We start from the raw sequence: 72,089 nt of genomic DNA, 5'->3' as shown, positions 1-72,089 counted from the left end.
CAGTGGTAGCAGGGTCACCGCCCAATTCGTATACCCAGGAATCGTTGAGCTGTAATCATCAGCATGCTGTACGTTTGTGGGCCTACATGTCAATGATCCAAACCAGAGAGGGAATCTACCGAGGTGGGTGGATCCTTGACTGTGGGGCCCACCATGATATATGTTCCTTACATCCAGACCACCCATCAGGCATCCACCCTGATCTAAACCGTTCAAGTAATACGTACCCATCCCATGATCTCTGTGTTGAAATAGAGTCTATCTACCACCGAGCCATGGTGCTGGACCCACAATTATCTAAAGGTTGAAATATTGTGAGTGTGAGATTTTATTTTTATTTTTTCCTTCCACCACTGATGGGAGGCCCACCGATCTAAGGATTTGGATAACTGAAACAGGTACAAGCATATCTAGAATCATAGGAGTAGGCATATAAATTATAATATGTCTGCTGAATGGCGAAGAGATGGGACGTTTGTCAAAGATCATGCTGACAGCACTAGCGACGGCCGCTCATCAGGTAATGCCCACTGTCAATATGCGATATACCAAAAAAACCAAAAATCGGGTCTGTAAACTAATCAAGTGCGCCCTCCACACATGCACGATTTGTGGCCACGGACTTTTTTCTAATTGACCCTTTTTTTTCTCATACAAATTTGACTCTACTACTCTCAAAATTATGAGACCCATTCGAACCCCAAATTGGCTTGGATGATCCCGGACATATTATTAATGGCCATTTATTTATTGAATTTGGGCATTTGATTGTTTCCCAAGTGGGGCCCATCATACAACGGTCATGATAAGCCATGGTCCGTCAAATCTTATCGGAGCACAGTGAGTATGAAGAAAGGGTGAAGATGACAGTGGACTTGAGACTATAGAAATGCTGGAGTAGGTAATTGAGAGAGAGAATAGGACACCTGTACGATCGACCAAATGTTCTAGGACGGCAGGGGCCTCCCAGCACACGTACATGGCGCCCATGTGAGAACCCAAACACTGATGGCAGGGCCTACCATGAATGGACCCTCACCCAAAATTCCTGCCAGCAACTCATTAGGTGGGCTAAAATGCTTAAGTGTTCGGCTAGTTTTGACAGTTGGTTCATTTTCTCTATCCATCCATCTTGATTCTTGCACAAGCATCACCCAACTAATGATTAGAAATTTAGAACAGACCACTCTCTTTTTAGATCAGACTAAGTTCAGGGCCATCCACAGCTGATAAATGGCCTAGATCTTGCTAATGTGTCGTGTCAGCACATGTACAACGAGGCCTGTTATCATGCCGAGACCATGGAAGCAAACAGCTTCATTTCTCATTCATCTCCTCCCTAATTTTCTTTTATCACGAGCTTACATCCGCACAGGCAGCCATCCAGTCTCCCTCTCCATCTCTTCGATAGGGAAGACATGCGCCCTCTGTTTAAATAAAACTTCAAAGACTCTAGAACAAGAAAGGGAAACCCCCTCCTTTCATTTCTCACTGAAAGGCCTCTCCCAGCTTGTTTCATCTCTATTCTTCCGAGTCACTTTCCATACTACCCATTGCCTTCAATCCCCTTGGTCTCTGCATAAACAAACAAAAAAAAGAGATAAGAAAGAGATGGGGAGTGACATGAGAGGGTTCCAGTACTAGATAATCAAGCTTCCGCCACAAGCTCCTCATTTTCTCACACTTTATTTATCCACATTATGTGTAGTATGGAATCAGCTCTGGAACATGGCAAATAAGCCCTGCCCATGTAGGGTCAGCGTCAGGGCGGGGCTTGAAATATTGGACCAGCATTCGGGCCAGGCTGCACCAAGGCTAATGATAAATGGTCCGGTCCAACCATCAAGTAGCTGAGCATTATACAAAAAGAGGTTATAAAGACAAATTTGTGGGCAGTTTCCAATCACCGTATATGTGCTACTTAAAGACATGTTGGACCTGAGTCATGTTTCAATGATCAAACCATTTGTATGGTGGAGACAGTCCTAGATGGTTACCAAAATATTTAGATTAGATTATTTCGTACCACTGATAATTTAAATGTCTCCATTGCAGGGCAAGCTAGGGCTGACCTTGCCCCATAGGACCAAGGCTAGGGCCGAGGCCTTACCACTCAATCAGGCCAGAGTGGGCCAAGGCCAGCCTCAGGCTGGACTGGTGCAAGGCTCCCCTTGCCACCCCTAATGGCAAACCAAGCAACCAAACCACCATTAAAGCAACCAACCCATTTGTAATAAAAGAAAAAACAATTTCATAAAAAAGTTGCAGTAGTTGGAAAATTAATTTATTTGAAAACCCTTTCAAAATCCAACGATTTACACCCCTTGTCCATTTCGTCCACCGAATCCTCGTTGACCACCGAAAAAACCATGGCGATTGGATGGTTCTAACCATTTGACCTAGCCCGTAAAATGTACAACCAAAGATTGCTAATGGAAAAAGAGGCCAATCAATAATTGAACCGTCCATTAGTCAAGACCTCTCCCAGGTTGCTTGCTTGTTGTCACAAGGAAGTACATTGATCAGATGATCCTAATGCATCCATCATGGGCATGGAAACCAGACGACTACAAAAAAGAGGCCAACATTCAGATGGGCAAGATCATCTGACCTGTGTGACCTTTGCAATGTGGCCCATGAAGTGTGGCTGCACCTTATGGACAGTCTTGGATCATGTCTACTTAAAAAAGTAAGGGATTCTGTATTATTAGTGCGTACCTTCTTGCAGATCTTCTTCTCCCGGACCTCGTAGCGTTCTAGGCTCAGATCGCATAGCCACAACCCAGGGCTGACCAGCTGGACAATCAAAAACACTATATTTCTTAGTAAAATATAGAGTAATTGTCTACAACACCAACTGCAATGTTATCCAATCTACTACGATAGAACACCATAAACCGCTGTTCCAGAAAAGGGTCATCTTTTGCATGGGTTCATAAAGAATGAATATAGCCATCAGATCAATCAAGCATTTTTGCAGATCATAAATCAAGCAAATGATTGGACTGTCAAGACATTGGTGTGATATTTTGGGCCATGGCACATTGATCTGATCTGGTCATCATGATCTTTGAGAATGAACAAACAACAGGATTATCAGGCCACAAAATGCATCCACAAGCAAATCCATGTAAACCACATGGATGGGAGATTAGTCAGCATAAACCTTTCAATAAGTGGCCACCTAATAAGAAATACAACCACAGTTCACACTCAACGAATAAAATGCACAATTAGTGGATTTTGGTTCATGGGCCATCCATGGTGCATACCTTAGGTGTCAAAGGTTTACGGCCACTGAACAATGGACCCAGCTTGCACAAACTGAAAATCTCAATGTACTTTGCAATCCCTAAGCAATGTATAATACTGCTCCAGGCTAGACATGTATATTAGTTTAGTTTTGCACCCTTTAAAATGTTCGTGACTCATACTCCTTACATGTGGCACTGATGTACAATTATCTGGACCATCCAAATCATGGGCCCCATTTTGGATGGAGCGTATGAATAAATTTACACTGATTAGCAATCCTGCCAATACAATTAATTTCAAATGGATGGTTATAAGTACAACAACAAGTGGAACAAATAATCCCAATTAATTGGGATCGACTACATGATTCTATTCCACCATGCCACTCTATGAAGGGCCAGAGTCAGACCATTGGTCATCAAGTCAAATAAGTCATCAACAGAAAGTGGAGCAAATAGGAAGGGAAAAAAAAGAATAAGATGGTTAGTGTTATTTTCGGTTATGCTCCACCTACATTTGGGTCAGAGATTTTGATGATTCAGATCGCCATAGAACTATGCCATATGCACGTTTGAAGAATCTAAACCTACCTCCCCGTTTTCTTGTTTTTTGGTCAGACGAGACCAAAACCCAAAAAGCTCCATGCTTTCCTCGGGGTTTCCTCTCCTAAGATGACCGAAAATACAACGATGTTACTCTCAGAGACGATGATGAACGGTACACATACACCCCGAAATATCCTAATCGGATGTTAGAATCATCATCATCTAAGCCTCATCTCAACTAACTGGGGTTGTTCTTGGCATGAGTTTAATGCCGCGTGCCAACCTGACGCAACCCTTCTGCTTGGCTGGCGGACCGGCACGAGCTACCACGGCGGCAACGTAATAGACCATTACTATATGTTAATTACAAGTAAGCATTATCTAAACAGTCTATTAGAAAATGGGGCTGGGGCCTACCCAAAGCAGGTCCGACAATCGGGACGGTTAATTTGGAGTTACACTGTTCCACGTGTGCAAGGGCGGAATGCGGAATGGTGTACAGCTGTCGCGTCCTAGCAACGTACAAAAAATAACTCCCCCTTAAAAAGCGGGTCATTATTCGCTAACCACTCATCGTCGATGGCATTTTCGTCATTTTTTACGCCTAACCAATTTACTTAATCCACTAAAAAATAATAATAATAATAATTCCTATAAAAAAAAATAATTTTAAAAAGCCTTTTTTTTAAGTGAGAGAGGAGAGATGGGCTTACGTTGAGGGTCCTTTGAATGAATTTGGCTCTTTTCTTGGGCCTTTGAGGGAGCTTGGAGCCCTTTATGGCCATGAAATCTTCCTCCTTTTCCTTGTTCGTTAGCCCGATCGTGAACTTGGGCCACACCGTCGCGTCTCCCCCTGACGACGAAGATGAACCTCCCCCACAACCCCCCTTCTTATCCTGCGCCGTATCGTGCGCCCCATTCCCCTTCACCTCCCCCTCGCACCCCCCTCGTCTCTCTGGGGAATAAGACGTACGGACTCCATTATTTTGCCCTTTCATAGCTTCCGAACTCCTGCAATCGCAAAAGGAAAATAAAAAAAGAATCGGAAAGAATCGGAATAATTAAATAAAAGGGGAGGAAATGTTCTTCTCCTTTACCTCATTTTAGTTGTATTTAATTAATAATCTATATGAGACAAATGAAGAAAATTCGTTGCTTCGAATTCCTCGCGCGAAATTACGTAAATACCCTCCCTCGAATGATCGATCAGATCGCTCTCTGCATCCTAAAAGAGCCGACGGACTTATCGGGAGGATGGTGCGTGGGGAAGGGAACGGGTTGGATGCATCATCGGGACTGAACTGCTGACGTGGCATACGACCAGGCGTTGTGCGGGAGAGGGTCGATTTTGAGCCCTCCGATTAAGATTTTCGCCTTTTATCTTCCAGATGTGCGCCAGGTATACGTGTTGTGCCGTGATTCGCGCCTTCTTTCTTTACAACAGCGCCGTGATAGCAACCATCGAACGACTGAGGATCCAACGGCTTACATCCTAACACAGATTTTGGGTAGATGAGTTGTATTACACGCGGCGCCCAGTATCCCAGGTTTTTTTTATTAGGAGAAGTCAGCCCACTGGTGCAGATAAAGCGTTTTGTACAGTCCGATTGAAAGATCTCATCGATTAATGTCAGTATTTGTTTCGTTGTTAAAAGTCACTCCTTACGTCTCTGTGTACCATAATTCTCCGTATCCTACGCTCATCTCAACACCGCGAGTACGGATGCCCTAGACACTATTCTAAGCAGAAGTGTGCAACGGACTCGGATTGCGTAGTGCATCATACACCACCGAAGTGTGCTGCTGGAAATTTGTGGGCCCCATAAGGATGTATGTGTTTTATCCACGCACTCCGCGTATTTTGCAAGCTCGCCCAAAAACTGAGGCAAATCCAAATCAAGCCGAGGAAACGGTGGTTAACCAACGCCTACCAATAAAAACATCCCACGTCCTGTAACGTCACACCGACTTGAAAAAAGAGAGAACATTGTTTGCTATGGTGATACAAATATCATCTTGATCTAAGCTTGTGTAGGCTCCCGAAGTTTTTAACGATGGGAGTTCAACCACCACTGTTTACTATGGTGTGTGAGTCTACTTGAGAGTTGGATCTGCTCATTTTGTCTCATGCCCTTAAATGATTTGAAAAATAAATAAATTAACGGCGGGATAAAACACATGCATCATGGTTGGCAGATAGCTTTCCCGGCAGCATACAGTACCAACGTAGATGCTGTGTGCTTCAATCCAGATTCCTAGAAACCTACCGTAGGGTAATGAAAAACGTTTATCCGGAAGGTCCTGCGACATGCGATTATACAATTTCCCATTAGCAGCAAATGGTTATTCATTATGCTGTCTCATTGTGCACGTGGCAAGAGTTGTTTGTTAACAGCAAAAGTTGTTGGACCTACTGTAGATTGTTCTGTGTACCTGGAATCATACGTGATTAGACACAACTTTTAACGTGTGATACTTTTCTGTCTCCACCATTATTTATGTATTAGATCCACACCATCCATCAAATTTTCCATATCATTCTAAGATCATAGAGCGAAAATTGAGGCACATCCCAAGCTGAAGTGGACCACACCACAGAAATCAATATGGATTGAATGACTACCGTTCAAACCTTCTCAGGGAAAACACAAATATCAGCTTGATCATAGCCTTTGTGACCCAAGAAGTTCTCAGCTATTGGCGTCCATTTCATGCTGTTTCTGTGGTGTGGCCCACTTGAGCTTTGGATCTACGTTGTTTTTGGGAATCATATTTTAAAAATATGGATATGCCGATCTAAGAATTAAATCATTTTGGGGCCACGTAAATTTAACACGTCAAGAAATGCCGTTTCTTGCCGTGTGGGGAAGCACATTCCAGGAATAGGAAGAGAAGAAAACCGTTACGGTTGACAACTGGAACTTCCATGGCCCCCATATCATAACCTACGTGCCAGATCCACACCTTCCATCCATTTTTCCATATTATTTTAGTGCATGAGACCAAACATTAGACAGATCCAAGGCTCAAATGACCACACTATAGGTAACAGTGGGGATTGTAAGCATGCTGTGGAAATTTTCCTCAGACATAAGGCTCTGTTAAAGCTGATAAGGTTTGCTCGGTAGTCATTCACTCCCCACTGCTTTTGTGGCCCATTTGGGCCACACCGGTGTGTTTTATGAGCGGGTATCACCCGCGATGACATGGACTAATGAGAAGCTACGGGACAAAGTTTCCCTGTTTGTCCAACACAGAAGATCCACACCCTCATACCTCTAGTTCACCCCCGTACCTCATCGTCAATCACCACTGTTTCATGTGATGTGGTCCACTGAGCTTTGGATATGCTTCATTTTAAGATTAATTTTTTTTTAATCTCGTGCCTTAAAATGATCCGGCAAAACAGCTGGACGGCCTAGATATACAATAAATACATCAGCCCCAAAGTCAGGGCCACTTCTAAAAGATGCCGGACAATCATGGGTCCAGTTTCTAGTGTTGAACTCAATACTCCGCGAACAGGAAGTCCATTGAGTCCTGCCTCCGCCTTAGACCATAATCCGTCCAGGCAGGGCTCCGTGGGTCCCACCGTGACGTATGGGTTTTATCCACCCGGTTCAACCATTTTTCCATGGATCGTTTTAGAACACCTAAAAATGAGGTAGATCCAAGGCTCAAGTGTACCATACATTGGGAAGTGAAATCCCACCACTTCTCGGGAGCTGCAGAAGTTAAGGATCAAGCTCATATTTGCGTTTTTCCTTCATCCAATTACATGTGACCTGGTGAACAGGTTATATGGCAAATAAGCATAAGGGTGGCCCCTACAGAGTTTCAACGTCAATGTCGCTTCTTGAGGTGTGGTCCATTTGAAACTTGGATATGCCTTATTTTTTGCTTCACAGCCTATAATAATATGAAAAAATAGATGGACAGTGTGGATAAAACCCGTACATCACAGTGGGCCCCCAAGAGCCCTGCTTGAAAGGATTATAGTCCAGGCTGGGGCTGGAGGCAATCCCACGTCCCTCTTCCACGGAAGAGTTGTGGCCCATGTAATAAATATATGTTATGCATTTCTAATTTTTCACCTCTCCTGTGCTCGTGTGACCACTGGCTCGTGGGTGAGTGTGGTAACTAGCCTACATTCTGTTCCGGGTCAACTCATGATAATTGTGATTCTCAGCTATTGTATCTCCCGGATCCTAGTACTAGGAAAAATATCTAGAGTCGAGGATGGCAGCAATCGCAAACGCCAGATCCGCTGCCACCCCTGTAGAATAATCTTTATAGTGCAATGGGCGTACCGCATGGTGTGTGTGGCTTAAAAAACACAAACATTAGTGGGCTACCCCCACGAGAATTTAAAAACGATCGGGTGGCTGTCCATTGTTTTATATAATGTGGGACCTTGTAGGCACCTGTGACTATTTGGAAATCTCACTATCTTGATGGTTGATGGCAAAGTTGGATCTTATAAAAAAAACATGGTGGGCCACGTGATACAAAACAAAGGACAATCTCCCAAAAATCTTATCAGTCACCTTATGGCCTCACATGCCGGTTGAATAGTTCTGATTTTCAAGGCATTCCTGTGAGTACCTTTTGGAAAGATTGGATGCCATGGGAATATCAAAGTTGGGGCCGTGTGCAACGTTTTGTAAAGTAGACTTATTCTATAGTGATGTGGGGATCCTCTGGGCTCCCTATCAGAATAGGAAGAACAGAACAGTGGCGAGTATGGTCTATCGTCATACTGCACCCATGAACCGGTGATAAATGTCCATAAATCTAACGGTGGCGACCACACAAAGATACATAATGAAGGTGCTGCTTATAATTCCAAGAGCCCAGATCCAATGCAAAGCCTTAGTACTTAAGCTTAGCTCACAATGCAGTATATAGGGCTCACTGTGATGTGTGAGGCAACCAATTCATCCATCATGTGATTAAAATCATGCCTAAAACCACTTATCAAATTTTGGCCCACCTAAGTTTTGAAATGACTTGACCTGGTGGGGCTCGTCTTATGAATGGATTGAATGGAATATACAGAACTTGGTGCACCATACGCACAATCTGAAAGACTTTTTAATGGTAGCATCTCCATACCAACTGTTATTCCCACTGGTGTTCCCCAAATGAGATTTGGACCAGCCTGATTTTTTAGAGCTATAGGAAATCTGAGAGGTCGCACATGATGGATGGCTTGGATGTAAAGCACAGGCCCACACCTCGCATTGTGAACTAAGCTTAACCTACGAAAGCTTTGTAGTGGATACAGCCTGCCTAAAACATAAGGTCATGGTCCAATGTGGGCTCCATCTGGATGGGGTAACCAAATTAGATAACAGCAACCATCCGATTTAGCCCGTTAAATTTGCACGCTAGACCTTTTTTTTTTTCCTTTTCATTTCAACCATCCATTTGACGGATATCGATGGGATAATCAGGATCGGCCAATCAGGAAGTTTTTGGGTATGCCGTATGGCATACACAAGAGCTACATCTGCTGTGGCTTGCCTGAGTATGATTCACCATGCTCCGGCAAAATAAAATCTAATTCCTTGCGGAGAAATGCGAGAGATTAAAGCGGAGGCTATTTGCGGCGCGTGTGTGAGATCCGGGGCTCATCAGATGCGACCCATCATGGACATATGCATTAGCCAGAAATCGAGCCACACCTCTACGTTGAGTATAGATTATTGACTCGTAATCATCTTTCCTGTTACCCGTCCATATTTCTCATACATGGGGAGACCACCTGAAGAGTGAGCCGGCCTTTCGGCCAGGTGTCGGGCTCGATTGACGAACGGCTCGTTCCCTCACACGTGTGCCCAGATTTGCTCTTTCCATTCCGGCAAGAATTCCACTGCAATTCCGGCTGGAGAGACTAAGGGCCCGTTTGGCCGGGTGGATTGGGAGGGATTGAATGGTATCAGGGTGGATGGCATAGATTTCTAGGTAATGATAATGTTGTCAGTGGATTGTCTGGAGATCCATGGGATTGCTATGTCCCTGAATTGCTATATCCAATCTGTTTGGCGCCCCCGGCCAATGCTGGGATTTAACCTTCTCATCCCTTCCAATCCCCCAATCCAAACACGTCCCAGGCAAATTTGAAAGGATTAGGTTGGATTGGATGGAATTTAAAGGTATTGATGGTGTTGTCAGTGGATTATCATAAGATCTATGGGATTGGGATCAGACCACCGACTCTGTTTGGTGCGCTAGGCCAATCCCAAGATTTGACTTTCAATCCCTTCCAATACCACCCAAGCCCTTTCAATCCGACCGGCCAAACGGGCCCTAAGGAGGCGCATCAAGAAACCTCCGCAAATAGGGCACATCTGTGCGCAGATCCGAACCGATCATCCGGCCAGGCTTACACATGCCGTACGCCATAAATCGGTCAGTTAAGCAATCATATCGGCCGTACACATGTTAGACACGAGTAGTCGCAAGGGTCCATACACGTGTAGCAACTGATGAGTGGACCGGAATCGTTCACGACAGCAGTTTTAAGCAGAGGTGCAAAACACTCGCCAAGGGTCCATACACGTGTAGCCCCTGATGGGCCACCTTGAGGTATGTATTGTACATCCACGCCGTCCATCCATTTTTTTCAGATCTGTTCAGGTTATGAACAAAAAAATGAAGCAGATCCAAATCTCAAGTGTACCATACTAGAAGTAACAGTAGCGATTGACCATTCCACCATTAAAAACTTCCTAGAGCCCATCCTAATGTTTCAGTAATGTCTATCTTCCATCCAACCTGTTGATAAGGTCACAAAAACCTGGATGAAGAGTAAACACAAATGTCAGATCTATCCAAGACTTATGTGCCCCACAAATTTTATAGTGATCAATCACCACTGTTTCCTACGGTATAGTCCAACTGAGTTTTGGATCTGCTTCGATTTTGGGCTCGTGCCCTAAACGAATCTGTCAAAACGAATGGACGGCGTAGATATACAATACATACATCAAGTTCGCCCACGGTAAGCGCCGGACCTAATCCGCTCCCAAAACACTCCAGTTCTGTACGGCCCAGCAATTTGTATATGTAAATCCACACCGTCCATCAGATGAGAACCCGTATTTGAACCGTACAAACAAAATATCAGCCAGACAGAGAACTATGATGGCCCCCAGAAATGCGAACAATGTAAATCTGCAACTAAAACGTCTTACTTCAGTGTGGCCCGCCGCCTGAGTTTTGATCGGATTTAATTTTTGTATCTTTACATAATTAAGGTGTTTCATGAAAGATAAACACCATGGTGGCTCCACACACAAACTATGGTTGGCATCCCACACCCCATTATTCCCTGTAGCGTGTGGCCCACCTGAGTTTTGGATCTGGCTGATATTTTTATCCACGACCTTGAATCAAGGATAGAACCAGATGGACGGAGCGGATTTTACATGAGCAACATCTTGGCCCCTCAGAGCTTGGGTGTTTACGCGCTGCGTAAAAAAATGAATATCACACCAGACAGCCCACCAGCGCATGGCCGGAATATATCACACGTGTGCGGCAAATCGTAGTAGCGTCCAATAGCCTGTGTACCTGAGTATGCGATGATGCGAAGGTCGACGGGGCAGGAGGTTGGGTTCCTTGTCGGGTCTGACGACGCGTCGGTCGACTCGAACCGTAGTCTTCTCGGTGGCGTCGTCTTTCACCTGGATTTTGACACAGCGCAATCGCTTCCGATTCCCCCACTGCAACAGGAAATCCTGCTCCGGGTGCGCTCTACAACCCCCAACTCCTCCTTGCTGCTGCTGCAGATGATTCCTCACATCTCCCCTTTCCATCCTTCTTCTCTCTTTCTTCTTAAAAATATATCAGAAAAATCTAACCCCTGTCCAACCAATCACTAACCATAGTTAGCCATTTCCCTAACCATGGTTTAAATAAGGAAAAGTAAGGAAAAGCTCCAAAGAGATTACAATTTCCCAGCAAAAGAAAAGAAGCGGAAGAAGAAGAAGAATACAGAGACCAAAAGAAAAACGAGAATTTTAGTAGGGATTGAAGAAAAATACTCTTTGAATTTCAGAAAGAAGGATCGAAAACTTGATTTCTTTTTTTTTTTTTTTTCAAAAGAGAAAAGAAGAAGAAGAAATTCTATTGAGATCTGAAGAAACCTGGAAAGGATAATCCGTTCAGCAGGATGGGAATCTGAGGTCACAAACGGCCGGATTCGCTCTCCAGCGGCTCTGCCGGCATTAAAACTTGCCAGTATCTGACTATTTCAACCAGAAATTGATGTCTCCGGCAAGAATGCGTTTTCTTTTGGCTCTGCAAAACACGAAAAAGGTAAGAGACGGAGAGAGATTGCGATCTGGATTGAATGTGTCTCTGAAATTCTGATTACCTGGAATTCCCAAAAAGATGAATTTTCTATCTCCAGCAACAAGGAAAGATCAGAAGAGCTTCGATTTGGGACGAAAATCGGGGAAATTCTTCGGAGATTTTTCAAATTTTGTCTTAGACTCCATGCATAAAAGCTTCACCGATCTTTAAGAAATGCAAGAAAGAAAGATAAAAATCAGTGCTCGATCTAAAATGTAATTCCTTTCCCAATCATTTAGATTAGGATTTCAAACCTTGAACACTCAGATTCGCCATTTTCCCCAGGAAAAAAACTAAACTCGGAAATTCTCTTAAAAACCCGTAATTTGATGAAAAATACCCCTCTTTTCAGTCCGACGACTCTGTGATACCGGAAACAAGAACAGATATCCCATCTGACGCGGCATTTGAAGTATCAATGATCATTTCCAGAAGAAGAAAATAAAAAGACCTTGATCTCTCAAAATCACAAATCCAATCCTCTTTCTCGCAAAAGACAGAAATTCTTTGACAATCGTCAAAAATCAAGAGCGAATCTCTGCAAGATCGGAGAAATAATAACTCAGAACATCATCGGATGGTAAATTACAGAAAAATCATTACAACATCAGAGAGAGACAGAGCTCGGAATTTTTTATATTTTTCACCTCTCCTTCCAGCAATCCCTGAAATAATCACGAAAGTTACAAGAAACGGAGAAAATCTCAGAAATCAAGAGCAGTATCTTCTCTTCCAGTGAATTCTTTCAGAAAAGCTCTAAGATCGGTGAGTTTTGGTCCAAATGCAAGGCTCAGATTTTCAAGAACAGAGAAAATCGACGTTTCAATCTCGAGTTTCTCTCCTTCTTACACTCGAAATTTTCAAAGAAGTAAAAGCGAATGCAGAGACAGAGAGAGATGAAAACCAGTGCTTTGATCCATCGAAATGCTCTCTCTCCCTTTCAAAACCGGATTTTATACCCCTCACATTTCCCGTTCCGTTTTCCGCCCTTCCGTTTGCACTATCCGTCTCATCTTCTAGCATTATCGAATTTTTCTGTCCGTTGATTGTAGTTTCAACGGTTGGCATCACTCCTTCTCTGTCCCCGTTATGCACGACTCATAAAACCCGTCACGGAGCACTCAGGAAGACTATTTTGTTAGTTCTTCACCATTTAAAAAGTGGTGGTGACTTTTCAAGTGTACACATGGCACAGTTGTGAAAGCATATAGACCGTCCAAATGGTTGATGCAACTGTAAATGTAACATAACCAAAAAGGTTGCACTGAGAAGATAATAGTAACTATCTGATTTCATCACCACAAATATTCTAATTTAAACCATCCATTTTATAGCCACTAATTGGAAGCTTAGGCTTTCTTGATAAGCTTAATTGTGGAGATATGATCCAACCACATTTCGATGGTCTGGATAGCTTTACATCAGTGCCATATGCGAGGAGGATGAGTTGCCAACATTTTCTAAATGGTACAAAACTCGCATCCTTGTCACGGCCAAGAGCCCTGCTCGTATAGTGCATTTGATCCTCGGTTTTGGAAATTTGCCTTTCATTCTTACGGCCATGGTAAATATGGTGGTGACTCGTTCACGGATACGTGGCGTACGTTTACTTAAATCCAGGCCGTCCAAATCATGGAGCCCATAGTGAATTGGGAATAAATGAAAAAAAAAATTTACATCCATGAATGAACGATCCTGACCATCCAATTGATACCTATCTACTGTAGCAAAATAAATAAATGAAACACTCAGCAGTTCAAATTCAACTGGCTGAATCGGACGGTTGAGGTCATTTAATCTGTATGATTTTCAATCGGACGGTTGAGGTCATTTAATCTGTATGATTTTTCATGTTATTCTCTATAGACCACATGGTCAGGTTTGGTGAGTCCGTGTTCGGATGCTTATCCCACGCACGCTTTAGATGAATCACCACCGTTTCTAAAATGGTGCTAAACTATCATCCAGATCCCCACCGGTTTCATTTGATTATCATTTACTGTGATAGACACCGTTGTTAATTCTGGAAAAGGATTACGTAATGACTAGCACAGTACGAGTAAGAGTACTGAGTAAACTCTGTGGGGCCCACCTTGGATGTATGTGTCTTATCAAAGCCATCCATCCGTTTTTCCAGATCATTTTAAAGACGCGAACCAAAAATTTAAGCACATCTGAAGCTAAAGTAGAACACACCACGGGAAACAGTGGGGATAATGAAGTCCACCGTTGAAACATTCCTAGATTCCACAGTAATGTTTACTAGTCATCCAACCGGTTTATATATATATATATATATATATATATATATATATATATATATATATGCATGATGGTAAAGCACAAAAATCAGCTTCATCCAAAACTTACGTGGACCCCAAGAAGTTTTCAACGGTAGTCATTCAACTCAGATTGTTTCCTGTGGTGTAATCCACCTTGAGCTTTGGATATACTTCAAATTTGGGCTCATGCACTAAAATAATATGGAAAAATGGATGGATGGTGTGGATAAGACACATACATCACGGTGGGCCCCACAGAGCTTACTTAGTACGTAACCCGCTTGTGTTAATTCCACGCTACTTAAAAACGGTAGTGACTCTTCAAAAGTAGGAAACGGATTGGCTACTCCCCCTCCACCAGCCAACGGCTGGTGGTGCTCCGTGGGCCCCGCAATGATGTATGTGTATCATCCATGCCGTTTATCTATTTTTCTTGGTCATTTTATGATATGGGAAAGAAAATGTGGTATATCCCCATCTCAAGCGGACTACAGGAAACAGTGTTGAATGAACGTTGGTCATTAAAAACTTTTTGAGGCCATAAAAGTTTTGAATCAAGCTGATATCTGTCTTTTCCCTTCATCTGGATGAGTATAACCCAATCAACAGATTGGATGTCAAATAAACAATACAGTGGGCCTTAGGAGGATTTTAACGGTGGATCTCCAATCACTATTGTTTTCCGGTGGTGTGGTCCACCTGAGATTTATATCCCTCTCTTATTTTTGGGATCAAGCGCTGGAATGATCTGTAAACAAACATGGAAGAACAAAATAGATGAAACACATACATCATTGTGGGGCCACGGAGCAGCAGCTAACCTGTTTCCTCAAACGTAAACATGGCAAGTAGTAGGAAATCCATACCATCGATCATATTAAAAACTTGCACTAACAAGATGGGCCATCTAATGCCTTTCATCGAGGGAGCGAATTACGTGAAACCCTAAGATGGACCATCTGATGCCTTTCATTGAGGGAGCGAATTAGGTGAGACCCCGGATCTCTGACTCAAATCTTAGGTGGACCACATACATCAGAGCGGCCCCACAGTCAGAGATCCCACCCAGGTGGATGGGATCTCTGACTGTGGGGCCACTTTGATGTATGTGCCTCAAATCCATACAGTCCATCTGTATTAAAAGCTAATTTCAAGGCATGATTCCAAAAAATAAAGCTGACTCAAATCTTGGGTGGACCACACCACAGGAAACCGTTGTGATTGAATCCCCACCGTTTAAAAACTTCATTGATTCCATTGGAATATTTATTTGTCATCCAACATGTTGATAAGGTCACAAACACCAAGATGAAGAGACCACGCAAATACGATCTTCATCTAAAGCTTTTGTGGCCCGCAAGACATTTTTAATAGTCAAGCACTGCTGTTTCCTTTACTATAGTCCATCTAGGATTCGGAATTGCATCATTTTTGGATCATACCCTAAAATGAGCTTTCAATATGGATGGACATAGTGGATGTAGTCACATACATCATAGTGGGCCCCACAGTTAAGGGTCCCACCCACATTCGTGGATCGGGTCTCACCTAATCCGCTCCCTTTCATCAACACTTCTAACTATCCATTTGATAGCCATCAACTAGATAGGTAGGATTGCTTGATCAATGTGTTGTTGAAAGTTATGCCCCATTCATATTAGTACTCATAGTTTGGACGGTTTATATTAGGGCTAAAAGTTGGGCGGGTTAAACCCGACCGACTCGTGACTGACTTGACATTAGGTTGGGCTTGGGCAGAATGCATCGAGTCCGATCTCGGGCTTGAGCTATACAAACACCAACCCGATAAGATTTAGGTCGAGCTTGGGTTGAGGTATCGGGTTTCCTAACCTAGCTTGCACCCAATCAATATATATAAGTTACTTATAAATCATAATTGAGTGTGGATAGTATGTGTTGAAGACATAGGAAATTCTACTGTTATTGGGTCTCATTGGTCCACATCATTTGCAATGACTTAAGCTAATAAGAAATACAAGATTTCTCGTCCAAATAAATTGTGTTACACAACACGACTTTTAAATGAATAGTTGTCTTATATTTTGGTTTGTTTGTTTATGATAAATAACTACATATGTAATTAATAAAATTATAGATATAAAAAATAAGACATATATTGATATAAATTAATGCAATTATTAAAATATTTACATATGTCCACTTGACCAACCCAGTGGAAGCAAGTGGGCTGGGCTTGGGTTGAAAATTCTCAACTTGAGGTTGGGTTAGGTTAGGGTTGTCGAGAACTTTGGGTTGGGCTAGGGTTGAGCAGCAACTCGGCCCAATCTACCCAACTTTCGGCCCTAATATACATGTACGTAATAAGTGCCATATGAAGAGGAAATATCACCACCATTTTCTAATGTTGCAAAATTAACATTGGAGCCTATTCTATCATTTTCTTACTCTAGTAAGTTAACGAGGGTTAATTACAGGCTAGCTGGTAGGTATTCGGACTTTGATTGTCCTGCCTCTTTCTTAATTTTCGATCTTACAAGAAAGATCGAGAAATAAATGGGGGCGCGGCTTCGCTGGACCCGCGGATTGACATAGGTGTTAGGACCCTGATTGTGGGGCCCACGGTGATGTATTTGACTACATCCACGCTGTCCATCCTTATAATCTAAGGCATGATTCAACAAAAAAATATCCAAGTCTCAGATGAACTATAATAAACGAGTTGACTGTCAAAAACGTTCTGTGAGCTAAAAAAAAGCTTTCGATCGAGATGATATTACCCTTTGTGACCTTATCAACGGGTTGAATGCAAATAAGCATTCAAGTGGAATCCATAAAGTTTTTATTGGTGAGGATTCAATCACGACCGTTTCCCAGCTTAATTTTTGGATTCATGCCTTGAAACGAGCTTTCAACATTCTTGGACGGTGTGTATTTAATGAACATACATAACTGTTATCCCCACAGTCAGGGGTGCCATCCACCTCCGTGGATCCTGTCCACCGAAGCCTTGCCCCGTAAATGGACCGGAAAGCGGCCTTGAGGTGACGCGATACGGAAATCAGAATGCTCATTTTCATATCAGGTGCGCCCCGACCATACATTAAGACGGTGCGACCCTTACCGTGGACCTACCTTGATACAGATATTATAAATCCACTCCGTCCATCCGTTTTTTCATATCATTTTAAGGCAGGATCCTAAAACTGAAGAAGATCCAAATATTAGATGGACCATGATATTGGAAATAGGGTTGATTGAACTCTATTACATTAAAAGCTTCCTAGATCCCACCCTTAATGTTTATTTTCCATCCAATCGGTTGATAAGGTCTCAAATTTCTGGACGAAGGGAAAAAATATCAAGTTGATCTCGAAATTTTGTGGCTCATTAATAGCCAATCAAAACTGTTTCCTATGGTATGGTCTACCAGAGAATCGGATCTTCTTCAATTTTGGTATTCTACTCTAAAATGATATCAAAAAACGGATGAACGGTGTGGATTCATTAAATGGGCCCGACGGAAAGAGCCGGACCTTCTTGTGTGAGGCCGCGGCCTCACCTAATCTGCTCCCGTCATTTTAAGGGTACTATCGTCATTCCGTTGGCATTAAGAGGCATTTATTTACTTTCTCTGGGCAAAATAGAGAAAAACATTTATACTCCGGCGGATGTTGATGAATGATACACAGGCACTTAGAAATTACTTATAAATTTCACATATGACGTACAAATAGTAAAATTACACTATCTAAGTTATGTTATCCAATGTGGATGTACCATGATCCAAAATATAATATTATTTTATCACCTGATTACTGCATGGGTGGACATTTACTGGACGGTTGAAAATGAAAAAAATCCAACCCTACTATTTCCACAAACAAGTGTGCACGAATGAGAAGTTAGAAATTTTCCATCATTCTGATCTTGGTATTTGAATTGGTGTTTGTGGGATGCACAACCTGGTCGGTTTTATTTGAGTTAAAATATGCCACGTGTATAATTTGTCATCGCATGCGTATCAAGTGTCATCCTTAGCCTGAGTATCGTATAGCTTGGCAAAATATACCTTCACTGATAGAAATCTTGCGGAGTGCGATGGATCATGGATATACGACCGCACTTTGATGTTGTAGTGTACTAAAGTGAACGGGAACCTTACCATACACATAGTAGCATTGGGACTCGTTGATGTCTGCATCACTCATCTGGACCGTTTATTTTCCAGACACTCTTCTTAGTGTACCTGAAATGGTTCTTTGATTGTAGATCCGAACCTAATAGAGTAATAGTAGATGAATTTAAAAAGTTGTGAACAAAATATTTCGAAGAGCGTTGGTAAAAATTATCAGATGTCTATGACCATCCGATTGCTAAAATCTTTGAGCAGTGGTGAAAGAAAGAGTGGACTGAAACCCAATGAACGGTCCAGATAAGTGATGCGAATGCAAACAACTTCAAATGCACCTATATGCACCGGAAGGTTTCCGTGCACTTAGCACCACGAGATCATCCCTCCTTAGGAATTACGTACGTGCTAGACAAGTAAGCAAAATCAAACTGTTCTAGGAACAAAAAATTAATGATTATCCAATATCAAATTGGTGGACATTGTTGGACGGTTAGGAATTAAAATACCCATTGTCCTATTCCAACAACCAAGTGTACATGAACACTACGGATATCCCTGGTGACGAAAACGGGCGAGGGGCGACCGTGATGCGTGTGTTTTGTCTACTGTACATCCGGTGTTCCGGATGCGGATTAGCCAGTGACAGGTTGAGTAGCGAGACTTGCTACTGAAGTGACGTCACCTAATTCTGTGGGTCCCACCATGATGTATTTTTTGTATCCACCCCGTCCTTCCATTTGTATAGATCATTTTAAGGCATGAGCCAAAGAATGAATCAGATCCAAAGCTTGAGTGGACTCCACCATAGAAAACAGTGGAGAGAGTGATGCTTACTATTAAAAACCTTTAAAGGCCATAAAAGTTTTCAATCAAGTTTATATTAGTGTTTTTTCTTCTTTAATGTCTATGTTAACTTATGAACAGTTTGGATCTCAAATAAACATCACGGTGGACGTTAAAAAGGTTTCAACGGTGGGCATCACTCTCCCCCATTGTTTTCTATGGTGGGTCCACTTCAGCTTTCAATCTGGCTTACCTTATGCTCATGTCCTAAAATAATCTCTAAAAATGAATTGACAATGTAGATATAACACATATATCATGGTGGGGCCCGCATAACTTGGTGATGCCACTTAAGTAGTCTTGCTACTCAACTCGTCGGTTGCTAATCCGCGTCCCCGGTGTTCCTGCTCATTTAAGAGCATTAGTCTAATTTTGGGATGCGGATTAGCTTCTGAACTCACAGCAGGGAGTCCGAGATGACACCACCTTCTATGAGTTAGGAAGTGATGTATGTGTTGTATCCGCACCATCCATCTAAATATCATTTTAGGGCGTGAGTCAAAGAATGAGTCAGGTCCAAAGTTCAAGTAGACCACACCAGAGAATAATGAGGATAGTGACATCCACGGTTGAAACCTTTCTAATGCCCAGCACGATGTTTAATTGCGATCCAACTTGTTCATAAGTTAACACAAACATGGAATAAGGGGAAAAAGAAATATCAACTTCATCGAAAACTTCTATGGCCCAAAGAAATTTTTAATGGTAAGCTTTCAATCCCCACTGCTTTCTGTGATGGGATCCACTTTTTTAATATGCTTCATTCTTTGACTTTTGCCATAAAATGATATATTCAAATTGATGGACGGTGTGGATACAATACATACATCATAGTAGGTCCCACAAGTGGTGACATCAGTCGAGTTCAGCAGCTAATCCGCCTCCCTAAAATTGAGGTATTTCCAAAGCTCATGTAAATCACACCATGATAGGAAACAGTAGGGACGTCTGAACTAAAAAATTATGGCCAGGGAGAACTCAGGTAGGCCCCACAATAGGAAAAAGTTGGTATAGGACACCCATCATTATTTTGTGTACGCCCAACCATTGATACGATGCCTCGTCGAGCATTCCAAAACTCTGATGGGCCATATCACGTGAAGTTGAGGGCCTGTTCGTTCAGCCGTGGAATTGAATGGCATTAAATTGCATATCATTATTGTTCAACGACTGCATGTTTTGAAATACCATGGTAATGTATATGTTCGGGATAAAATGTTTGAGATAAAAATTTTGTTACGAGAAGATACAAGATTAAGCAAAATCATGTTAGGTAGACAGTAGGAGGGTAATTAATGGACCAAATTCACAAATGACGTCATTCACTTGTACACATATAGCGAGAATGTCACGTGTAAACAGTACATATGGATGAATGGTATGGATAAACACTTGCATCAATGTAGGGCCCACATGTGTAATAGATTTCAAAATCTATGTGTGTGCCTGTGTTGAAAAAAATAAAAAAAGGACGATGCACCTGATGTACGGCGTAGATTTGATGGATATTTAGTCGATTTCCCCACGTTATGCAAAATGACCACGGTCGGTGCCGATGCTAGGGACCCAGGCATTTTCCATCCAACTCCCTTCACACGTTCGGAAGCGGATTACCTGGTGTACCACCCACCACCGATCTCAGTGGTGTGCTGACGTCACCAAATTCTGTGGGGCCACCATGAGGTATATGTCATATCAAAACCGTCTGTCCATTTTGTGAGCTAGTGTTAAGGTATGAGCCCAAAATTAAGACAGATCCAAAAATCAAGTGGACCACACTGCAAAAATCAGCGGGGTATTGAACATCTACCATTGAAACCTTCTTGCGGGTCATATAAGTTATAGATCGATTTGATATTCGTTTTTCCACTTCATCCAGGTCTATGTGACCTTATGAACAGATTGAATTGAAATAAAAATTCTAAGGCCCTGCAAATATTTTAACAGTAGTAATGATTGTCTCCACTCGTATTTGTGGTGTAGTCCATTTGAGAATCGGATATAATTCAATTTTGAAATCATTCCGTAAAATAATATCACAAGTGAATGGATGGTGTGTATGTAATAAATACATCATTACGATACCCATGCAATTTCAAACTCCTTTCTACGGTTTGTAGGTTCAGCAGCTCGGGTTGGCAACGCGCTCTTTTGCCACGATACTCGCGACAAAGCCAGTTCGGTGGTGTGTGGTATCTCACAAGCACAGTGGAAGCGGATTGGATAGCGAACGACAAACCACCAACTTAGTTGGTGTAGGCACGTGTCATGGAAAGAGAAGCGGATTGGATAGTGTGCCGCAAACCAACTTTGATCTGTGCCAATAGGTGTTTTTTTTTTTTTTTTATACACACGCACACACACCTCCACACACTCACACCGTAGTGGAATTTCACCACCCATGGGCAATCGAAACCTTCAACCAGTCGTTGAAACTTCTGAGAGTCTACCATGGAGTAAGAGTAAGGACCGTAATTGTACCAATAGTTAAAGGAGATTATTGTTCACTCATTTGAAGAGTTTAGTTTAAATTATTGGACGATGAGTTATATCTAAAGATCAAGTGGGAAACGGATTGGCTACTCCCCCTAAGTCCCAGACAGCAGCCCTGGTGGTTGGTGATCTGTAATCCTTACCATGATGTATGTGTTTCATTCATTTTTAAATATCATTTTAGGTCTTTATTCCAAAAATGAGAGGGACCTAAATCTTAGGTGGACCATACCATAGGAAATCAATAATGATTGGATATCCATCATTTAAATCCTCTTAAGGCCCACTATAATGTTTATTTGACATCCAATTCGTTGATTGGGTCATAAAGACTCAGATGAAGGAAAAAACAAAGATCAACTTGATCCAATACTTTTATGGCTCCCAAAAAAGTTTTCAATGGTCAAAGTTCATTTAACATTGTTTCCTATAATGTGGTTCACTTGAGACTTGGAAATATCTTATTTTTTTTGTTTATTACTATAAATTGATCTAGAAGAATAGATGGATGAACTGGATGAAACACATACATCATGTGGGCCCACAAAGCACCGACAATCAGCCATTGGTGATCAAGTGGACACACCACATATAAGACAATAGATAATCACATATAAGACAATAGATAATCATTTTTACTGTTAAAACATTTATAGGGCCTATAATAATGATTATTTTCCATCCAATCTGATCGCAGGGCCAAACAAGCCTGCATGAAGAGTAAAAACAAATATCATAATATCATATTATTAAAAAATTCTATGACTCCCAGAAAGGTTTTAAATGTAGATAGAATAATCCCTCACTGCTTTTTGCAGTGTGGTCCACCTGATCTTTGGATCCAGCAATACGACTAGCTTTGCAAGTGGATATACGGTTGGGATATAACTCATACCTCAAGATGGGACCCACAAAACTTGGTTACGACAACACATCAGCCAGCTGGGTAGTGTGTGGTACACCAGCCAATCCGCTTCCAAGCGTGATAACATTCAAAGACACGTGCCGGTAACTTTCCCTAACCGAGCTCCTACGTGGAAAGTGGAAAGTGACTTTCGCTTTAATCCAACGTCAGTTTTGCACCATTGGAGACTATTCAAACGCACATATCGCACTGTTGCACTGCAGTTTAGACCGTCCAAATACCTGACCAAGCATTGTGCGGATGCGGAGGATAACCAAAAAAATGCACTGATAAGACAGTAACAATCGTACTGATTTTCCCCTTTAATTTGGAAAACTAACTATTTGAATCTTATCCATCTATTCGATAATCAGAAATGGATGGTTAGGATTGATTGATCGGAGGGATTCCATATGTATGCTCCAATAACAATGGGACCGTATTGCTTTGATGATATAAAAGTAACACTGTCTTGATTCTCTGGAATTGCATTCCCGTTTACGCTAGCACAGACCCTTCACCAACGGTGTAGCGGTAGCTGCGCTTCGCATTCAATGGATGCGGATTGCGAACTAGCCCCGACCGTCTCCATCTGGGAACGGGCAGGATCTTTGAGTGCCCACCGTGATGTATGGGTCTTATCCATACCGTACATCCATTTTTTCCTTATCATCGTAGTAAATAAGCCTAAAATGAGGCATATCTAATACAGATGTGGACAACACAATGAGGATTAAACTCTCACCGTTGAAAACTTCCCGGGGTCACAGGAGTTTTGGATGGAAGTGATATTTGTGTTCTCTTTTATCTAGTTCTAAGTAATTTTATGAATAGGTTGGATGGCAAATAAACATCACGGTGAGCCCTAGAAAAGTTTCAACGGTGAGAATCATTATCACCGCTGCTTCCTGTGGTGTGGTTCACTTAAGGATTGGATCCCCCTCAGTTTTGGATTCGTTTGCTAAAATGATGGTTAAAATTAGATGGACGGTGTGGATGAGACACATACATCACGGTGGGCACTCAAACCTCTTGCCCGTTCCCAGCTGGAGAGTGGGGAGGACGCAATCCGCGTCCGCTTTCAATGTGTGGCAAAGGTAAGCAAGATATGGGCCCACCATCAAGTGGGTCTAACTGGAAAATCCTCGACCATAAACCAGACCAATCAATGAGATAGATCAAAGAGGTGAAACGCATCACACAGACCGATGTGTGTATCAGATCCGGTCCATTCCTTGGGTGCGCCAGGTATGCCTTGGGCAGACTCTGATTCGGCAGTGACCCCTCCAGTTCCAAGCTCGGTACTCCTCGGTGGTATCTGTGGGCCTCACAATGATGTAAGTGTTTTATCCACGCTGTCCGTTTTTTCAGATCATTTTACAGCATGAGTTTCAAATTGAGACAGATCCAAATCTCAAGTGGACTACACCATAGGAAAAAGTTGTGATTGAATGTCTACCATTAAAAACTTCTTAGAGCCACGAGAGTTTTGGATCAAGCAGATATTTATGTTTTCCCTTTATAAAGGTCCATGTGACCAAATCAAAAGGTTGAATGGCAAATAAACATTACAACGTACCTTACCAAGTTTACAACAATGAGTGTTTAATCACCATTATTTCCTGTGTTATGGTCTACCTAAGATTTGGTCGACCTTCTTTTTGGCCTTATTATGGTCTTATCATTTTTGGGCTCATGACTTAAAATGAATGGACAGCGCGGATAAGACAAATAAATTATGGAGGGCCCACATAGCTTTTCCAGCACTGACCATGTCCTGGGTCATAATGGGTCCAGTCAATGCGTCACAATAATAAAAGAAATGGATGGCTAAACAATTTCCTATTGGATCCATAACCAACTGCACATATGGACCACTTGATGAGTTGGCCGCACCAGAAGAAGCAGTGGTGCTAAAGACATTCACGGTTGAAACCTTCCTGAGTCACACCGTAACTTTTACTTTCCATCTAAGTTGTTCATAAGATCTTATAGATCTTGATTAAGGGAAAACACAAATACGAACTTGATCCACAACTTCTGTAGCTCCTAAGAAGTTTTGAACGATGAGAATTTAATCCTCAACGTGTGGTCCACTTGAGCATTTGATATACATTATTTTTGGTCTTATAAAATAAAATTATATGAAAAAATGGATGGACAGTGTGGATGAAACCAATTAATCACATGGGCCCCTTAGAGCCCAGCCTATCCCAAGCTGGGACAGGCGGGGTAACATCGAAACTGTGGCAGCGAGAGTTGTTAACAGCCCGGGTCCGGGTTGGTCTTGGCCCGGATTTTGAATTGTTGTGGGTTATGCCATTGGGCCGGGCCTATTCAAAATTCTAATTTTGGAGGCCCATTGACACCTCCATGCGGCGGAGCTTCTCTCTCCCAATGGAGAATGGACACGGAGGCCGTCAGACAACGTGTAGGAATCGGCGCAAATCGAGTCTACGGAAGAAGACAGCGCCGTCCCTTCTCACCTTACAATTTTAAGCTGGAAACGGCCCATCAATCGAAGGATCGGAAGGAGAGAAGAACTATCGATATTTCTCATCTTCCCAGCAAAGCTTCGACTCCGGCATTCATGCATGGTGAACCTGGCAATATAGTCAACGTAATTTAGAATCATAAGGAGTCCATGATGTGCCCTGACACAAAGATGGATGAAATTGAGAAATATGCCTATTTTTGTGTAAACAATCCTCACACACAGTCCATATTAACCACCATTGATCAAATGGTTAATATTTGTCAGATTGGAGTGATGTTAGCATTCTAACTTATAAAATATGCAATGAACTTGATCCATGGATTGGACTAAGTATTCCAACAAAGCTAAGCTTGTTTAGACCGCATGATTAAATGGTATGGAATTGCATTAGATGGAATCAACACCATTACTGCACATTGATTACGTGTCTGAAAATTTGGTGGTATTTTCTCCATCCAATCCCGCGGGATTAAATTATTCTCTTGGAAATACAATGCATTAAGAGAAGCCTAAGTTTGGTGGACCATGGAATTGTAATCAACAATCACAATCTACAATTGATGCTAGTCACCTTATAAATAAGCAACTTGAATGTCATGTATAAAGGGCACATATAAATTAACAACAAGGATAAAATACATGCATCAATGTAGGGCCCACGTATATAGTGGATTTCGAAATCCGCTATAATTGAGTATCTATTGTTGGCTTTGGAGGATGCGATATTAGGATTAATCCAATCCTTCTCGTGATTTCCAAACACAAGATGGAATTTGCATAGGATCAAATGTAATTCCATCCCACTTAATATCATGCACCGACAGGCTTAATTAAATCAAGAGCACCAAACTCATATTATTTTGAGTGTGTCAGAGCATTTCTCTTAATTATTTTCTTTTATACAAATCAGTGACATTTATAAGAATTTTGAGGTTTTCAAAATATACCAACCTCTCTTTTAGTGCGTGGATAAATAACACCCTCCCTTATGCATTATTCTAACTCCCTTCGTTTTCTAGATTGGGTAAAAAATTACCATGTAGTGAAACGTGGATAATAAAATATCATGGAACACTGTAGTCAGCTTTTGAGAGTAGGAAAGGAATTTTCATGCCTAGCTTGGGAGATCGTATTGTTAGAATTTGAGAGAAGAGAGATTAAGGTTAAGGTTAGGGTTTGGATGCCTTGTGAGTCAATAATATTATCGGTTTCTAAAAATATCTTTCTAACCTAATTATGATTAATTTGCCCATCAAGAGAATTAAGAATAAATTTTTGTTATGGTATCTAAAAAATTAAATTGCTATTTAGAAAAATGCATAAGAGAATGTATTATTTGTCTTTAGGCCATGCTAAAGTCCCTTGATATACATTGATGCACAATCCTCTAATAGAGCTGCACACAATTCGAATCGAGTCAAGCTTGGCACAACTTAACTTGGCTCGGCCAGTAGCTAACCCCAGCTCGAACTTGGCTCGGCTCGGTTCTCGAGCTTGACTAGCAGCTCAGCTCGATTTTATCAACAGCTCGGGCCAATTCGAGTGTATGTGACATTTTCTCAACACATGGAGTGCACCTTCAATTTCTCACACTATGCTAAATGACAACAATAGTAGCAATTTATAGGTATTCCATCAAACACTCAGTAGGCAACATCAAAATCAAGATATGAGGGTAGTTTTATCATTATATATATATATATATATATATATATATATATATATATATATATATATATATATATATATATATATAGTGATTTGTTTCATATCCATATCTTTCTCGCCACCAGCCAATCTCACGGAGAATGTATGCACCCAAAACAACACTTCGTTGAGTTATTTCATCAAACACTTGGTGAGCAACGTCAATATCAAAATAATCGAGTCATCGAACTGATTCAATTCAAGTTCGATTCGTGTTGAGGTTCAATCTGAGTCGATTCGAGCTCGGACAAGCTCTAACTCAGCTTGAAACTTTTTCGAGCTTCAAAAATAAGCTCGACTTGAACTCTGTTTCAAATCGAGTTGAATCGAGCTTTTTCAAGTCGAGTTAAGCGAGTTAACTGAGCTAACTCGGTTCGTGTACAACTATATCATCTAACAACTCGAGCTATTAGAGTAAACAGTTATTTGACATGGTATTAGAGTGGAAGGTCAAGGAATATGCAAGGGAGTGTTACTTGAAAAGCACCATCTATGGTAGGGCCCAATAAACCAATGGACCCCAATCTATGGTAGGGCCTAATATACAACTGGACTCTGATACATAAAAATGTCACATCTATAAAGGTTGATTCTATATATATATAAAATAGTTCTTCCATCTTTAAGTATAACATAACATCACATTCATGATGCTTTAAGACGGATGGTTACACAAGTTGCACATGTGGCAAAAAAAATTCATTTGTGGTGCTTTAAGATAAATAGTTGCACATTTGGGTACAAGTGGGCCATTTGAAGATAGATACTCACATATGTCGGGTACTTAGAAAATGACAATGAGAATGGACTATCATGTAGAGCACTTTATAGAAAAAGATGTCATTTTCTCTTCTTTTTCTTGAAATATTATGTACTTAATTTTAAGTAAGAAAATAAAAACTGAACATTTCAGGAGAGATGATAGAGAAATAATAATAACATTTTAAAAAATTTACAAAGACAAATAGTAGAAATGTTATTTTAAAATAGAAAATGGTGTTAGTCTTTAATAAAATAATTGGAGACAACGGTTGCATCTTTTAAATTTATTGTTTGGAAAAATAAAATTTTATATCGACGAGCGATTTCTTAGAAACTTCCCCGTGACTAGGAATTTAAAGCAGCTGATGGTAGTTTTGGGTCAGAAATAACTATAATAACCTCACGTTTTATTTTTCCTCAAAGGGTGTCAAGAGTTGAGGAACAATGGGTCCACATGGTGTTTGTGCATCTAAAAAATCTGATCATAGAATATAAAATCATTCTAAAAAGACTATCCTGTAATCCACACCATAAAGAATAATATAAACCACCTAAAACCTTCGAATTTTATCTGTGGCCTACCTACTTATTAGATTAGCATGATTGTTGATTTACACCAACATTATGGTAGGATGGACGTTTTGGACGGGTTGGATGTCACACACACCATTTCTGGTACACAACGCTTTGACTTAGCCATTTCACACGCCTGAAAGTACTTGGTATGATGGAAGCCGCGTGCAACTCTGCACGAAAGCCTCAAAATTTAGTTGGTGACAGACGGCACCTGCCACACGGGCACGTGGCATGTTCGCACGGAGCGGACTAGGCCTCCTTTCACGGAAACGGATTGGGTACTCCGCCTGCCACCAGCCAATGGCGGATGGTCGGTGGTCTGTGGGCCCCACCATGATGTATGCTTTTCATCCATGCTGTCCATATATTTTTCCAGATCATTTTATAATATGAAACCAAAAATGAGATATATCCAAATCTCAAGTGTACCACATTACAGGAAACAGTGTTGAATGAGTGTCGACCATTAGAAAAGTAACACTGTCTTGATTCTCTGGAATTGCATTCCCGTTTACGCTAGCACAGACCCTTCACCAACGGTGTAGCGGTAGCTGCGCTTCGCATTCAATGGATGCGGATTGCGAACTAGCCCCGACCGTCTCCATCTGGGAACGGGCAGGATCTTTGAGTGCCCACCGTGATGTATGGGTCTTATCCATACCGTACATCCATTTTTTCCTTATCATCGTAGTAAATAAGCCTAAAATGAGGCATATCTAATACAGATGTGGACAACACAATGAGGATTAAACTCTCACCGTTGAAAACTTCCCGGGGTCACAGGAGTTTTGTATGGAAGTGATATTTGTGTTCTCTTTTATCTAGTTCTAAGTAATTTTATGAATAGGTTGGATGGCAAATAAACATCACGGTGAGCCCTAGAAAAGTTTCAACGGTGAGAATCATTATCACCGCTGCTTCCTGTGGTGTGGTTCACTTAAGGATTGGATCCCCCTCAGTTTTGGATTCTTTTGCTAAAATGATGGTTAAAAATAGATGGACGGTGTGGATGAGACACATACATCACGGTGGGCACTCAAACCTCTTGCCCGTTCCCAGCTGGAGAGTGGGGAGGACGCAATCCGCGTCCGCTTTCAATGTGTGGCAAAGGTAAGCAAGATATGGGCCCACCATCAAGTGGGTCTAACTGGAAAATCCTCGACCATAAACCAGACCAATCAATGAGATAGATCAAAGAGGTGAAACGCATCACACAGACCGATGTGTGTATCAGATCCGGTCCATTCCTTGGGTGCGCCAGGTATGCCTTGGGCAGACTCTGATTCGGCAGTGAGCCCTCCAGTTCCAAGCTCGGTACTCCTCGGTGGTATCTGTGGGCCTCACAATGATGTAAGTGTTTTATCCACGCTGTCCGTTTTTTCAGATCATTTTACAGCATGAGTTTCAAATTGAGACAGATCCAAATCTTCATTTTACAGCATGAGTTTCAAATTGAGACAGATCCAAATCTCAAGTGGACTACACCATAGGAAAAAGTTGTGATTGAATGTCTACCATTAAAAACTTCTTAGAGCCACGAGAGTTTTGGATCAAGCAGATATTTATGTTTTCCCTTTATAAAGGTCCATGTGACCAAATCAAAAGGTTGAATGGCAAATAAACATTACAACGTACCTTACCAAGTTTACAACAATGAGTGTTTAATCACCATTATTTCCTGTGTTATGGTTTACCTAAGATTTGGTCTACCTTCTTTTTGGCCTCACTATGGTCTTATCATTTTTGAGCTCATGACTTAAAATGAATGGACAGCGCGGATGAGACAAATAAATTATGGTGGGCCCACATAGCTTTTCCAACACTGACCATGTCCTGGGTCATAATGAGTCCAGTCAATGCGTCACCATAATAAAAGAAATGGATGGCTAAACAATTTCCTATTGGATCCATAACCAACTGCACATATGGACCACTTGATGAGTTGGCCACACCAGAAGAAGCAGTGGTGCTAAAGACACTCACGGTTGAAACCTTCCTGAGTCACACCGTAACTTTTACTTTCCATCTAAGTTGTTCATAAGATCTTATAGATCTTGATTAAGGGAAAACACAAATACGAACTTGATCCAAAACGTCTGTAGCTCCTAAGAAGTTTTCAACGATGAGAATTTAATCCTCAACGTGTGGTCCACTTGAGCATTTGATATACATTATTTTTGGTCTTATAATCTAAAATTATATGTAAAAATGGATGGACAGTGTGGATGAAACCAATTAATCACATGGGCCCCTTAGAGCCCAGCCTATCCCAAGCTGGGACAGGCGGGGTAACATCGAAACTGTGGCAGCGAGAGTTGTTAACAACCCGGGTCTGGGGTTGGTCTTGGCCCGGATTTTGAACTGTTGTGGGTTATGCCATTGGGCCGGGCCTATTCAAAATTCTAATTTTGCAGGCCCATTGACACCTCCATGCGGTGGAGCTTCTCTCTCCCAACGGAGAATGGACACCGAGGCCGTCAGACAACGTGTAGGAATCGGCGCAAATCGAGTCTACGGAAGAAGACCGCGCCGTCCCTTCTCACCGAACAATTTTAAGCTGGAAACGGCCCATCAATCGAAGGGTCGGAAGGAGAGAAGAACTATCGATATTTCTCATCTTCCCAGCAAAGCTTCGACTCCGGCATTCATGCATGGTGAACCTGGCAATATAGTCAACGTAATTTAGAATCATAAGGAGTCCATGATGTGCCCTGACACAAAGATGGATGAAATTGAGAAATATGCCTATTTTTGTGTAAACAATCCTCACAGACAGTCCATATTAACCACCATTGATCAAATGGTTAATATTTGTCAGATTGGAGTGATGTTAGCATTCTAACTCATAAAATATGCAATGAACTTGATCCATGGATTGGACTAAGTATTCCAACAAAGCTAAGCTTGTTTAGACCGCATGATTAAATGGTATGGAATTGCATTAGATGGAATCAACACCATTACTGCACATTGATTACGTGTCTGAAAATTTGGTGGTATTTTCTCCATCCAATCCCGCGGGATTAAATTATTCTCTTGGAAATACAATGCATTAAGAGAAGCCTAAGTTTGGTGGACCATGGAATTGTAATCAACAATCACAATCTACAATTGATGCTAGTCACCTTATAAATAAGCAACTTGAATGTCATGTATAAAGGGCACATATAAATTAACAATAAGGATAAAATACATGCATCAATGTAGGGCCCACGTATATAGTGGATTTCGAAATCCGCTATAATTGAGTATCTATTGTTGGCTTTGGAGGATGCGATATTAGGATTAATCCAATCCTTCTCGTGATTTCCAAACACAAGATGGAATTTGCATAGGATCAAATGTAATTCCATCCCACTTAATATCATGCACCGACAGGCTTAATTAAATCAAGAGCACCAAACTCATATTATTTTGAGTGTGTCAGAGCATTTCTCTTAATTATTTTCTTTTATACAAATCAGTGACATTTATAAGAATTTTGAGGTTTTCAAAATATACCAACCTCTCTTTTAGTGCGTGGATAAATAACACCCTCCCTTATGCATTATTCTAACTCCCTTCGTTTTCTAGATTGGGTAAAAAATTACCATGTAGTGAAACGTGGATAATAAAATATCATGGAACACTGTAGTCGGCTTTTGAGAGTAGGAAAGGAATTTTCATGCCTAGCTTGGGAGATCGTATTGTTAGAATTTGAGAGAAGAGAGATTAAGGTTAAGGTTAGGGTTTGGATGCCTTGTGAGTCAATAATATTATCGGTTTCTAAAAATATCTTTCTAACCTAATTATGATTAATTTGCCCATCAAGAGAATTAAGAATAAATTTTTGTTATGGTATCTAAAAAATTAAATTGCTATTTAGAAAAATGCATAAGAGAATGTATTATTTGTCTTTAGGCCATGCTAAAGTCCCTTGATATACATTGATGCACAATCCTCTAATAGAGCTGCACACAATTCGAATCGAGTCAAGCTTGGCACAACTTAACTTGGCTCGGCCAGTAGCTAACCCCAGCTCGAACTTGGCTCGGCTCGGTTCTCGAGCTTGACTAGCAGCTCAGCTCGATTTTATCAACAGCTCGGGCCAATTCGAGTGTATGTGACATTTTCTCAACACATGGAGTGCACCTTCAATTTCTCACACTATGCTAAATAACAACAATAGTAGCAATTTACAGGTATTCCATCAAACACTCAGTAGGCAACATCAAAATCAAGATATGAGGGTAGTTTTATCATTATATATATATATAGTGATTTGTTTCATATACACACCTTCATCACCACTAACCGATCCCGTAGAGAATGTACGCCCCAAAACAACACTTCGTTGAGTTATTTCATCAAACACTTGGTGAGCAACGTCAATATCAAAATAATCGAGTCATCGAACTGATTCAATTCAAGTTCGATTCGTGTTGAGGTTCAATCTGAGTCGATTCGAGCTCAGACAAGCTCTAACTCAGCTTGAAACTTTTTCGAGCTTCAAAAATAAGCTCGACTTGAACTCTGTTTCAAATCGAGTTGAATCGAGCTTTTTCAAGTCGAGTTAAGCGAGTTAACTGAGCTAACTCGGTTCGTGTACAAATATATCATCTAACAACTCGAGCTATTAGAGTAAACAGTTATTTGACATGGTATTAGAGTGGAAGGTCAAGGAATATGCAAGGGAGTGTTACTTGAAAAGCACCATCTATGGTAGGGCCCAATAAACCAATGGACCCCAATCTATGGTAGGGCCTAATATACAACTGGACTCTGATACATAAAAATGTCACATCTATAAAGGTTGATTCTATATATATATAAAATAGTTCTTCCATTTTTAAGTATAACATAACATCACATTCATGATGCTTTAAGACGGATGGTTACACAAGTTGCACATGTGGCAAAAAAAATTCATTTGTGGTGCTTTAAGATAAATAGTTGCACATTTGGGTACAAGTGGGCCATTTGAAGATAGATACTCACATATGTCGGGTACTTAAAACATGACAATGAGAATTGACTATCATGTAGAGCACTTTATAGAAAAAGATGTCATTTTCTCTTATTTTTCTTGAAATATTATGTACTTAATTTTAAGTAAGAAAATAAAAACTGAACATTTCAGGAGAGATGATAGAGAAATAATAATAACATTTTAAAAAATTTACAAAGACAAATAGTAGAAATGTTATTTTAAAATAGAAAATGGTGTTAGTCTTTAATAAAATAATTGGAGACAACGGTTGCATCTTTTAAATTTATTGTTTGGAAAAATAAAATTTTATATCGACGAGCGATTTCTTAGAAACTTCCCCGTGACTAGGAATTTAAAGCAGCTGATGGTAGTTTTGGGTCAGAAATAACTATAATAACCTCACGTTTTATTTTTCCTCAAAGGGTGTCAAGAGTTGAGGAACAATGGGTCCACATGGTGTTTGTGCATCTAAAAAATCTGATCATAGAATATAAAATCATTCTAAAAAGACTATCCTGTAATCCACACCATAAAGAATAATATAAACCACCTAAAACCTTCGAATTTTATCTGTGGCCTACCTACTTATTAGATTAGCATGATTGTTGATTTACACCAACATTATGGTAGGATGGACGTTTTGGACGGGTTGGATGTCACACACACCATTTCTGGTACACAACACTTTGACTTAGCCATTTCACACGCCTGAAAGTACTTGGTATGATGGAAGCCGCGTGCAACTCTGCACGAAAGCCTCAAAATTTAGTTGGTGACAGACGGCACCTGCCACACGGGCACGTGGCATGTTCGCACGGAGCGGACTAGGTGCGGCCCTGACCGTGGGGCCCACCTTGATGTATGTGTAGTATATCCACGCCGTTCAACCATTTTTTCGGATCTTTTTACGGCACGAGACCAAAAATTAAGTGGATCTAAATCTCAGTAGAACCACACTACCGGAAAAGGTGGCGATTGTCCATTAAAAATTTATCATGGGCCACAAAATTTTCGGAACAAACTTATATTTGTTTTTTTCGTCTGTAAGACCTTATAAACAGGTTGGATGAAAACAAACATTATGGTGGGCTCTAGTAAGTTTTTAATGGTGTACTTTTAATCACCAATTGTTTCTTGTAATGTGGTACACATGAGATATGTTCTTGCTTTTTTTTTTTTTTTTAAAGCTCTAGCCCTAAAATGAACTTGAAAAACAGATGAACGGTAGGGATATACTACACATACATCAAGGAAATGAGGCACATCAAAAGTTCCAATGGACCACACTAGGGGAAAAGGTGAGGATTGAATACAGTTAAAAAAATTTAGTTTTATATTAAGCTGATATTTATGTTTTACTACATCCAAGCCTTAATGGCCTTATGAATAGGTTGGATGGCAAATAAACATCATGATTTCCTCTAGGAAGGATTCAACGACGGGCATTATTATTACATCATCTTTTGTGATATGGCCCAGTTGAAATTTGGATCTGACTCATTTTTGGAGTCATGCGTTAAATTGAGCTGGCAAGACCGATGGACGGTTGGATAAAAGATAGACATTATAGTTAGCTCCAAAGATCACTGGTGACCCATCACCAGGCAATTCTCGTTTTGGCACTTACAAGTGGATGACAGGCAATTATCCATTGGGCACTTGAAGGTGGACGATGGCACATATGCTTTGAAGACGTGTGGTGTCACATGGGGTTGCTTAAAGTTGGAAGATGGCACGTGCTACACAGGTTGTACGTAGCATCTCTGGCCGTCCATCCATTTTGCCAGCTCATTTTAGGCCATCCAAAGCTCTAGAGGACTACACCACTGGAACCTTCACAGGGCCCACAGCGATGTTTATTTTTCATCATCTAAAAAAGAAAAAAAATCATATTATCCAATACTTTCGTAGCCCCTAAGAAGTTTTCAACGATCAACGTTCAAAACCTTTTGTTTCCTGTGGAGTGGTGTGGTCCACTTGATCATTGGATATGCTTCAATTTTAGGCTCATAGCCTAAAATGAGCTGGCGAAAGGGATGGATAGCTTGGATAAAATAAATACGCACGATGAAGGTGGGCCCCACAGAGTCTTGCCACCACGGAGGTCAGGGTTTGCAGGGTCACCACGCAATCGCATCCGGCTGTCGAAGATGGAGGTGGCATGTGGCACATTGCTACAGGCAACACATGCGGGGCATTTAAACATGGACAGTGTGGCACGTGTAACACGTGTGTAGCATTTGAAGACCGACAGTGGCACGTGTGGGTTGTCTGTGAGTGATAGTCACCACTCACCAATCGTGGGTGAAAGTAAGTAGCGATTGGTTTGATTAATTACTTTTAAAATTCTAACCATACATCGGACCATCTTGTGATTTGGACATTTCATCCGGTGGATAATGGAGAACAAGCGAGTGTCCCATGTATTTCCGTTGGAAAATCCTAGCCACACGATTCCTGGCCAGCTAATAGATGGTTAAAAATAGATGAGGTGGCTAATAAACCAAGGGAAGATTGAACAAGTCCACCCATCAGATGGCTAGGATTGTTCAGTGCTGGAGATATTTGGTCATTGGTCAATCATCCATGGACAGTCTGGATCGCCAGGAATCGGGTCCCACGTACTGAATGCCCCTTTCTATAGCTGTAAGCCGATCCGGCCCCTGCCAGTGGAACGCAGATTGCCTGTCGGAAGCTAGGTGAGGCTCACGACGATGTTTGTGAGAAATCCACCCCGTCCGTCCATCCGTTTTTCCAGCTCATGTTAGGACGTTAGACAAAAATCAAGTGGGCCACACAACAGAAAACGGGAGGGATTGAACGCCGACCATTGAAACATTCGTGGGGAACGTAAACATCAAGGTGGACTAATATTTCTACGTTTTCAATTCATCCCAGTGGGAATGAATTTATGAACGGTTTGGATGGCACGTAAACATCAAGGTGGACCCCGGGAAGGTTTCCACAGTAGGGATTTCCCTCCCTACCTTTTCCTCTCGCGTGGCCCACTTGCGTTTTGGATTCACCTCATTTTTTGGGCTCATGTTCTTACATGAGCTTGAAAAAACGGATGGAGGTGGATTTCTCACAAATACCATGGTGGGCCCAACGATAGCTTCCAACAGAGCATCATGATCCTAACCATACAATTTTTATTTATTTTATTTTTATTTTTTTTGTCTTACGTCTTTCACGGTCCATTTGTCTTTGGGGCATGGCTCATTTAATATTTGACCTATCAAATGAATGGTTGTGATTGCCAAGCTGGCAAGCTTCCAGCAATGCCCGCAAAGACACACCACATCCATTCAGCCCCCCAGGGCTCTGTGGTTCAACGATCCATGCACGACAACTTCCACACACGAAATTTTCTAACATAAACGGATCCAATGGCCAAGAAAGAAAATTAGACCATGGCTCACATTCAAGCGAGAAAAGAAGGCCAAATATCCATGTGCGGCTACGATCTTCGAGTTTGAATGATTGTTAGTGCACATAGACCATCGATGATGAGGCCCATCATATCAACGGTCTTCATCACCCAACCGCGGCCACACTTGCACAAACTGAAGGTCCTAGCACTACAAATCCACACCATGCACACTTCGGAAACATGCCACCTTGAGGAAGGTCAGATAACACATTGATTGGGCGATCATAACCGTCCGATCTAGCTTCTTTAATTTGGATGCAGACTATTTCTTTACCAACACCCACTCGATGGCCACCCGTTTGCAATTGCAAGGTTAGGATCAATTGATGAGACCGAATTTCATGGAATGCTCCAATCAGCGATGGACCCAGCTGATCATGACCATCTCATCTCCACTTTTAAAGACCAATGATTTACAAGCAAGTAGGCCAAATGTTAGGGGAACGGGTTTCCTGTGGGGCCCACCATGATGTATGTGTTTTATCCACGCCATCCATCCGTTTTGCCTACTAATTTTAGGGCATTAGCCCAAAAATGAGGCAGATCCAAAGCTCGAGTGGACCAAACCACATGAAATAGTACGGACTGAACACCCTACAGTTGAAAGCTTCTTGGGGGCCACAAGTTTTGGATCAAAGCTGATATTTGTATTTTCCCTTCATCCAGGTCTATGTAACCTTATGAAGAGGTTGGATGGCAAATAAGCATCATGGTGGGTCATAGGAATGGGCTTGCTTCATTATGATCCACTTGACCTTTGGATCTGCCTCATTTTTTTAGTTCATGACCTAAAATGAGCTGGAGAAACGGAATAATGGAGTGGATAAAACACACACATCACAGTGGACCGCACAGAGCTTCATCACCAGGGATATATCCCCCGGAGACAATGTCAGGATGGTTACAATATGTAAGCAACATTCCATTGAAGAATGCCCTGGACCAAATGGACGGCCAAGAGAGATGATTGGATTGTACATGTCTACAAAACACTCGATTGATGGCCTACGGATGGCCCACTCACTGTTTAGGGTTTCTAAATGTCGCTTTTATGTCAAAAAGATTTAAGGGTTTCTCAATGTGGAACACCCAATCATCAATTGGGACAACTCATTCAATAGGTACCATTGAGAGCAAGCCATGGTTTAAGAATCACGCCGATTAGATGATCCTAACCCTATGAATAAGGCCAACTTGTTACAACCGTCTGTTAATCATCAAACCAAAGTGCTACTTTGGAATCATAAGCAATACCAATTGAGATTTATAGGATGGATGGTTCCTATTCTGTTTATCCACTCAATCTATAAGTGTCCATTTTCAATGCTATTAATTGGATGCTTAGGATTAGGGCTGAAAGTTGGGCGGGTTCCACCCAACCGACCCGTGACCGACCTGACATTGGGTTGGGCTCGGGCAGGATATATTGGGTCCGATCTCAAGCTTGGGCTATACAAACACTAACCCGATAAAACTTGGGTTGAGGTCTCGGGTTGCCCGACCCAACCCGAACCCGATTAATATATAAGTTACTTATAAATTAATTGAGTGTGGATACTTTGTGTCGAAGGCACACTAGTGATGTCGGGTCTCATTTGTCCACGTCATTTTCAAGGACTCAAGCTAACAAAATATGCCAGATTTCTCTCTCCCAAATAGATTGGGTGCTATGCTACATGACTTTTAAAGAAGTAGTTGTCCTATATTTTAGCTTATTTTTTTAAAGAAAAAAAAAATGAAGTTCTTTATGATGAATAATCACATATATAATTAATAAAATCATAGATACAAAAAATAAGTCCTATATTGAAATATAATAAACTAATGTAATAACGAAAATATTAGCACGTATACACCCGACCAACCTGATCAACCCGATTGAGCTCGCTTGGGTTGGGCTTGGGTTGAGAATTCCCAACCCGAGGTTGGGTTGGGTTGAGGTATAGGAACCCTGGGTTGGGTTAGGGTTGAGTACCAACCCGACCCAACCTGCGCGACTTTCAGCCCTACTTAGGATCATCTGATTGGCTTGATTTTTTGCACCATGGCTTGTCCCTAATTATATGAAAGAATGGATGGTTCAAATTGACGACTGGGTTTCCCACGTGTCATTCAAAGGGAGTGGGGATGTTGAAGCCAGGATGTTAGCAAAACCCATCCAAAAAAAAAAAAACTAAGTCCTGATCAAGAACTCAAATCAAAATGAATACTACAAAAAATTGAATACAAGCAAACGACTATGGTGTAGAAGGGTGGGTGGTCCAACTGCATCAAACAGAAAACCGGATTTCTAAGTTCTGGAACATACCTTGATGCAATTGATTCTCAGGCATTTCATAACAGGCCCATTCGATGTTCGAAGCATGAAGTAATGGAATCACAAACAGCTCTTGGACTCTTCCGTCACCATTTTCCCCTCCACGGTGCTAAACATCAGCCATAACCAAGAACCTGTTGTGCATATTGCAATAGAGGCTCCAAAGTGCTCGGAGCGAACTTCCTAGCAAAAAGGTAACAGACCGAAGAAGACCGGTTATTGTACAGGCATGTGCGCCCCTCGATGATCCTGTTCAGGAACTCCTCCGTGATGTCGGCCCTCCCAAATGTTGCCGGATGGGCCCCACCCCTCGACCAGTCCACCCACGTGAGGGTCCGGTTCGCCAGCAGACGAGGTGCCACACTGGTCAACATGGTGGGAAAGTAGTGCTCGTCCACATAGCAATGCGGCTTGCAGAACTCTTTGAATTTTGGGTAGAACTTAGTGTCCTCAACTATGTAGACTGCAGGCCACCGGGAGATTGCAAACCACTGGGACCCTTTACGCCACTGTGAGATGTTGACCTCAGGCGCCATGCTCTCATTGTAGCGCCCTCTTCCATACTGACCTGGGTCGTCAAAAGCGCCCATGAAGCTATGCCGGGACCTTGTCAGGTATTTGTAGATGATGCTGAAATTGAAGAGGGGAATGCATGTCTCAGACAGGAGGACGAACCATTCATTGGATATATCAAGCAATGCATTCGCGAGGAGCCGCCTCTCCGCATCGCACATGCTCATCTGCCCCCACTCCGACACCTACAAAAATCAAGGTATGAATGAAATGTATCAAGAGTTCCCCTCAGAAATGAGTGCTAAAAGAGGTATCTGATGAAACCAGCCAAAGAATCCATGTAAAATAAGATCATTTCCCCATGGCGTGATGCTTCAAAAGTTAAAAAAGAGAATAAATGCTGAGGTTTTTTAGTTTTAACCTTGCAAGTATAAGATGATTCTTTACCATGTACTAATTTTCGAGTTGGCTCAATGCTCTTTACCATCCCACCAATTCCTTGCTTTTAGATGATCGATTGAAGTTACAAGCAACCATCCTGGCAGAAATACCATAGATCGGGGTCCTTACTCTTGCTTGGGTGGTAGACTCTCACGAGTTTCAACTCCCAGTCAAGGGTTTGAGTACCCATAGGTGGTGAAATTCCACTAGCATGAGTGAGTGGGGTATGTGCGTGTGTAAAAATAATAATAATAATAATTAATAAATAAACTTTATTATTATTATTTTATTTTTATTTTTTTTAAAAAAAGTATAAGATGATTCTACTAAGTTGAGGTTTGCTAATTCCACATGCGTTGGGAGCCATACACATCCAATGTGGGCATATACATGTATGAAACAGGTGTGCGAAATCTGAGCTTTCCATAAGGTTGGAAATAATTATTAGATATTCTGACTAAAAAAATTAGACAATTTCACTCTTCAGTCTTTTGGGGGGGGGGGGGGGAGAGACAACATACAAAGTAGATTGATGATTTTTATTTTTTTTCCCTTAGCCATGCAATTCTATTGATATGCTGTGGCCCACCTAAGGTGTAAAGTGCCTGATTGTTATGCTAGAAGATCTAATGCAGGGCATTTTCACACCGGCTCGAGTGGGGTCGCTTGTGAGATGTAGGGCACACTCGGTGGTGCGGCATACGGAGGAAGTCTCGCGTCGAGGCTCCTCACCGGGGTAATTAATGCGCATTTCACACCGTGCTCGAGTGGGGTAGCCCGTGAGATGCGGGACACACTCGAGGTGGGCCCCATGTGATTTGGGGCCCACGTAGGGGTTCGGCCGAGGTCCCAACCCATGCGATGTGGGGCCTGGGCTATGAGATAAAAGAATTAATTCGCCATACTCTAACGAGCTTTTAGAGCAAGTGGTTAATTGTCTCGCATCAAATTGGTATCGAGCAGGAGGTCTCGTGTTCGAGACTCCTCACCGGGATGATTAATGCAGGGGCATTTTCACACCGGCTCGAGTGAGGTCGCTTGTGAGATGCAGGCACACTCGGGGTGGGTGCGGCTACGAGGAAGTCTCGTGTTCGAGACTCCTCACCGGGGTGATTAATGCGTATTTCACACCAGGGCCCGAGTGGGGTAGCCTGTGAGATGCGGGGACACACTCGAGGTGGGCGGCCCATGTGATTTGGGGCCCACGAAGGGGGTTCGGCCGAGGTCCTAACCCATGTTATTTTTCCCCTTAGCCATGCAATTCTATTGATATGCTGTGGCCCACCTAAGGTGTAAAGTGCCTGATTGTTATGCTAGAAGATCTAAAAAGTTTAGCTCACAAGATGGAAAGTTCAGATCTCATGCATGTGTCAGCACATATGACATATGCGCCTGCATGTGGATGTGCACGGCTCCCACATGCGTCTGGAGTTAGCAAACTTCCTACTACATCATATTAAAATTAATTAGAAGATAACTACATGTTTCCTTGGAAAATCATGTGTATTGATTAATCTTTTTAGTAAGTGTTAGATACGTATAACCCAACCACTCCATTTTAGATATACTGCATACTTGTGCTCCTTGGACACTGGTGTGGACCTAGATGGACAAGGTGGTAAAGAGGATGAGAAGATAGGGAAATAAAAGCAGGAAAACCATAGGGATATAACTTTCTTGCATCATTGACTATTGACAGGAGAATGAGACAGAAATGAAGATGTGGGGCAGTACATAGATTGCTGACTTGATTACTGACTTGGTTTTTCTTTTCATCTTTTTTGAGATTTTGCAAGATTTCTGTTTCTTAGAAAGTTGAGCTAATTCAACCAAGTTTGGAGTAGTAAAGTCAAGACTTGAAAAAAGAAAAAAGAAAAAAAAGAGGATTCAAGCTTGATATGGATCTAAATAAGACAATGGATGAAGACGGCAATTCCTAATGAGATGAATCAATAACCTTATTATGATAACATCTAGAATGTTACCAATCCAAGCAATGAACCAAACAGGGTGATGGATAACATCTTTCTTTTTCTTTTTCTTTTGAAGCAATGATCATTTTATTAGAAAGAGGCCGAAGCCAAAGGATACTAAAAAAGAAAAAGAAAATTACACCCAAAAGACCCTCTACAACTCTAACCACAAAGCATTAAACAAATCAGAGACTAAAACATTAGATGCTTGTGCCCATTCCATTACATTCAATTTTTCCCTATTGAATACTTCTGCAATACAACCCCTTTGATTTCTGAAACAGCAATTGTTCCTTTATAATTAAATATTGCATAAACCTGCTACAAGACACAGATGCCAAACTCACTTCCAATATTACCTTTTCCCCCACCATGCTAAGTTAAGAAAAAGTGATTAATTGAACTTGGAACAACCCACACAATTCCGAACAGATTGGAGAAACCTTCCAAAATCTTGGAAGCAAAAGAACAATGGATAAAGAGATGATTGACCGATTCCCCATCTTGAAAGCATAATAAGTACACATTTGGAATAATCATGTTACGTTCATGCAAATTATCAACCGCTAGAACCTTATTCCTCCCCACTAACCAAGCAAAAGCCGCCACCTTTGAAGGAGCACCATAACGCCAGACATAAGCTGTGTGACACTCGAACTGCTCTCTTTGACCTCCATCAATCGTCATAAAAATTATTTTATCAAAAATTTACCAGATTTTTCCTTTAGCCACACCATTGAATCTACCTCTGAGATGGACAGGATGGCAACTTGAAAGCTTTTCTAACAAACTTATCAACTCCACCTCTTCATCTTTCAAATTTCTTCTACAAGGAAGCGCCCAATAATTTCCTCGCCATGGAAAGAGAAACAATGATCAACCGAGATATTTGGCTCTACGGAAATGCTTGCTAATCGAGGGAACATTACATTTAAGGATGATGGATAATGTCATTGTGTGAATGCTTCAAATTCAACTAAAGTGTCCATTTTGCAATATGAATGCATGGAGCATTACGTGACAGATAGTTGAGCAGTTGAACATTTTTCGTTTCTAAAAGAACACATGGGTGAAAAAGCAACCTTACCAAATATGTCCAAGATAATTGTTAGACATTCTAATATGTTATCTTCAACATTGGAAAAAAAAGGAACAAAATCTTGCTCAACTACTGAAGTGCTAGATGATGCAAGAAACGCTGGACTCTTTATTACTCTTTTCAAACACAAGCATCAATCATGTCGAAAATTAACCTCAACCAAGCCCGACCTGCTAATTCGAGAGAACATATTAATAATACCTTTTAAATGCGACACAAGTGATAAGCTTACCCAATATAATAAGAGTCCTTCAGGCTCCATACAAGGCTCCTATACTTTCACTTTTTTCCAAGGTACAAAGTATCATCCGGAACCGGAACCGGTACCCGTATCTTACGATACTGCTGTATTGGTCCGAAAAAAGCCCGATACATGGCAATATGAATCAGTATAGGTGGTAAGTGATGCAGTACTCTGAAAACAAATTTTAAACCATGTTTCTCTGTATCTCTCTCATTTTTATGCTCTTTTTTTTTAATTCAATAATTGCCCACATTCCATTCGTATTAAGGACAGTTGGTAACTACCTGGGACGCATGAAAAATAAGCATTTTCAGTGATCTAGTGGACTACTCAAAGAAATAAAATCCAACAATACTGGCACACAAGTGTAGACAACATCAGAACATACTAATTTTGAGCGCAGACACAGACACTGGGTGCTACTTATTGAACGGCTTGGATATTGCCTCAATTTTCTTGCTATGTTAGCATGCATGAGTACTCGCACATAATGCGGTTCTCTAGTACCTAAGTCAAAAGACATTTAACATGCACGTGCACTCGTGGATGGTGTGGTTTTCTACTGGTACCTGAGTAAAAAGATATTTAACATGAGACAAATGTATACACACCTTTCATTACAAATTCTTGCAAAGAACAATACTCTTGTTCAAGTGCAGTTAAAACAGCAAGCATTGTCCTGACTGCAGCCATTAACTGCATGACAGCAATATTCTTTCTTACTCTTGGGCATTTGCTTTCGAGTCGTACCAGACTTAAGTGTTTTTCCCCCACTACACATCCACTTCCACTGGTACCCTCTTAAACCTCTAGAGACAAATTTCTCCGAAGATTCTGAACCTCTTAATAGATCGTCGAAAAGGACAACAGACTTCTCATCCATCAATATAAGATCCACAAATGTGCGGTCACTATTGTTCTTACTGCCACGTCACGTGTGAGAGCAACAATACCTACTCTCAAACAGGTTCCAAGAAAAGCTTCCCTTCCTTATAATACTCTAGGTTTATACTTCATACTAAGTTCTTCAGATTTAGATACTCCTTCCTCTAATTCTTCTTCTTCTTCTTCTTTTTGAACAATCTCACTCACTACCTTTGTTTACTTTTGCCTCCTTAATTTGTAGGAAATGTTGTTCTGATCATGTGATTGTTGACTTTGTGTAGCTATCTATGCATTCGTCGTTTCCCTGCCATCTGGTAAACAACGGGCATAAAACATGATGGAATAACTTTTAAGAAAATGTAAAGATCTTGAAATTGAGAGAATCCCCCTCGTGGGCCCCAACCCCTGTGCGTGCGTGCGTGCGTGCATGTGTGTGTGTGTGTGAGAACATCTGAAAAGCTAACGATAAGTGTACCGAAAGTTAGTTTGTTCAAAGGGCTAAGAAAGCCAAGGTGAGCACATGTTATTACGTACACATTAGCTGAAAGCCCCAAGTCAGAGCTGGGAAACATCTGAAAAGCTAACGATAAGTGTACCGAAAGTTAGTTTGTTCAAAGAAACCATTGATTCACGCATTGCAATTTTTCTATTCTTAGTGCTCCATAGTGTCAGGCAAACCTTGAAAGCATGCTTCATTCAAGTCATGGACAATACAAAGTTTAAGAAATCACCAGACGAAGACAAGGAAGAAGAAACCTCAAGGAGAACTGTTATGTTTGCTGGAAAAGCAACCTCTAAGCCTTCTAAACAGAACTTCTAAGTTTTTTCTGTTTTCTTTTTTTTTATTTTTTTATTTTTTTGCAATATAACTAAGACCGTTTCTAGGCCCACAATCGAATGCAATAAAGATCACATACACGCCACATGTGTGCCAACGTGGAACGATAGGTCTGATATCTAATACACCCATCAAAACAATACCAATATATTGATGCTCCAGGTCAAGAATTAGGTCGATCCAGTGGTCAGGTGAGCCACAGTTAGCATAACAAATGTATAGCTCTGAAAATCTTGGCTTAAGTTTTCTGACCAGTCCACCTGTTTCCAATATTGGAGCCAACATGCTGAGTGGACCGGGTTTACTTTTGGGAAAACCCATGTAGAAGGTAGGACAAACCTGATGGATGGATTAGATCTTGCATCTATGCGCCATGCTCGCACACGTGTGCCATGTGCATGAGCTTCATTGCACATGCATGTGCGCTTAGCAAAGCTCATAAAACTAAAGCAAAACAATACTATTAAAAAAACAAACAGAGGAGGACAAATGAAGATTTTAAAAAAAATAAATAAATAAAATAAAATCAATTCTTCATACAGAATCCTCGTAACCATTGATTGCAAGTAAAGGGAGAAGAAAATAGTACCTCGCTAGGGATCTGTCTTTGATAGAATACAGACGTCGATGTAAAATTGGCACGGTAAGAAGGCAGTGAATGAATGTAGATTGAGAAAAGACCCTCATGCCCCTTCAGAAACCTCTCCCAAAGAGGAGAAAGCGGCAAAGGCCCTTTTGTCAAGAACATGAAAGCAATCTTAGGAACCCTCTTAAATGGGTACTTCCTCATACGTGGGACTAAAGTTGCCCGCCAAAATAGCTCTTTATCAGTCATTGTGTGCATAAGATTACGTGGTGGCATGATCCAATGGTCGAGACCAGTCGGTTCTTCAAAGCACGGCTGGAAACTGGAGCGAGTAGTGGAAACAACATTCTGAACTCCGGAAAACCGCATCATGTACATGCTAAGGACGGAAAACCCGAGACCAAGTACTAGGAACAGTATCAAGATCTTGAGCAAATTCAATTGGAAAACCCTGGATTGGGCTTTAGTGGCTAAATCCTTGGTTTCCTCAAATGAAGAAACCCTAGATTGCATCTTAAATGGGAGGAATTCTACCTTCTGGGTATTTTACAGTCGAAGATTGTTTCGAATTCTAAGCACTTTCTAGACAAAAGGCTCGGTGGAATCAGATGATTTCCTAGCCGGGTCAGCTTTCCTTTCTCCAATGGTGAAATCCTAAATTGCATTTTAGAATGAAAATGGCAAAAGGGGTTGAAATTTTGGGGGTTCAATTTTCAGCGGTTTTATTCTTTGACCTTCTCACATCAAAATCTCAGCGATCTACAGAAATAAAGAAGACTCAGATGGGAATTTCTTTCTTTTCTTTTATGTTCCTAATTGTAGAATGTGAAACAGTGAAAGAGGCTTGGAATGTACCATCTAGCCACTTAATTTCTGAGGATTTTAAAAACTTCTACGCCTTTTTTCACATTGAAAAGTGGATGATCTCTAAAGCAGAGGAAGACCCAGATGGGGATTTCTTGAATTTTGATGTTTCCAATTCTAGAACAGACTGCCGAAAAGGGACGGATTTTCGTTACTGGGTATTCGATTTCTGAGAATTTTAACAAAGTCTACACCTTTTTCGCATTGAAAAATACGATAATCTTCAAAGAAAAAGAAAGCCCAGATTGGGGTTTCTAGAATGTAGTTTATTTTGAATCTAATGAAAATGAAATTGCGAGGAAGAGTCGGACATTTACCTTCTTGATATTCAAAGTTTCAGGATTTTATCAAAAAATGCTAAGCCTTTTTTCCACATCTAAAACACGATTATCTTCGAAGGAGGAAAAAGCTACTAAAAAAGGAGAGAGAGAGAGAGAGAGAGGTTGGTGGAATGGGAAAGAAAGAGAGCTCCATACCCCACAGAGAGAGAGAAATCTGGGAAAAGATTATTTGGGTTATGGAACATAGACGTGTGGATTTGAAGAGGAAGCTTACACTCTGCGTTCACCACCGTTTTCCACAGATCCGGGTGGCACATCACTACTGTATACCAGGCATGTATATAAGGAGATCCAGACTGTCCAAATAGTAGTCCTCGATGTGGATGAACCATATCTTGAAAAATCGCTCTAATCGGATGATGTTTACTTTCAGATCATTCATGTTGAATTCGATATTTTACTCTGGTCATTTGATACTCCGGCTGTGTGTGACGCTCCATAGTGGGACCCACTTTAGACGGATGTAGCGCAAGATCAGGTTGATAAACACAATCCCTTCCTTTGATTTATGGATATCTGTTTGTTAGACGATTACCAACTTTCCATTTTAACCGTCCGTTATACGTCCAGTTAGGATCAAACGGCTAATATAGTTTTTGGTATGTATGCCATGTGTCCGATATCTGGATGCATGCGTGTGTACCAGAATCTTCAAGCTTTTATCTGATTCCAAAACACCCATGTTATGTCCACTAATTGGACGGCTGGACCAAATGTGCCCAACGATTGGACGGTCACGATTGACGTACGTGTCTGATCCATGTGGTAGTGAATCACCACCGTTTAAGTAGAAGGCAAGCGGAGAGCATGCTCGGCTTTGAGGTTGATGTTTCATCGAGATGATGGGAGTAGTTTAACTACATATGCGCCGGTTTGGGAGGCTGGTTCCGCTATGACTTTTGTAGAATAACCTTATTCTACAACGTTGTGTAACGTGATGTGTACATGACATCCACTCCGTCCAAAATGTGTGGCCCTCATGTTTTCCTTAAATCCCAAAAAATCAGGCAGATCCAAGACTCAGTTGGACCACACCATGTAAAAACGTAGTCCACCTGACTTTTTGAACCATATTCTTGGGTTGTCCATTCATCATGACGGGGTGCATCTTATGAATGGATTGGATCGTACATGCAAAAGACAGTGAGTCCTACACGATTAGAAAATTTTAAAGGTCGGCATCTGCATCCCAACTGTACCCTGTGCTGTGGCCGACCTAAGTTTTGGATCGGTCCAATTTCATGCAAGCAATGTGAACTTGAAGGGGCACACCTTATGGATGGATTGGATGTGGGCCCCACATCACCATGTGTCCCACACACGACACCGAAGAATGAGCTTTTTTTCTCCTCTTTTTTTTTTTCCACACGCACGCACGCACACCCACACGCTCATGCTGCAGTGGGATTTCACCACCTATGGATGCTCGAAACCCTGAGCTATCTTTCCCCATATATACGAGGGACATTGATGCATCAATCTGAGCCGTCCACCTAGTAATGAGTGTCCCGATTGATGTGCCAGTGCACCATGCTACTTTATGCTGTGGAGAGATGGATCTACCATATTCAGGATCTAAAACTCCACATGTGGTCTCCCTTCATTGTTCATGAATATGTATGGCCCACCTGATGCATGCTTCGGTTGTCTCAAACGAGTTCAAACATGGTACAAGTGGGCCCGAGTATGAAATGCACGTGGGCTCAGTACAGCTACTATATGGCATATGGACCAATAATACCAGTATAACAACAGCGTGAGACACTTATTACTACCGCTCGAGTATGAGGACCAGCAAGCATCCAAGCCACAAATCACAACCGTACAATCTGACAAGTGTCAGGTTTATGTACTGCCATATAATTGTGGGGCTAACAACCCCATCGAACCGCTAGCACTGTTTCCACCGTCTGATTTCAGAACCTGCATAGACAACGATCTGCAACCCCCAGCACCATGTTGGCAATCTAGGGTTTAGCCTGTTTAGACATCGAATGCCCCTTTCAAGGGTGCAGTTTAGACATCCGTAGCGCATGAGACATGGTCATTGTCTTAAAAGGTCAGTCATGATTAAAGACCATCTGATGGGTGGTGATCCACCGTAGATTGCACACGACCTACAGAAAAAGCAGGATAATCGAGGCCATACAATTAGAGACATTAAAATGGATGGTGAAGGTAAAACACGGTCTTACTGACCATTTTGCAGGGTCTTATTTGAATGGCTACGATCATCCTATATTGGGGCCATGCAAAACCACGGTGGGACCCTCCTATCCAATGTCCCAAGTGATAATAGGTCAGCCCCACATCCACAACATTGCACTGAATCATTGCTCGTATATATCATTTAACAGCCTGGGACCACCCAGCACAGTCAGATGGGCCCACCTGATGAACGGGTAAAGAATTATTTTCTTATGTATTATGATGTTGACGATCACCTGTTAAACACTCAACAGACATAATTAGCCAAGGGAAACAGGGCCCACTCACCACCATGACGTATCATTCAAGACTCCACCCAACATGTACTTTTACCATAATTTCCACCACACATGACATACATACCATATGATCAGATCCACTTAATCCGTGGGCCACATCATTGGTTGGAGCATGCTGCAAAAGTTGCACATCTGCACAACAATAATCATCTAGAAGGCAGATCTTTTTTCTTTTTTTTTCTTTCTTTTTTTTTTTTGTAGACGGAGGTATCGAAGTGAGACTAATCCCTGCGGATACACGCAAGCACCCACAACCACGTGAGCCGGGTAAAGCCAAGGAGGGGAATCGAACCTCACCTATAGCGAGCAAACCTACGGTGAATACCATTCGCCCAAACCTCATTGGGTCTAGAAGGCAGATCTTACAACTTCCCATTAGTAATGTTCACAAACAACAGTGTGTTAACATGAACGTTTTGATTTTCTGCCATCACGCATTGCAAAAGGCGGGCCACATCATAAAGATCACCTAGACAGGGAACCAGAATGGTCCATTCATCATGTCGCGCAAAAAAAAAAAAAAAAACAGGATGCCTCATTGTATTGTTTGTGGTCCACTTGGCACAGATTGGATGTTCCACTGTCGTTACACATCAATGGGAAATAAAAATATAAACATAAACATAAACATCAACAATTAATTCTAATTAATTGGAGCCAAATGGAGCATTATTTCTTCGACCCAACCAAACCCAAATGTGATAAACAAGTTGGGTCTGGGTCACTACATTAATGGGTAGATTTTATGTTTTCTTTAACTTAAAAACCGACCCAGACCTTAATTGTAATTTCTGGTATGGGTCCAGGACTCAGACCCATTATATTAATGGGTCAGAAATACTTCCTTCAAACCCAACCCAAATCATAATGGGTTGGGTCTGGGTCTAAAATTCAGACCCAATTCCCAGTTCCCCAACCTGACCCTACTTATATAGGCTTCCCAAGAGAGTAGACCTAATAACCAGTTGAAAGGACCAGGCAACCTTAAAGCACCCGCGATCATGTGAGGCTGAGCAGGTCCTCTTGCACGTCATGTTTGCAGCATTAAGGGAAAAACACAGATTTCTCGGAAATCGTTTTTAATTCTAAGATATTCATTCAACATTTCAAACACTGGCCTAAATGAAATTTCAGGAAAGATGGTATTAGAAACACTATCAAACACTTGAGATCCTTTCTCCAACCAATGCCTTTGCATAGAGATGTTTCAACCTATGAGATCAAGGTTTAAAATCAGTGTATTGGGTACACACCATATCATTCGCCATACCGCCCTTTATCAGGCTACTTTGGACCGACACAAGCTGATACAGCCATATAATACAAGGACGATATCAGATGACACATACCCAAAGAAAAAATCATATTACTCAGTGAAAGTAAAATGAAGGGGAACTTTAGTCAATGTACCTAACCCAGTCCCTCCCCAATAGCAGAGTAAGGCTAAAATGGACCAACATTCTTCTACCCTTTAACCAATCTTATGTCACTGATCTCCTGCCCACATTTCTGGTGAGCCCCAGCAGACAGGCTTGGTTCGAATGGTCCACACTCAACATACATGCATTACCAACTTACTGAGCGGAAAAACATAAATTTAATGCTTAAGCATCTAACTCGAAGGCGGTGCCTGGCGGCCAAAAACCCCCAATCTCGCACACTTACAGGCCATCACAAGCCAAATGCAAGGAATTTACAAGCATCTGTATGTCATTCCTTGCGGCAAAGTGCTTGGGGGGCTATATTCATTGACTACTAACAGATGACATATTGTAAACAGCAAATTCAAAACAAAAGTAGAAGGAAAAAAAAAAGTTCAAATCATCTTAGGATAAGCTTCTTCCTGATAATCCATCATGTATATGGCAAACATGGGCACACCCAACTAATCATGGAAAATTCAATATCCAAGAAACATTGTGAAAAGGAATAACAAAACACTGAAAATGACATTTCACCAGAGAAAACCAACCTACATCACTAACCAAAAGAGCTTTCAACACCAACCTTACTTCTCTGACGAGTTGGGCCCCCTCTTCTTTCCAAATCCAACAACTGCATGCATTAAACATATCAAAAATCAATAAATCAGAATATGGATATTCGTCAACATACCATGAAGTCTGATGTTTTTATACAATTTTATACATTCAACATTGACGTGGAACAAATATAAACTTACAACTTTTTGATGAATAATATAAACTTAAAAATATTTGGTAATACATTAGTACAGAGTTGTTCTATTTGTATTCGCATAACTAGAAGTGTGTAGTAATCAGTCGAGTATGTATCATTATTCATTACATATTTCCTAAAATAAAATGCAAAAATACTGCTATATAGAGCTGGACACCAAGCCGAACAAGTCGAGCTTGGCATGGCTCGGCTCGGTTTGGCCAGCAGCCTACCTCAGCTTGAGTTCGGCTCAGCTCGGTTCTCAACCCTGACTGACCAGCTCGGTCAACAGCACGGGCTAGCTCGAGCCGAGTTTGAGTTCGAGCGCCCAAATAGAGAGAGGGAGAGAGAGACGAGAGAGGCGGGTTACCAGCTTGAGTGCTCGAACACGGACAGACAGTTGGACAAGGAAGCTTGAATGCTTGATCGAGTGCTCGGACAAAGACGGCCGAGTGGACAGGGACGGTTGAGCATTCGGACAGGGATGGTCTAGTGCTCGGACAAGGACAGCCAGACAAGGACAACCGACTACTCGAACAAGGACGGCCAGAGAGAGAGAGAGAGAGAGCCAGAGATTGAGAAATTGATTTGATATTGAGAGGAAGAGAGGATCGGTAGGGTCGGATAGGGTGAAAAAAAAAAAAGAAAAGGAAAGGGAATTTAAGGCGATATATATATATATATATATATATGGGAAAAGGTACTATGCGCGAGTCCGTTCCATGAGGTCGAGCTGTGTGGGCCCCACCGTGATGCGTTTCGAACATCTACCCCATCAGTCAGATGCACCATTCCATCGTGGGCCTAGGGCTCAAAAATCAAATCAATCTGTGACTTGTGTGGGCCACACCACATACAGAAGTGGGGAGGGGCCGTGCACCATTAAAACATTCATGATCATTTTTTGGGCCCACCGAGAGGTGGTTTGCAAATCCAGCCCATCCATTATGTGTCCCACTTGGATGAGGGTTCAGACCAAGTTTCAACAGCATTCAAAACTCAGGTGGGCCCCACCAAGTGCTTTTATATGTTTTAACGGTGTCTTCACATGATTTTAGATGGTATGGCCCACCTGAGTTCTGTATACGGCTGATTTTTGGGATATCCCATAATTTAGAGGGGACCCATCAAATGCACGGTGTTGATGGTCGACACGCATCACGGTGGGGCCCACACAGCTCAACCTCACGGGAGCTTATCATGAGGTCGAGCGCATAATACCTTTTCCCTATATATATATATATATATATATATATATATATATATATATATAGAGAGAGAGAGAGAGAGAGAGAGAGAGAGAGAGAGAGACCCAATCTCCTGCACACAGTACCGTAAGGAGTTTATATACGAGCTTTCATGTAAGTCGTAAGATAAGGAAAGCAGCTGGAATTCAACTACATTGAGAGTCTTCAAAAAAAAGACTCCTACACTCACAAAGAGACTCTTAGAATTGCAAGCGGACGAAAGCCTTTCGCATGAAGATCCTGGCAAGGATTTTGTGTGCGGCCCACTATGATATTTGTGATAAATCCAACCCGTCCATCTGTTTTTCGAAATCATTTTAGGACATGCGACCAAAAATGACGAGGATCCAAAACTTAAATGGGCCACATGAGAGGAAACAGTGGGGATTTAGTGACCACTGTTGAGACATTCATATGGCTACAAAATTTTTGCATCGGTTTAAGTTCCTGGTGTTTTCATTTCATCTCAGTGAAAATGACCTTATAAACGGCTTGGATGGAATATAAACATCAAGGTGGAGCCTAAGAAGGTTTTAACGGTAAACATTCCTTTCCCCATTGCTTCATCTCGTATGGCCCAATTGAATTTTGGATCCTCCTCATTTTTGGTATAATGTCCTAAAATGATATCTAAAAACGAATGGACTAGTTGGATTTCACACAAACATCACAATGGGCCCCACACAGAATCCTTATGCAGGATCTTCATGGGAAATGCTTTAGCATGAAATTCGGGTCCCCTGGAATTGGGAAACGGATTGGCTACTTCCCCGCCACCAACCAATGGCGAGTGGTTGGTGCTATGCGGGATCTTCATGGGAAATGCTTTAGCATGAAATTCAGGTCCCCTGGAATTGGGAAACGGATTGGCTACTTCCTTGCCACCAACCAATGGCGGGTGGTTGGTGCTATATGGGCCCCACCGTGTGTGTGTTTCATCTATGCCGTCCATCTGATTTTCTAGATCATTTTATGGTATGAGACCAAAAATGGGGTATATCCCAATCTCTAGTGGACTACATTACAGGAAATGGTGTTGAATGGACGTCGACCATTAAAAAAAATTTGCGGGCCATGAAAGTTTTGGATCAAGCTATCTTTGTTTTTCCCTTCATATGGGTCTGTATGACCTAATCAACAGATTGGGTGTCAAATAAACAGTACAATGCACCTTAGGATGATTTTAACGGTGGATATCCAATTATTATCGGTTTCCTATGGTGTGGTCCATCTGAGATTTATATTCCTCTCATTTTTAAGATCAAGCCCTAAAATGATCTTTAAAAATGGATGAACGGAATGGATGAAACACATACATCATGGTGGGGCCCACAAAGCACCGACCACTAGCCATTGAGCTAGTGGCAGGGCAGTAGCCAATTTGTTTCCCAATACGAGATGAAACAATGGTGATTCTAGCTATTTGGTGGTCTGTCTGGGAAGAGAGGAACAACAGATGTTTCCGGGATTCTTCTTCACCTGTTACCTCAAAGGCCAAGTGCCGCATTATTGAATGAGCGGGCCAGTTGAAAGCGTTAAAATGCTATGATCTTAATTTCCTAGGTGTCTAGTCCGGGTTGCCTCCTTGACAGCCCCTCTCGCCCTCTTTTGTATTTTCTTTTGTTTCAATACAATCGTTATCTTTCAAAAAAAAAACAATGAGGATAGGAATGCTTACCGTTGAAACCGTTTATAAGATCATTTTCATTGAGATGAAATGAAAACACTAGGAACTTAAACCGATACAAAACTTTTGTAGCCATATGAATGTTTCAACGGTGGTCACTAAATCCCCATCGTTTCCTCTCATGTGGCCCATTTAAGTTTTGGATCCTCCTCATTTTTGGTCGCATGTCCTAAAATGATTTCGAAAAACGGATGGACGGGTTGGATTTATCACAAACATCATAGTGGGCCCCACACAGAATCCTTGCGCAAGATCTTCATACGAAAGGCTTTCGTCCGCTTACAATTCCAAGAGTCTCTCCATGAGTGTAGGAGAGAGTCTTTTTTTTTTAAGACTCTCTCAATGCAGCTGAATCCTAGCCGTTCTCCTCATCTTACGGCTTACATGAAAGCTCGCGTATAAACTCCTTACGGTACTGTGCGCAGGAGACCGGGTCTCTCTCTCTCTCTCTCTCTCTCTCTCTCTCTCTCTCTCTCTCTCCACATCCATTCATCCATGTCGAGCCGAACCAAGTTGATTTCGGGTCAAGCTCGAGCTTTCGAACTAAAAAAAAGAAAAGAAAAAGGGCTCTACCCAACTCGAACCCAACTTTCAATCCGAGCCGAGTTGAGCGAGTTAACCAAACTAGCTCGGCTCGTGTCCAGCTCTAGCTATAAATTAGAATTTGAAGATTTGACAAGCATAATAGTTTCTTCTCTTTGTTTGTTATTTTCACATTTTGTGGACAAAAACCTAATGCAAGCAAATTCATAGTCCCATGTGGATCAACTTGATCACATGTGTGGGGCTACATGTTCATACATGTTAACTCCACATGGAGTCCATGTGATGTGAAGAGACCATTTTAATCATTTCTTATCGGGCTTTTTATTCTGTCCTTAACACTATTTAAGGCATTTGTTGGGTGTGTGATTGCTTTAATGGTTTGGGATTGGAAAGGGAGAAGTTTCAATGGCCCTAGCCAAATCCATACAGCCAGTTGTATCCACCAGGTCGTGGGGTTCATCCTAATGCCAGCAGAGGGGAATGGGCAGGCAGTAGTTGCTGCTGTTTCGGGTAGGTGAAGGTTGACTTTTTAAGTCTTTATCTTGTGGTTGACTTCTAGGCCTAGTTGCATTCTAGGAGAATGAGAATGTTGGGACTCCCAATTCTAAGATCTACACTCATTTAAAGCTTCAACGCTATTTAAGCCTTCCACTTCAACTGTAGAAAAAGCAATGGTGGCTGCAAGGTGAAGGATTAAGAAAAGGAATAGACCAAACCCCGCCTCAATATTGTTTCCCTGACTTATTGCCTCCTTTTCTTGCTTTCATTCCAACCCTCCCCCCATTTTGCTGATTAATCCTATACAACCAAGCAATTTTTTGTGTTTTCACTTCAATCGTGAACAACACCTAACTAATGGGTTTGATGAAAGATACACACCATAGTGGCCCCACGGCCCACACAGAAGCATATGGTAGCCAACCCATCCCAATTGTCCAATGTGTTGTGGCCCACCATCCCAAAAGATTGAAATAGGTGTGGTAGCGGGTATCAATCCTTCAACTTATTTTACAACCAAGAGGGTCTCAACCACTAAGCTAATCAATTACTTATGTTGAAATGCGGAGTAATAAACATAAGAACTAAAGCATGTGTGTGAGTGTGCAAAATTAAGGGTTATTACATTTACGGCCTTTACAGGGGATGTAATGAAAAGTCATAGCCTTTACAACCCCGTGACATGTAACAGTTGCCACCGTTACCTTTACATAACAGCTTTACAGTACACATAGTTACATGCTATGCACGTGGGGCACTTGAAGATGGACAATTGCGCATATCAATTACTTATGTTGAAATGCGGAATAATAAACATAAGAACTAAAGCATGTGTGTGAGTGTGCAAAATTAAGGGTTATTACAGTTACGGCCTTTACAAGGGGTGTAATGAAAAGTCATAGCCTTTACGACCACGTGACGTGTAACGGTTGCCACCGTTACCTTTACATAACAGCTTTACAGTACACATAGTTACATGCTACACACATGGGGCACTTGAAGATGGACAATTGCACATATCAGGTACATGGCACATCTGACTACCAAGTGTGGAACTATATAAAAAGAGGGTGTCATTTCCCTCAATTTCTTGGAAACAGTATTTCTTAATTCTTAAGCAAAGAAATGAAAAAAGAGCATTTTTTTAGAAAATGAGAGGGAAATGGAAATGATGTTTCCGGAAAAAAAAATTACTAAAAAGAGTCAACGGAAACATAATTTTCATGAAAATGATGTTTCCTCGATTTATATTTCAACAAATCCAAATGAAGCCTAAGTAGAATTTTAAAAAATACGAAAAGAGTCTCATGTGGGTTGGAATACAACACAGAGCATCTTTTTGCAATTTTTTTAAATTCTATTAAGAGCATAAATTCCATGATCTCAAAATTACTTTTCCCAATTTCCTAAAATGGCAATAAGCGAAACGCATTCTAAGTTTATGCACTTTCTCTAAATGTGCTTGACATATTAAAAATGTAGAGGTTTCATAGAGCTACTAGCTGGCAGCTGAGAACTTTTACACTATCATCCAAGTTTTCAATCTGCACGAATGAGACCCATTGCTCAGTAATCCAAACCGTTGTGCCCCAAACTAAATATCCTATACACCAGATCTCCCAAATGAAAAAAAAAAAAAACCTAAGCATTTCAATACAATGCCAACAAGTAACAGTTAAGGAGGAAACTAAAGAGAAGGTCCCCATTCAAACAACAAACAAGGCCAAATATTCTATGGCTAGGATATCCCAATCTAGAGGGCTCAGAGGCCATCGATGGTGAGTCCAATCATATCAACCTCTTGGATAACCTAAACCCGTGACCCACTTGAAAAGTCTCCCAACCTGATCATTCAACAATACCTCTAAAATGAGCCACCGGCTCACGATAGATTGTTGTTGATAAGACATGGAAGCGACTTGCACGTAACCCTAAGTTGTGGGGCGCACCATGATGTCTGTGTTATATCCAGCGTGCACCATTTCGCAAGCTCATTTTAGGCTCCTCAAGAAGGTTCCAATGGTGGGCATTCAATCCCTACTTTTTCTTGTGATATGGCCCACTTGAGTTTTGGATCTTCCTGATTTTCGATATTACATCATAACATGATCCGTCAAAACGTATTGACGGAGTGGATATAACACAGGCATCACTGTGGGCCCCACAGAGCTTACTCGGCTTTCATGCATGATCCAGAACATGTGCAGAAGGTGTTCAGTTGCTTTTAATTGCGGATTATCCACATATAGGAATTTTTATTTTCAGAAACTGGGATTTTGCTAACATGAGCACAACGCAACAAGGTTCACGCCTTTCAAAATCCGGATCCCCACCGGATCCAGCCGGCGCACGATAGCATTGGCCGGGGGCAACGCAATAGTGCGCCGGGGGTGGAGTTGGCCGGGAGAAGGAGACGTACCGGCTGTGACGAAACGCCTGTTGTACTGCATGCGCTTGTGGGCTCTGCCCCGGGGCTTCTTCTTCTTATCCTGCTTCGCCACCTTCGGCGTCTGCCCCCTCACCTTCCCGGCACGTGCCAGCGACCCGTGTACCTTACCTGCAAAACATCCACCCACCACAGGTAGGATTAACAAACCAAATTCCATAGTCCTTTCAGATCCGAGGAAGAAAGATTCAGAAAGAAAGACAGAGAGAGTGGCGTAGCTAACCCATGGCGTGTTTTAGGATTTACAGATACAGCGCCGACTAGCAGGAGTTTCTCTTCTTCCTCACGGCTTAGGATGAGGAAATCAGGGGGGTTAGGGTTTTGAGGGAGCGAGATACCGAGCTTTTATAGGAGAAAACGATCATATGATACGCGGCCCTCTTCTTTGCATATTATACTCGGGTTTTCAGTTTCAATAGGTGGGCCTATAGTTCGGTAATCCAGACCATTGGTTCGGTTGCGTCCCAACGTTACTGGACCATGACCACGTAGTCTCGCAGAACGGAACATCCATAGCTACATTTTCATGTCTTATTAACCGTTGATTTGCTGATCACAAATTTGGAGGTTAAGATTGTCTTACCTAGTATGTTTTTTTTTAAGGACATTGCCCATCTAAGGTGGGGCACAACAGATCAGCGGCATAGATTAATCTATCCATGTCCCGCATTTCAGAGTTGGGAACCCGCATACTGGTGGGCTGCGTTGCCCGCGTCTCTTGAGTTTTGGGCGGGGGGACGTGCGCACGCCCCGCACACGCTAACACACTTACGCCTTAGTGGGATTTCACCGCTTGTGGATACTTAACCCTAGACCGGGTGTTGAAACTCCAGGGAGTCTTATTAAAGTGGATAGGTTGTTGAGTGTGCCAAATCTTTGAATACTCTTCTTTTTTAGTACTTCAACCGCTCTTGGATTTGGGATTTCAACCCCAATGAAGTTACCGCCATCTCGTCAACATATCATTTCACTCAAATCACAGGAATTGAAGTTCTCCTCTCTTCTTTGTTTACCACTAAGTTTGTAGGTCTTTACTGATGCATGTGTTTTATCCATGCCTAGTTCCACCTATATATTCCCTTTATATGCAAGAACTGAGTTGAATATGCATAAAAATGACCAATATCAGCTGTGAAATCAAGTCAATTGATTACATTTTCATGGTCTATCAAGTGTTTACTTCACTTAATAAAGTATTTTTCTTGCTATCCCATGATCCACCATAAGCATGTTTCACTTAATATAGTGTTTTTCTTATATAAAATTTTTAATTGAAACGTGAGATTTGAAAGTCAAAATAATATGGTATTTTCAAACATATAAATATTAGGTAATAGTGGTGTTAATTCCACCTAATGTGATTCAATACTATTTTTATCCCATGTCTTGGGCTTGGGAGAAGAACTGCAGTACTTTGGCAAAAGTGTAATGGATGATACATTGAGCACTTACAATTGCATATGTGGCATGCTAGAAGACAAAGAAAACCATCCAGCCCCAGTTCAAGTGTATCATAAACAAATATATATACCTGTTTAATTATTTTACTGCTTGATTGGTGGACATTAATTTGACGGTCAAAAATAGAATGTCCAATTATATTATTTCAACAAAGAAGTGTCCACACATCACGTATGCAGACCGTGTCATGCGGAGCTCACCACCCACTTCAATAGTGAAATGATGTGGCATGAGATTTGACTGATGGAGTCAAACGCTGTCAAAGATAGACTCAGCAAAAAAAAAAACTTGGAAATAACAGGCCCATCTACAACAGGGTACGGCCCCGCTAATCCAATCTCAGAACTTTATTTGGCCATTGAGGTGTCACCACCCATCTACCGTCCACACATATGAGAGGTTAGATTTATCTGCTGATCTTTGCTGCTGTTGTTTTATCCACTAGGTGCACAAGTGTGCCAAAATCGAAATGTTTCGATTCAAACTGAATAACAATGACCCCAAGTACCAAGGTAGGCAGACATGTAGAGTATGACCAAGACCTAAGAGGATCGGTCACCTATTTAGCCACTCACTCAATGTATAAAATTGAATCAGGCAACGCTCAAAGGGTGGGGTTCATTCGCCTTTCATACGAAAGTACTTTTCGATACAGATAAAATGAAATGAGAAAAAAATTCTTACAGTCAGTCACGAAAAGCAACTGCAAGACACATTTTCCGATTGATGAACTGAGCACACAAGCATAGACTCATACTACAACTAAGAGTTATTGATTACAAATTACTCTGCGGAATGTAAATGGTGAGTTTGAAAAGTAAGGCTTACACTAGATATCTAATTTACTTGACAAGAAGAGTAAATAATTACACTATGAGATGTAATTTAATTGATAAATTGAAATACATTTGAATTTGATTGGGCTAGTATGAGATGATTTTCTTTGTTGCTTTACATTGTTATTTATATTTCGATCATTCATTTGGATTCTTCTCACGTTCCGATGGTTTCCATAACTACTCTGCATTATTGCTCTACATCCTTATTGGCCGCTTGAACAATACACAACATCATTTAATACGTTTCATCTACACTTATCGAGAAATCTCCTCCGTACATATCTTCAAATCTTCAAGTAAACCATGTGTATCCCTACACATCACATGTAACTCCTGCTGATTGGTTGCAGCAGGACAGCAATAATGGGTATGAACAATCTTATTTTGGAGGCAGTGGATTTGGAAGCAAGCCTTAACGAGGCAAGATTTGACTGGGCCAGCCCTGTGTGACGTATACTCAATGACTTTCAAATATGCTTTGCCCTGCTTCATCTCTAATGGAAGTACGTGCCCCAATCAAATCTCACAGTGTCAGGAGCCTTACCGTGCCTAATCCGCTCCCAAATTTAGGTTTATTTGAGAAAATGTACAATGTATAATTTCAGGCCGCCCATTATCGAGCGCCGCTACTTGTGCATCAAACGATGTACTCTCCCAGAGCAGGCAGATTCAATAGTCAGGTGGCCACCCAATTGGGAACCGTATAAAATTATACCTACAAAGCTCTTAAATTCATGCGCATGGCCCACCCACCTGAGGTCCGGAATAGTGTGATTTCTGACTAATTTTTCATCAGAGCACATATGGGATGAATGGGTTGGACGACATATAAAAACCGTGGTAGGCCGTCTACAAAACTAACTGCTTGTACATAACACAACATGAACGTGCCGAGTACAGACAAGTGAACCTTCAGTTTTCAGATTCGGGGCATGTTTTCCCCTATAGAAACAATGGATTGGATGTTGCACATATGTGACACATGGACCCATGCATCTCCAAAGAAGAATCACAGAGTATAAACATGCCAACACGGCATGCCATGCAAATCCATGTACACTATAAATAGAGAACGACATTGATACTCTGGCAAAATATGATTGATGTTATACATGCTCATAGAAATTAAATAGGTGGAACCAAACATGTTTTTTTTTTTAAATTTTATTATTATAAAGAAAACCAGAAAAATACAAAAACTAGCATCCAAAGACCTCCCATGGATCACATTTTAGATGTATAATGAACCAAAAATTGCACTGATGTGCTTCTTTCATTATAGCATCAGTGGACATTTACGGCCCGTTTGGATACCACCAAATAAGTCACTTTTTCTACTTACAACAGGAGATAAGTAACTTATTTGAGATAGGTAAGTTTGGTTTAAGATCAATTATAAGTTAATCACTTTAGTTTAATAAGTTAAAAAATCAAGATAAGCTACTTAAGGCATAAGTAGCTTATCTTAAATAAATTAAGATCCAAATGCCCCCTTATTGCTCAGCTAGGAATGAAAAATATCAAATGGTCTCATTCCAACAAAGAGTACAAAATAGAATCAGTGGACATTTATGGCCATGAGGGCAGAGATTGGAGCCCCATGCCATGGATTTCGTCCACCAATTAAAGCCTGGAGGACAGGGATTGGGGTCCCACACCATGGACTCTTCCCACCATCCATTACCAGTATGCATCTGAACTTAAATACCACCAAACCAGAGGCTAAATCAGTAACAATATCAGCATTTATTGGAATTTAACATGATCAATTCACGTAAAATCAATGGACAGAAGCAATTAGATTAACTTGCACTGCCAAATCACAAGCAACAGCAACTACGAACTCCAGCTCTGAGCTTGCAAAAGCTAGCCCAAGTAGAAATTGGCCAACAAAGCAGACCAATCCAATCACTAGTTGGGAGCTGGCTGGGTGGATTGAGCCCTGCAACCAAGTGGGCCCCACCCAAGTCGAGCGTGACCCAAGAGGAATCCATGTGTCCAACAAAACAACTAACAAGAGGCATATGAAGATCACACGAAAAGCTTTCAACACACATAACACACCATAAGAGAAGAAGGGAGAAAGGTATAATACAGAGTCAAAGTTGTATTTTACTTGTATTCAATCTAAAATGTAACTGAGAAAGCTATCAATCCCTTGTCTGTGCAGGACATACTTGTATCAGCCCTTCCTACAGAGCCTGGACTTCTTCCCTTTTGAAATTTCAATTAGAACTGCAGCCATCCATTCATTCATTGTCTGTAAACAGTACTGTGGCCAAACTTCCATAACAAGACAACTGCTATATGTAGTTATGTACCTTGTTTTTAAACTAAAATGGAGAGAGATGTTTCACATGCCCTTGTTTGTAAATACTTTCTTCTTACTTCACCACATCGAAACAGGACTTGAGATTGGATATCGAAACTGCGCATTTCCCCTTCTCATCGTACTCCACAAAGTCACCATCCGATAGGTCAATTTCAGTGAACTTCGTCTGGAGTTCCTGTGAAACAGGATACAAGTGCATAAATAACAAAATATACTCGAAGACTAAAAAGCAGCACCCTTGGTAACCAGCACTTTCAAGTTTCTTTTCTTTTTCTTTTTTGTTTTTCCTTTTCTTTTCCAAAGTATGGCATGGGCAGTAAAAAGAAAGCATCTGGTTTTCTGTTCTCTTTTGGTTGTGTTTATTGCCCCATGTATGACGGGTAGCGGCAAGGGATTTGAGAGTGGGAACTAGGAAGCATCTATTTCAGAATGTTAGAAAGCTGGCTAAGAGGCGGGCGCAGGAGTCCAAACAGAGATTAGGAGCCGGAGTGGGAACTGGATGGAAGGTTCATGCAACTAAGATTAGCAGCGATTTGCTAAACTCACAAGGACAGACAAGCACGTGTTCGCATGCCAATCTGGCACACGTGGGAGTCGGCCAACTTGTGTATCAGGTGAGCCCCACTGTGTAGATGACCTGACACGAAATCAAGCTGATCAACTCAACTGACTTGCCTATGTATTCCTCTATCCATAGAGTACATTGAAGATACAGAAATGGCTATAACAAAGATTGTGTTATTCATATTAAGAGATACTCTAGGTGGAATATTTTTATGTGGTGCTGAGGATTCAATATCTTTGTAGCTCCAAAATGTTTCAATTTATGCTCCAACCTATTATATGGATGTACCAAGAGATATGTATGGTCTAATGAGACTACTATGAAATATTTACTCATGAGTGGGGCAAGCTCTTCTATTTTGGTTCATGTTTTTTTTTTTTTTTAGATTTTTTAACGCACGCACACACACCCCCACACACTCACATGTAGTGGAATTTCACCACCTATGGGTACTCGAACCCTTGACCCGGTGTTGAAACTCTTGAGAGTCTGCCACCAGAGCAAGAGCAAAGACCCTATCTTGGTTCATGGTTTCTCTTGCTTATATAGTTCATCCTGTGGAGAGATCAAGCTTCAAGAAATAATCAAGACACAAAAGTATAACTCCCAAGTGGGCCAGCCCAGGCATTGGGCCACATCATCTACAAGTAGGGAGACAAATGCACAATCCAAAGCATGCCAAATGAGAAATGACCTGAATTTCAGTATTATACTGTTATGCTACCAAAAGTGTATGCCACTAAAACTTCATGTTTCCTGGTGTCCCTTACAATGATATTCTGTTAAGAGCATCACACAGAGTTCTTTTCTTTTCTTTTTTATGGATATAACAAGAGAGATGTACGGTCTAATGAGGGTACTACAAATTATCAAGCTCTTCTATTCTGGTCATGGTTTCTCTTGTCTATATAGTTCATCCAGCGGAGAGATCGACCTTAAAGAGATAGTGGATGGTCTTATCAAGACAAATGTAAAACTCCCGAGTTGACCATCCCGGACATTGGGCCACGTCATCTCCAAGGAAGGATGCACAAATGCACAATCCGAAGCAGGCCAAATGACCTGAGTTTCAGTATCATGCTATTACACCACCAGCAGTGTATACTACTAAAACTTCCTAGTGTCCCTTGCAATGCTATTCTGTTAGACCATCAGACAGACAGTCTCCATTTTCTATTTTTAATACCATGCTTCACATTTTCACCTTTTCACCCAAGACATGATCATGCCAGAAAATACGAACGTACGCATCCAATAGAATATACAAGCAGTCAAGGTCTTCAACATTTTATAAAAGGACTGACATCATATAATAGAAATTCAGACCAAACTTGGCAGCAGTTTAAACAACACAAATTATATTAGAAACTGTTCATGCACGTGGTCATGTGCACCTACACATTAAAGGGTGGAAAAACATAACTCAAAATATGAAATGTCACAGCGCATGCCGAATAAACTATAAAATTGATTCTTCGAACTTGAAGCAATGGAAAAATAAAAATAAAAAGTTGTGTATCATCATATTTAGAATTGCAACTAAGCCCAACGTACTGAAGCTTGTCCAGACCCTGGATGATAAGCCAAAGACTCAGGTATTAAACAGTCCAGTTACCAAAGCACTTGATCTGGCACAGTTAGGTCAGGCCAGAATGACTTGGCCTCTCAGCAGAATCAGCCTGGCAATGACCCAATTGATCATCGTGCGTGAAAATTCTGGGCCATGTCCAGGCTCGATGACGACGTCCAGGGAGGGCCTCCTAGCTAGAAATCAAGTTTTGGTTCAGAAAAGTGGCCCGATAGTCAAGAAAAGCCCATCATGGGATCTCATGATCGTGGCCCACTCGTCGGATTGATTTCATATTTTAGGTTTTGCTTATTGTTATTACTTAGAACATCATGAACGTTTTAGATTTTTTTGTTTGATTTTTATTTTAGTTTACTTCATCGCCAAGTAATATGTTGCGCACATGGTGCGAGTTTTTGGGTATAGGGTTTTCCTATAAATAGGCACTCTTTGTAGTTCTTTTCATTCATTCAAGTTTAATAAAAATTTCTGCTTTATTTTTCTGCTCTCTCCATGAGTTATGAAAGAATTCAAAAGTGGGTGCGAAGCCCTCCCTTTTTCGAAGGGCTAACTACCGTGGTGCGAAGCCACATCTATCCCAATTCACCCCCATCTTCCATCATCTTTTTTTCATCTCCAAGGAAGGATGCACAAATGCACAATCCGAAGCAGGCCAAATGACCTGAGTTTCAGTATCATGCTATTACACCACCAGCAGTGTATACTACTAAAACTTCCTAGTGTCCCTTGCAATGCTATTTTGTTAGACCATCAGACAGACAGTCTCCATTTTCTATTTTTAATACCATGCTTCACACTTTTCACCTTTTCACCCAAGACATGACCATGCCAGAAAATACAAACGTACGCATCCAATAGAATATACAAGCAGTCAAGGTCTTCAACATTTTATAAAAGGACTGACATCATATACTAGAAATTCAGACCAAACTTGGCAGCAGTTTAAACAACACAAATTATATTAGAAACTGTTCATGCACGTGGTCATGTGCACCTACACATTAAAGGGTGGAAAAACATAACTCAAAATCTGAAAGGTCACAGCGCATGCCGAATAAACTATAAAATGAATTCTACGAACTTGAAGCAATGGAAAAATAAAAATAAAAAGTTGTGTATCATCATATTTAGAATTGCAACTAGGCCCAACGTACTGAAGCTTGTCCAGACCCTGGATGATAAGCCAAAGACCCAGGTATTAAACAGTCCAGTTACCAAAGCACTTGGCCTGGCACAGTTAGGTCAGGCCAGAATGACTTGGCCTCTCAGCAGAATCAGCCTGGCAATGACCCAATTGATCATCGTGCGTGAAAATTCTGGCTCATGTCCAGGCCCATTTGCATCCCTGGCCATATCTCCACCTATGACTCGTTGCAAAAATCAGTAATGAGTCAATGACAATCATTGCAACGTTGTGGTCACGAAGGGAGGAAGAACTACAGATTTTGACAACAACCAACATTCAGGTTCCATAATCAGAAGAGAACAAAACGAACAGATACTCACAGATTGAGCTTCCCATCCTTTTCCGAAACGAAACTCAACCGGTTCCATGCCCCTGCAATCGAACTGCATCAATGGAACAAGTTTTTCACATTCAGCCAATTCACCAGTCAGTGGTCGGCCTCGCCCTGGGATCATCAGGACTGTTGCTTCCCTCCCACAGAATTTGCACTGAAAGAAATAATACATGGCAGAGTCATTCAATGCCAAAAGTTCACCAAAAATGCACTAGTAATACCCAGGGACCATATTTCATACATCAACTTTAAGTAACACATTCTAACTGCCTATAGCTAATTAAACAACCAAATACTCAATCAACTGGCAAGAAAAAAAAAGGGGGGAAGAAAGAAAACTATGTGGCCTGGATACTGTCGTGATTGTCAATGTCAGACAAGACAGCATTTAAGAGTCAGATAAGCCACATATTGCACAATTTTTTTTAGAATGTAAATATTAAACTTCAGGGACACACTCCAATGGCACTGGAACCAATGTAACCCTATGGCAGTACTGGCTAGATGTGGAGCCCGGTGATGTGTTCACAAAATCCAACCTATCCATCAGATGAATCACCTAAAAAACCCCCAGCCTCCAAAAATCAGCCCGATCCAAAACTTGGTTGGTACACAGCACATGGAACATGTTGAGAGGGAATGCTTACCATTGTTTTTTTTTTTTTTTTTGAAGGATAAAGATTTTATTGGAGAAAAACAAGACAAAACAGCTCATCTCCTTTCTAAAATGGAGTAGGCGTTCCCTCCCAGTTTGTTCCCTTTGTTATTGCCCACTTCAGTTTTTTGTTGGTCTTATTATTGGGGCTTAGGGGTTTTCTGAGGTGACATATCTGATGGATGGGTTGGATGGTATAAACACATCACGTGGGACCCACATCTGGCTGATACCACTGTAGGGTTACGGTGGTACCGTTACCACTAGAGCATGCCCCAAAATTTTAATAGTATATTCGGTAGTCAGTTCAGGCAAGCCAAAACCAGTACATCTGTGAAAAATCCCAAATCTTCCCTCTAATAGGCACATAAAGTAACCGCCTAACTGAAATAAAGTAAAAATCTAACAATCAATTGATTACATGTGTGTGTGTGTGTGTGTGTGTGTGTGTGTGTGTGTGTGTGTGTGTGAGATAGAAACAATTGAGCATGGCAAATCAGCTTTTTATATGGGTTTCCAGTAGTTTTGAACATGCATGCACATACTGACACATCAAATTTTCCAAAAAGTGTCACATACCCATTACATAGAAAGCAAATAACAGTTCATAAAGGGTGTTGAGACTGCCACTTTGTATTGAGAATCCTTGTCTCCCAACTTGTATTCTGGTTTTCTCAAAAATAGAAGTTCCATCTATCATTTTTTTTTTAATGTTGCAGTCTGCAATAAGGTAGCTCAATTAAAGCTTCTTTCCAAATTCTTTATGCATTCGTGTTAGCATGAAGCTGAATAGACTCAAGAGAGTAATCTTTACTCAAACTCATCAGTGCATGCATCCATTGATCCAGACCATCCAGTAGGGTGGCAGCATCTTATATATATATATATATATATAACTCTTCATTTAACATTGTGCTCTCAGCAAGTTTTGGGGTCTTGGTTGGAAAGTGCAAATAAATGAGAACATTCACCAAGAAGTGTCAAGTGAAGCTTTATGAACTTCATTTGCACGGTGAGGACCATCGAATCCTTGTACGTACAGAAAGGATCTGGTGCTATCATCTACATTGAGGATAGTTTTCAAGGATTATATCTTCTTGGAAATAGACGCATGTAACAGTGTTCATCTACTTAGCTCTGCTGTGGTTGTGCCCTAAAAAACGATGCTGGTTAGATAATTCTAGCCACCAATTGGAGGGATTTTGACTGTTACAAATGGATGATTGAAAAAAGAAGTCCAACCAAACTTAAACATTCAATGGGCAAATTTTTTCCAGTAGTTAGCTAGGATCGTCAGGATTCTATGATTCTCCAAGTCCACCCCCTGTATGTAACAACAGGAACATTTTGGGTATCACATGTGAGCCACATGTCCAGAGCAGTGTTGTAAATAGCTCACGCTATGTAGTGTGTAACTTACTCTATGTAGCGTAGCTTGGCTTTCATGCTATGTAGCTCATGAAAATAGCTTAAACCATGTGTAGCCTACGCCACATGCTACGGAGCCTACAAATACAATACATGCTATGTAACATATGCAACAAGTTATTTTTTACTAAAAAATAAAATTAATTCATTTTTCTAATGATTTGTTATATTTTCTATTTTCAATACAAATAAGTTAATGTTTTCATTGATTTTAATAAAATAACATAACCAACAGTATTAAATCAATTCCATTGCTATTTCTTTATGTTTATACTCATATCCTTGCCATATTTTTCCTTTTGTTTTAGGATGCGTTTGGCTGCATCAAATATCACAACCAAGTGCTACCTTATTAAAAAAATCTAGAAGTAGCCTGTAGCTTACATGGCTTACACCTCACACTTTAGAGGGGTGAATGCTATGCTACATGCTATTCGCCACTTAAAACACTGATCCAAAGATACACTCTGGTAACTAATTTTCATGCAACTGTTTAGGACCCAATCCTTCCCCATGCACAACCACACATATGAATATATGCAAGAATAGCTCTCAAATATCAACCAATGCCATTCACACCTAAAATTGTAACAATAACTTGATTTTCACAATGTCCAAATGATTCACCCACCAGAAAGGTCCTCTACCTTTGCCAGAAAGCCAATGATAAGTAACGAGTGATCACCAAAAGGGTCCTCTATCTTTCCCCAAAAATTTCCTTGTCATCGAACAACGGAGATAAGATGTAGGGAAGAAAGGTAGAGTAGCCTCAATTGATGTGACCTTGCCATCAAAAGAAAAGTTCAATTTTCTTTATCATGTGATCATAGTATGGGAGGCTACATTCTCATTTCAATGGAAACATGTGCAACTTGTAATTTGAAGGACAAAGCCCCTCTTGTAATTTGACCGTGTCACTCAAGGAAAAGATTGAGAGAAAGAGAGAGAAGGGGGAGCATAACCCATCAGAAAAATGAAGTTGTTGGTGTTCAAAAGCATGACCCAAACTATATTGTCATGCTCGTAATATCCATACTCAAAACACCAGAAAGAATTATTCCAACCCAAATATAATATCAAAGAACAACTTCTAATGATACAATCAGGGACTGAAAATTGCATGAGAACCTGATCTAACAACATCTAAATAACAAATTTCAATAAAACCCATGTCTAACTCACACATTAATTGTATGTAAGACTGAATGCCATACGATTGCATCATGCAATGCCATGAAAAAAAACAAAACAAAACATCAGAATGCTAATTAACAAGAAAAGAATCATTAATCCAAGATAACAAGTACCTGTTGAAACAAGATAACATGTCTCAATATTGATACATGTTAGAGAACATTTCATTTCAATGCTCCCTGACACCATATCTTTTGCAATCGGGGATCTCTTGATAAATAAATTTAGAGAGGAGATTAAATTAATCTCTCTCAGATTTCCCCAAAAACATGGTATCAGAGACAACACCATGTCCTATGTTTGTGTCACGGAAGGTATGACCTGTGGAAAGAGCAACCAGTGGAAAGTGCAGCTTGGACCAGAGTGAAAGCTGCAGCAAGATAGAAAGGGCTACCTGGACAACCACAGTGCAGCCATCAAAAGGTGGAATGGGCTACCTAGACAACCAGTGCAGCTGCCATGGTGGAACCAGCTACCTTGAAAAGAGGCCGGAGTGCAGCCACAAAGTGGGCTACCATGGACATCGGCTGTGGAGCATGTTGGTATGTTACAATCCCAATGGTTCAAGGGCAGCTAGGACCAGAGTGAAAGCCGCCGCAAGGTGGAAAGGGCTACATGGACAACCAAAGTGCAGCCATCAAAAGGTGGAATGGGCTACCTTGACAACAAGTGCAGCTGCCATGGTGGAACCAGCTACCTCGAAAAGAGGCCAGAGTGCAGCCACAAAGTGGGCTACCGTGGACATCGCCTGTGGAGCATGTTGGTATGTTACAATCCCAATGGTTCAAGGGCCCAGCTTGACACGTTCCATCGGTCCTCGGGCTTTTTGGTGTGTTGGTAAGTTTCTCAACAATTGCAGTATTTTATTTCAGCGCTTGTTCAGGGACACTATACATCTTGGTTTAGGGTTTTAGTGGAGATTCAAAAAAACCACCAAAAAAAAAACACCAACAAGCAAACCAACCCTTCTCCATCACGTTCTCTCCTGCAAAAAGAAAATGCGGAAAAGAAAATTGAGAAGTCAAGAACAAATATACCTTCTGCACAAGATGGGTAGTTCCCCTCCCATTGGGAAGAGGAACGGTCTTGGAGAGAGTTACACATGTTTCTTTCTGGGTCAACTCTCCACAGTTACCACATTTTAGCTGAAAATCAAATCACAAAGAATAAGGAAAATGATCGAATTAGAAGCAACAAAATAGAAATGCATCATCCGAAGATCATGATCAAGGACCCTGTTTCCAATTTCTGAAAATATTGGTCCGATGATAATATCCAAGACCATCCATCCACATTATAAGAAAACACTAAAAAATATAAAATTATAAGGAAAATTATAAAGAGTTGAAGAAGTAGAAGAAGCCATCAAATACCCATTATTCCAAACTCTACAAAAAGATCCAAGAATTCAACGATCCAACTAGCATAATATCTAAAAATTATGAAATATCGAAAACGCATTATCAGAAAATACTTATTCAAACAATCGATGATTTCAAAAGGAGAAAAGAATTTCCGAAAAAAAACAGAAAACCCCACTACCTAAAGAAAGAAATGCTCCCATCCAACTGGTTTGACAGCAAGTTACCGTCCCACCAGAAGATAATCATCCAACCCGTCCAATTGGTTGGCCCCAGACATGACGATCTCCTCATGAAAAAAATCAGCTCTATCAACTCATATTGGGGGCCACACCATAGAATATAATGTATAGGCGCTGATTAACAACACAATACAAGTGTGGTCCGCTTGATGAGTGGATGGGGCTGATTTTTACGCAAGAGGATCCTCGTAGTGGGCCCAACCTAATGGACGGGTTGGATGTTGCACGCACACGAGACGTTGAAAGTAATCCGCTGGTGGACAGTGAATATTCGTCCAACGGTTGGATGTTATCATCTGCATCCAACACAAAACTCTACGAGCTCAAAACGATACAAGAATTCGATGATTTCAAAACGGAAAAATTCCAAAACAAAAATGAAAAACATCATCTGAAGATAAAATAAAAAACCCATCTGTCCAAAATCTAAAAAGATTCTAAAACCATACATTACAATGAGAAAAAGAGAATGAAATATGGGTTTTGGGAAGAAATGAAGGAGAGTGATGCAATGCCTTGAAAAAGTAAGGGAAGTCAGGATTATCTGCGCCTCCTTGAGGCTGGAGATTGGTGAGATTTTCAAGCTCTGCTGTGAACTGCAACAAGAAATTCACCATGTTTTGGAGCTTTTTCTTCTTTGGTCGGGAGAAATGGGTATTTTTTGGGTTCTTGAAAATGCAGGAATTACAAATGCAAATGCTCCAAGAGCTTCTTTTATTTTATTTGATAATCTGGCGCGATGGATGATACGCAGGCGCCTTGAAATTGCATGCGTAGCAAATAAGCATTTCAAATAAACTGAAAAATAAAATTATATTTTACAACTTTAGATGTGTCATTAACTAAAAATTAAGATTTTTTTAGTTATCTGACTATCATCGGTGGACAATTAATGGACGGTTAAAAATGAAAATATCCGATGGTTCTATTTCAACAAACAAGTGTCCACGAAT

At 41.1% G+C, this 72,089-nt stretch overlaps 4 protein-coding genes across 7 annotated transcripts; all 4 read right to left on the bottom strand.

Annotated features, from left to right (window-relative positions):
• Window positions 1-1,136: 1,136 nt before the first annotated feature.
• Window positions 1,137-13,097, bottom strand: LOC131222814 (uncharacterized). 4 transcript variants are annotated; one of them, XM_058218016.1, is made up of 8 exons: window positions 12,809-13,097; window positions 12,416-12,699; window positions 12,184-12,326; window positions 11,954-12,107; window positions 11,379-11,670; window positions 4,514-4,811; window positions 2,719-2,796; window positions 1,137-1,575 (listed from the first exon to the last, which is right to left on the bottom strand). In XM_058218016.1, the coding sequence occupies exons 5-8, from the start codon at window positions 11,621-11,623 to the stop codon at window positions 1,522-1,524; spliced, it is 675 nt and encodes a 224-aa protein (XP_058073999.1). In that variant the 5' UTR covers window positions 11,624-11,670; window positions 11,954-12,107; window positions 12,184-12,326; window positions 12,416-12,699; window positions 12,809-13,097; the 3' UTR covers window positions 1,137-1,521. The 4 variants fall into 4 exon arrangements, with proteins under 4 accessions (XP_058073999.1, XP_058074000.1, XP_058074001.1 ...); XM_058218017.1 differs by having other exon boundaries at window positions 11,954-12,326; window positions 12,416-12,523; window positions 12,613-12,699; XM_058218018.1 differs by having other exon boundaries at window positions 11,954-12,699.
• A 25,825-nt stretch (window positions 13,098-38,922) lies between these two features.
• LOC131222813 (glycosyltransferase BC10-like) lies at window positions 38,923-46,976 on the bottom strand. The gene is made up of 2 exons (XM_058218015.1): window positions 45,641-46,976; window positions 38,923-39,816 (listed from the first exon to the last, which is right to left on the bottom strand). Exons 1-2 carry the CDS (start codon window positions 46,148-46,150, stop codon window positions 39,175-39,177), a joined length of 1,152 nt encoding a protein of 383 aa, XP_058073998.1. The 5' UTR covers window positions 46,151-46,976; the 3' UTR covers window positions 38,923-39,174.
• Window positions 46,977-51,152: 4,176 nt separating this feature from the next.
• On the bottom strand, window positions 51,153-58,330 carry LOC131222811 (small ribosomal subunit protein eS30z/eS30y/eS30x). The gene is made up of 3 exons (XM_058218014.1): window positions 58,175-58,330; window positions 57,925-58,062; window positions 51,153-51,404 (listed from the first exon to the last, which is right to left on the bottom strand). Exons 1-3 carry the CDS (start codon window positions 58,176-58,178, stop codon window positions 51,358-51,360), a joined length of 189 nt encoding a protein of 62 aa, XP_058073997.1. The 5' UTR covers window positions 58,179-58,330; the 3' UTR covers window positions 51,153-51,357.
• A 3,989-nt stretch (window positions 58,331-62,319) lies between these two features.
• On the bottom strand, window positions 62,320-71,835 carry LOC131222810 (uncharacterized). The gene is made up of 4 exons (XM_058218013.1): window positions 71,652-71,835; window positions 70,571-70,678; window positions 66,243-66,410; window positions 62,320-62,758 (listed from the first exon to the last, which is right to left on the bottom strand). Exons 1-4 carry the CDS (start codon window positions 71,751-71,753, stop codon window positions 62,636-62,638), a joined length of 501 nt encoding a protein of 166 aa, XP_058073996.1. The 5' UTR covers window positions 71,754-71,835; the 3' UTR covers window positions 62,320-62,635.
• Window positions 71,836-72,089: the final 254 nt, after the last annotated feature.

This window comes from Magnolia sinica, chromosome 13 (genome assembly GCF_029962835.1).
Source record: "Magnolia sinica isolate HGM2019 chromosome 13, MsV1, whole genome shotgun sequence".
Classification (NCBI taxonomy): domain Eukaryota; kingdom Viridiplantae; phylum Streptophyta; class Magnoliopsida; order Magnoliales; family Magnoliaceae; genus Magnolia; species Magnolia sinica.
Note: the sequence above shows the minus strand (reverse complement) of the source record. Positions and strands in the feature narration are given on the sequence as shown.

Bases quoted from the DNA above. Each gene is read 5' to 3' on its own strand.
- LOC131222814 (XM_058218018.1), bottom strand. From the start codon at position 11,623: ATGGAAAGGGGAGATGTGAGGAATCATCTGCAGCAGCAGCAAGGAGGA. The intron at 2,797-4,513 runs GTAAGCCCATCT...TTGATTGTCCAG, and splicing joins TCATTCAAAGGACCCTCAAC to CTGGTCAGCCCTGGGTTGTG. The intron at 1,576-2,718 runs GTACGCACTAAT...TTGTTTATGCAG, and splicing joins AGAAGAAGATCTGCAAGAAG to AGACCAAGGGGATTGAAGGC.
- LOC131222813 (XM_058218015.1), bottom strand. From the start codon at position 46,150: ATGCAATCTAGGGTTTCTTCATTTGAGGAAACCAAGGATTTAGCCACT. The intron at 39,817-45,640 runs GTACTATTTTCT...TGATTTTTGTAG, and splicing joins AAAGACAGATCCCTAGCGAG to GTGTCGGAGTGGGGGCAGAT.
- LOC131222811 (XM_058218014.1), bottom strand. The intron at 51,405-57,924 runs GTACGTCTCCTT...TAATGCATGCAG, and splicing joins CAGGCGTTTCGTCACAGCCG to TTGTTGGATTTGGAAAGAAG.
- LOC131222810 (XM_058218013.1), bottom strand. From the start codon at position 71,753: ATGGTGAATTTCTTGTTGCAGTTCACAGCAGAGCTTGAAAATCTCACC. The intron at 70,679-71,651 runs GCATTGCATCAC...TTTGATTTTCAG, and splicing joins ACTTCCCTTACTTTTTCAAG to CTAAAATGTGGTAACTGTGG. The intron at 62,759-66,242 runs GTGAGTATCTGT...CCTGTTTCACAG, and splicing joins AAGGATGGGAAGCTCAATCT to GAACTCCAGACGAAGTTCAC.